Genomic DNA, 72,089 nt, shown 5'->3' on the forward strand with positions numbered 1-72,089 from the left:
GACGGCAGGTTTTTCCCCACCTGAATGACCTTGGTGGGTTCTCCCGGGTTGAGGATCACCTCTTCGACTTCCTCCATCGGCTCTATTGCTTTCTCGATTCCCACTCTTGGGTCGAGTTCGTCAAAGTATGCCTCCTGAGCACCCCCAGTTTCTGGCAATACTTCCGCCAAAGGAATGGCAGCAAACGTCTCTTGGACCGTGTAGACGGATCGGACGGAGACGTTATAACAGCTCCGTGCACTTCTTTGGTCTCCTCGGAGGGTGCCAATACGCCCATCGTCGCATGGAAACTTCAAACATAAGTGGCGTATCGAGGTTATGGCCCCACAATCGATCAGGACCGGTCGGCCTAAGATGGCATTATACGCCATGGGGCAGTCGACCACCACGAATGTGCTATGCTTGAAGGCACAAGCATCGCTTTCTCCTCTGAGGGTGACTGGAAGTTGAATTTTGCCTAATGGCATGAGTGCGTCCCCATTGAAACCTTGAAGCTGGATGGGGCATGGGGCCAGGTCCGTCTCGGTCAATCCGATCGCGTGGAAGGCTGCTTTGAAGAGGATGTTCACGGAGCTTCCGTTATCGATCAAGATCCGTGAGACCTTCTTATTGGCAATCTGGGCTTCCACCACGAGGGGATCGTTGTGGGGGAAGTGCACATGTCGAGCATCGTCCTCCGTGAAGGTGATGGGAAGATCCATCATTCGGGGACGTTGAGCAGGTGATTGGACCAAGGCGCACATCTCCTCGGCGTGCTCTAACTCCCTCAAGTACCTCTTCTGGGAGTTGCGGGTGCTTCCGGCAAGGTGTGGTCCTCCGGAAATGGTGGCGACGTGTCCGTCAACGGGTGGCGGAGCAAGGCCGGGCGGATATGGGTTGCCTGGTCCTGGAGCCAACAAGGCAATGGGCGCCGGAGCGGGTGGAGCAGGAAGTGCGGGGAACTGAGACCCGGGAGTTTGGGGGTGACCGGCTCCAGGAGCGCTAGCGGCCCCCCTCTGTCCCGGGGAATATGCAGCTCCGTGAACTATCCCCTGTCCGGGATAGATAATGGGTATCCTCACCCACTGACCGAGGTGTCCCGCTCTTGCCAGGGACTCGATCTCATCCTTCAGCTGAAGGCACTCGTTCGTGGTGTGCCCCACGTCTCCGTGGAACTCACACCTCTTATTGGAGTCTCGCGGACGCCTTCCTCCGTGAGACACTTTCGGGGGCTTCCTGTAGTTGACCATATTACAGGTCGCCCGATAGACATTCTCTCGCGAGTCTATCAAACTGGTATATTCCGTGAACTTGGGCTCATAGTCCTTCCGGGGTTTCTTTGAATGGTCTCCCCGGTTGGAGTTTCTTCTGCTTCGTTTGCTCCGCGATTGGCTCAAATTTCGTTCTGGGGCTTCCGCTTGCGGCTGCGGCATGCCAGGAGCGATACTACATCCGGTTTGCACTGCTCCGTACCCAGAGAAATGGGTTTGACTCGGCGTCTGAGCAGACGCGGAAGGCCCATACACACTTGGAGTGAATCGGGCTCCTGGAAGCGTGAGGGCTGGTGCGGGAGCTTGCGAAGCAAAGCTCGGCGCAGTCACGGAAGGCGTTGGAGCCGGGGGAACTCCAAAGGCCTGCTGGTAGGCATCCTCAAGGTTGATGATTCCCTGAGCTTTTGACATGAATTCGGACAGCGTTTCTGCCCGTCTCCTTTGCATTTCCCCCCATAGCAGGGAGCCGACAGTAAGGCCCGATTGAAGGGCGATCAACTTCATGTCATCGCTGACCTTGGTTTTTGCAGCAGCTTCCATCATTCTCTGAATGAAAGCTTTGAGGTTCTCAGTGGGTTGCTGCTTGATGTTGGTTAAGGAACAAACCTCCATGTCGTGGTCGCGGGCAGCAATAAACTGCCTCCTAAACGCGGACAGTAGCTCCTTCCAACTGTGGATTGATCCGGGAGCTAATCTTTTCCACCAGTCCTCCGCAGACTTGGTAAGGGTGAGTGAGAAGCACATGCATTTGGCGTCCTCACTGACACGCGCCACTTGCATCATTTTATTGTATTTAGCTAGGTGGGTACGCGGGTCTGTCCTCCCATCATATAATTCTATGTGAGGCATTTTGAAGTTATCCGGGAGGGACGTTTCCGCGATCCTCCTAATACATGGTTCCGGGTCTTCCTCCTCAGAGTCTGATAGGGCCCCACTTTGCTTCCGGACCAGCTTGGTCAAGGCAGCAATCTGTTCCTCGAGCCTCTTCGTATCACTTTCCGGGAGGTCACGTCCCCGGAGCTTGTCATTAATATGATTTCGGAGGTCATCTCCGCGAGGCCGGGCCTTTTCTCTTTTGGCCTTTTCATACTTGGCCTCCAACCTTCTTCTTAGGTCCACCGTGGACCAGCTATCTTCGGAGTGCGAGTTCGCAGCCCGACCGTCCTGATTGACGGAATCACTGGGGCGGTTGTTCCTTCCCCTAGGCCTGGGTGCCTTAGCACCGGGCCCTTTAGGCACAGAGTGCCCCCTTGGGGCTGAAGGACGTCTGGGCTTAGGAGCGCCAGAGACCTTCTGCGCGCGGGGGGGGCAGTCGACCTGGTGATTCACGCCTTTAGGAGGTGCAGGGGCGTCAGCGCGCACAGGCTCTCCAACTTTTTCTTTGCCCTTGTTAAGGGCGGCTTTGGATGGTCCAGCAGCGGCTGGATCCGGCATGGGGGCATCAGCACCACCTAGAACAGAGGCATCCTCGTCCGAGTCGCCTAGATCTCCGAACTTACTTTGGAGGCGTTCCATCATGCGTTGCATTCTTTCGGAGATGCGCTCCTGCTCAGCAAGCTTGGCCTTAGTGGCCACCAGTTCTTCGGCTACTTGGACCAGTTCTGGGTCCTTCTCATAGTAGCAGCCGTCCTTGTAATAACCGTCTTGGACATACTCTTCTTCGTCTTCTAAGTATGTTGTATCTTCGGTACTGACCCGATCCTGGCGGGATGTCGGGTCTTCACCTTGGTAGTCTAAGGGTTCGCTTTGCACCACATCTTCTATCACGGTATCGGGGTTGACCGTAGCATTTTTGTCAACAGCGGATTTTCTCGTAGTCACCATCTCTTTAGCACGAAGTGAATACAAAAAACGTACACAGAAAAAGAGCTGACTAACAACTTCCTACAGCTCTCAATGAAAGCACCAAAATGTTTACCGAGTTTTTCGGAAACGAATAACTAACAGAATAATAAAAAGATAGGAACTGTAGAAATGCTGAAATGTAACTAAACAAACAGTGTTTTTACGTGGTTCAGGCGTTAACAAGCCCTAGTCCACGAGTCGATGTTATTATACTTGGGAAATGTTACAGTAAGATGGCTGGTGCGCAAGAACTTCACACACTCACAGTGTTTCTCTCGGGTTCTCTTGAAGAAGATGAAGCTAGAGAGATTTTAGTAGAGTTTTTGCTATATGATTTGTTCGTCCCTCTTCTTGTAAAATGAAGGGGTCTTTATAGCTAGGGTTTTGGATTAGGGTTTTTCTCTACGTACATGAGTCTTAATTACACTAGCCATAAATAGGGATACAATTACTGTAGTAGCATGGCTACAAGACTCTATGTGGGTATATTTACGTGAAAGTATGGGGTACACACAAAGTCAGCCGTCTTTTCCAAGTTGTCAGCGGAACAGTAGGCGAAAAGGTACCCTTAGGCGTGCTGGGATGTGTGCGGCTTTGACCTGACGGGCGTGTCAGGCGGGATCCTGTGTCAGGCGGATATCATTCCAAATATGCCTCCTCCAGGACTCGACCGTTTGGCTTTGTTCCGTGCAAGGCACGGAACTGCTTCCGCGGAGACCACTCGAAGAGCTTCTCCTGGAAGGAGCTTCCCTGAAGGATACCCCTTCGGGAGTCCGGGAGAGTTGACGAGTTTCCGTATTGTGTTTGCTTGGAAGAGTAATCCGGACACTAAACGGGAGAGGCGAAGCCTTTCTGTTCATCCGCGAGCTCTGGTCACCTACCGTGAAAGACATCGATAATTCTGCTTCCCCGAGGTCATCAATCTAAACGCTATCCGGAAATCTGGATAACAGGAAGAGTTTAGAACTTTGTTCAATGAGAAGTATTATAATGATGTAGTTAGAGCTGCAAAGGCAGAAGAATTCAGTAAGCTACTACAGGGAAACATGTTAGTGTCAGAGTATGCACTGAGATTTGACAGACTGGCCAAGTTTGCTGCAGACTTGGTACCCACTGATTGGACAAGGAAGGAAAGGTTTCTTCAGGGGCTACAACCTATGATAGTCTGATATGTTCGCATTACCACCGTGCGTGGGTTGACGACCTATGCACAGGTGGTGGAGAAAGCCCTTACTGCAGAGGGCGCAGAGAACAAAATTGTAAATACATGAATAACTTAAAGACCTCGGACCTTTAAAAATACTAAGACATAACTACTATCTTTTGGATACATACATAAAATAATAAAGCTTTATTATAAAAATAAAAAAAATACGGGATCCCATTGTTTATACATAAAATCATAAAGAAAACAAAACTTTTATTTAAATGTTCAAATACTAAATGCGGAAATCATAAATACATAATTAAAAGACTCAAATGTCAATGTCATCCTTGATCAATCTCGTCGGTTCATTCCTTAAGTTCCTCGCCCAATACACATGCCAAAGCCACCTCGGATCTGTCCCGCCTTCCATGTTTATTTACTTGCAAAATCTAAATAAAAAAGGAATGACCCTAATGGCCAGTAAGGAAAAACTACTAAAACATAAAACATAAAACATAAGACATAAGACATAAAACATAAAACATAAAAATGGACTACAATATTAATGGCCATTAACTCATTACCGTAGTATGTGATAGAAACCACTATAGTCCTCTTGTTACTATTTAGAGGTAGGTTTAGACACAACTATAGTCTACGATAATGATAAAAATATCGGGATTTGCTATCTAAGCAACCATATTTCCCAAGCAACTAAAAGACATAAAAGAAAGAAAAAAAACATACATACACATAGCACATAGCACATAAATCTAACTTATTTTCCTTACCAAAAACTAGGGTATTGGAGACAAGTACGGGATTGGAAACTCCTAAAACTAAACAGTAAAACCATAAGTTTCCTAAAGAAAAGAAGATGAAAAGAAGATCTAAACCATCAAGATAAGAACTTACTGAAAACCTTAAGTTTCAAAGAAATCAAGAACCTAACCAAAACCCATTATAATGAGTTAGGATTTGAAGTAAAAGAAAAGAATAAGAGGAATAGCAATGGACTAAACCTAAGGATTAAGGGTACCTTAGATAGCTTAAAGCTTTGATTTATACCTCAAACACCAAAATCACACTATAGCTTACTTCCCAAGTGTTTAGAAAAGCTTATATTTGAAAGGTTTTAACCCCAAAACCCTTGTGTTTCTCTCTAGAACGAAAATAGCAACTTGGAGGCTCTAAAAAGTGTTTGAAAGATGATGAAAATGATTGAGTGAAGGGTCCTATTTATAGAGTTTAAGGATTGAAACTAACTCCCATTAAAATGAATAAAAATGGGATTTTCCGCTCAACAAACGCCCAGAACTCAGTCAAAATCGTTCAAGAGCAATTACAAGTTGTTGAGGGTTGTTTCTAGCTTCGGATTCCACGGATTTTTAAAATTTGTTGATGGAGCCGATATATGACCCCTATAGGCGATATATTGGCTGCCCCATTTTCCCGAGGCTCTGTGGTTTCGTTCATGCGAAGTCGACGTTCCCCCAAACTTAACCTTTACTCGCCCTCGAGTAAAGAACTCCAAACAATCCTAAAAACCCTAAACAACCAAACAAAAACAAATCAAGTTGACAACAACAAATTAAGCTTCCAAATTATGTATGTCTTACTCGTATAGTTTTCAGAAAAAGAATACAACCATAATGATAATCTAGAATTTTGATCAAAATATTTCTTCAAATCACAACAAATATATGCTCTCCTAATCATGATAAATAAATAACATGCATTTGAATCCATTTAAACTTACCAAATTTCTCACCACAAACCATCAAATCTTATTATCTCATATGCTTGCTTCACCGACTACTCTCCACTAATATAGACAACACAAGCCCAAGAATCAATAGGACTTTTATAGCTTATAACAATAGGCTTAGGCATAGGTAGATGAAATGTCATTTAAGCTCAAAATTACCATAAGCATACAAACCATACGAACCAAACTTGATATCCACATTACAGCCCAAAGACAATCCCAATATATTTTTTTTTCTTCTTAGATTGAGAAAATTCACACTTACATTTCAATTTTTTTTTTCAAAATTATACTCCCCCAAATTTTTTTCAGTGCATGTTCAAAAAGAGTCTTTCAAGAATTTTTTTTTTTTTTTAAGAATATTTTCTCAATCTATTTTTCTTCAAATTCTTCCTTTTTTTTTTCTATTGATAACACCCAATCCACAATACATACCATTACAAAACCACTCCCCAATCATCATTCACTTATATGCTCATGGTAATTATTCATGGGAAAGAAACATTATAACGTCTTTCAAGTAGGCTCCAAATAGGTGTCACAACAAAGAATTTAACGTAAGGCTCAAAAAGAAGGAAACTAGGGATTAAATTAATAAAGGTTGGCTTGAAAGGCTCAATCGTTCCAAAAATGGCCTAAATCACCTTCCTAAACATGCATTATCTAGGATTTCGTCTCAAGTAGCAAGCAAGCAAGTTCTAAGCATAATCATCCATCTTTCCTTGAACCAAAATTTAGCAAGCATAAATATCATCAAATGCCCAAAATTTATCTAAAAATCATGATCAAGCTCTCACATATTTACATGGACCCAAGCAACTCAAATAAATATTCAACCAATCACACAGATTTAGTTCAATTTTTATGGCTTTCATTTCATCAACTATATGAGCAAATTCATTCATTCATTATCATCAGCTAATCATTATCAACTCGACTGATTAAACATTCTAAACACCCTAGACACAACACATCCTAAAAGAAAAATTACAAAATAAAATAAAAAAGACTATTACAGAAAACATACGCAATATAAACGCAACAAAGCTCTTCCCCCAAACTTATAGAATACATTGTCCCCAATGTACAAATATAAGAAAAGAGAAGAAACTTACCAGGACGACAACACGAGCGTCAAAAGGGAGGAGGTGGTGGAGGAGCTAGAGATGGAGGATATGGTGGAGGATAAGAAAAAAAAATTTGGGCACTTTCTGAGTTGAGCAGCGCTGAGGCGCTACCTTATGGCGCCTAGGCGCTGCCTCCTGAAACAAATCCTCTTCTTCTTCTTTTTTATTTATTTATTTATTATTTTTTTCACGCTTTTCACGATTTAACTTGCAAAAATAATCCAAAAATTGTCCAAAATAAAAACCAAAACAACACTTTAAATTGTTCAAAACTAAAGCAAAACAACTAAAAGAATGGGATGCCTCCCAAAGCGCTGTCGTTAACGTCATTTAGCCGGACGCTGAACTCTCTACACCTTTAACTTGAGTCAAGTCCACCCCTTGCATCCTTGAGAGCCATCGTGTCATACGAGGAGAATTCCCTTCCACTGTTGAGAATATTGAAATTATCCCCAATGTCATCGAAACCTTCAAACTTGCCACACAATAATCTTTTCATACGACGTCGAACTGTTCAAAATCGTTCTTTGATCTTCTTCTTCCTTTTACCAATTGAATCTTGACAATCATTCACCACATCAACTCTACAACAGGTAGGAATTTCAGTTGCTGCAAAAACATTAAAACTTATTTCCTCATTTTGGACTCGCAACCTTAACTCCCCCTTTTGTACGTCGATAAAGCTCGTCCTGTGGCTAAGAATGGTCTTCCAAGAATGATTGGGACGTTGGCATCCTCCTCCATATCAAGTACAACAAAGTCTACTGGGAAGATGAACTTGTCCACTTTTACCAAAACATCTTCAATAATACCCCAAGGATGTGCTATTGATCTGTCTGCCAACTGAAGAGTCACTGTTGTAGGTCTTGCTTCCCCAAGCTTCAATCTTCTGAACACAGAAAGCGGCATTAGATTAATGCTCGCCCCCAAATCACATAGAGCATTCATACTCTCAAAATTCCCAATAGTGCAGGGTATTGTGAAACTCCCAGGATCTCTCAGTTTCTGAGGAAGCTTCCTTTGCAGAATGGCACTGCACTCTTCAGTAAGCGCCACCATCTCATAATCCTCCATCTTCCTCTTCTTGGACAGTATTTCCTTCATAAACTTCATATAACTTGGCATTTGTTCAAGTGCCTCGGCAAAAGGTATGTTAATGTGAAGTTTTCAAAAAATATCTAGAAACTTCGAAAATTGTTTGTCAAGAGTCTTCTTTTGAAGTCGCTGAGGATATGGAATCTTGATGTGGTGCTCATAACTCACTGGTGACTGATTCTCCTCAAGGTCTTCAATAATCTCTTCTTCTACCTTACCCTCATTCTCAACTTCAACTTTTAGTGCAGGTATAGACTTCTTGACTGGCTCTTCCAACTTCTTCCCACTCCTCAAAGAGATTGCATTGCACTGCTCTTTAGGATTCACCTCTGTATTACTTGGCAAATTTCCTTGAGGCCTACTTTGTAACATATTTTCCAATTGACCAACTTGCATCTCAAGATTCCTGATGGATGAGCGAGTTTCTGTCATAAACTGAGTTTGAGTGTTGGTGAGAGTCAATAATGCAGCTTGCAATTCATTAGGCCTTTCAGGTGGAGCTTGATTCATTGATTGTTGAGGCCTAGGCTGTTGTGATGAAGAGGCTTGATGCATTGGTGGCTGAGGCATATTATTCTGAAATTGACCCTGAAATTGAGATTGTTGGCCCTGATTATTCCTCCAAGAAAAATTAGGATGATTTCGCCACCCAGGATTGTAAGTATTGGCGAATGGATTATTGAATGGCCTCTGAAAGTTTCCCACCGCTTGAACCTGAGCTTGATCCATCGGAATGTTATTGTTAATACTGGTGAGGCACTAATCAATAGAGTGAGAACCACCACAAATTTCACACCTAGCTACCATTTGAACCGCATTAGCAGATACAGTGCTCTGTTGTAACTGTTTTGTCAAGGAGGCTACTTGTGCTGTTAGAGCAGTGATTGCATCTAGCTCATGCACCCCAGCTACCTTTCTGACCGCCGATGATCTTTCCTCAGACCACTGATGATTATTTGTGGCCATGTCCTCCAGCAGCTCATAAGCACCAGTTGCACTCTTGCTCATAAAAGTACCACCTGCTGCAGCATCAATAATGGTTCTAGTAGTAGGACATAAACCATTATAAAAATTCTACACTAACATCCACTGTTCGATGCCATGATGAGGACATCTTCTCAAAAGTTCTTTAAACCATTCCCAAGCTTCATACAATGATTCTCCATCATTCTGGAAAAAATTATTGATTTCTCCCCTCAATTTAGCAGCTTTAGAAGGAGGGAAGAATTTTGACAAAAACTTCTGAGCCAAATCTTGCCAGGTAAATATAGAGTTCGGTTGCAAAGAGTTCAGCCAACTTGTAGCTCTATCCCTCAGAGAAAATGGGAAAAGCCTAAGTTTAATAGCGTCATCACTCACCCCATTGTATCTGAAAGTTCCACACAGCTCCAGAAAATTAGACAAATGGGTGTGAGGATCTTCATAAGGCAACCCATTAAATTGAACAGAGGATTGCACCATTTGTAGAATAGCTGGCTTGATCTCAAAATTGTTAGCCTCTACAGCTGGTGGGCGTATACTGTTTTGTACTCCTGTCAGAGTGGGCAGTACATAGTCTCTCAGGCTCCTCTCAGCATTGTTCTGAGCCTGACCCCCTTGTGCAATCCCAGGAATTAAAACATTCCTGTCATCCCCATCATTATGTGCCATCTTCACAGACTTTTGGGCTTCCCTCTTGTTCTTTCTGTTTTGCTTGCAAGACTTTTCAATCTCAGGATTCAAAGGAACAAGACTGTCTGCTCCTCTTCTGCTACGCATATAACACAATTCACCTGATATAGACAAATTAAGCAACTAAACAGGTTAGAAATAAGAGAAATTAAAATCAAATTAGAAGAAAAATTAATCAGACTGATATTGATAATTCTTTTCAGTCCCCGGCAACGGCGCCAAAAACTTGTTGCGATATTCTTAAGCTATGCAAGTGCACACAGTCGCAATTTGTAATAATATGGTAAAAACAAAGTATCGTCCTCAAGGACTGAATTCTCAATTACCAGTCAATTAATTTCTCTTTCTATTTGATCAATTAGAATTCTTGATTCCTTTAGACACCACAAAAGAAACTATAATATTCAGAAGCAATAATTAAAAATTAAACAAATAACAAATAATAGCAAAACCTTGGATTAAATTCACTGTAAAACAATTAGGAATCCTAATCTTCTCTACTATCCACTCTATTAATCTTTAATGCAATTACTACTGAAACTCTTCTCATTGAAATGATAGGTATGCAAAAGTGTTAACTATTCGAGTTAAGAAATAGAAAACTCGACCTAGTGTGAATTCCCTATATTTCTATGGTCAATTCAAACAATAGGAAGCAATGAATACAACCCTCAATCACATAAACCAATTTGATACTCTCGTTCTAAATTAAAATCTATGTCTATTCAATTTTAGCATATTCAAATCTCACTTTTCAAATTTTGATTCAAATTCGTAAATCATATGTAAAAGATGCGCAGTCAATTACATACACAATAAACACAAATTGAATAGATTTCAGATGAAGAAGAAATAGATAATTGCATTAAATCATAATAGAGTTTCAAGAGAGTCAATTAGAAAACCTAAACAGAAATTTAGTTCAAGAACATGACTAAATCAAACATAAACATGGAATCAAAAGATAAAGAAAAAGAAAAAGAACTCTCAGTTTTCTTGTTGTTTCTTCTCTAGCCACCTTGCTTCATCTGATCTCTCCTCTAAAAACGTCAATAAAGAAGTTTTCATAGACCCTAATTCATTTTTGCATGAAAAGACAAGATTACCCCTGAAAATTCCCCTAAATTGTGTTTCCGTACAGACCCTAGCGCTGGGGCTCTACAGGATAGCGCTGAGGCGCTATAAATAAGTCTCAAAACACGTTTCTGGAAAATTGATGGCGCTGGGGCGCTGAAACGTAGTGCCTAGGCGCTATAACCCGCATCAAAATATGCTCTCTGTTTCTCGGCAGCGCTGGGGCGCTGGTTTGTAGCGCTGGGGCACTACTTTGCACAGAATAAAACTGACTCGTTTTGAACAGCTTGCAGCATCAGCTCATTGTATTTTGATCATAACTCCTTCAATATAACTCAGAATTGAATGATTCAAAATTATGTGGAAAGCTAAGAGAAATATCTACAACTTCTATTTCTAGACGTATTTCCAGAAAGTGATTAAATCCTTGTCAAAATGTGGCATAAAGTCTCAGACTTGCGTTATAGAACATAAACGACGTGTGCTGAGCCTCTTTAATGTAGTATCTTCCACACATGATGTCTTGAAACTCCACAATCAACACTAAATCCATCTTATTCATCATTTTTAACATGTTTCTTCTCATCTCATGCCATAGTATGCACTTGACCATTAAAACCTGAAACAAAAAGAAAACAAGCGTAAATATGCACTAACCAATCCTAAATAACTAAAAACACAACCTAAAACGATCCCTAAAACACACCTAAAATGACCCTAACAGACGTATTTTCCATATCAGCATAGGTGATATGTCGGCCCCTATAACTGCGATATATCGGCTTACGCTGATATACTAACCCATGTTTTGGCAAATTTTAAGCACACTTAAATCTGTTTAAACAATAAATACGAGATCCTAGCATCTGAGGGAAGGTTCCAGATTTCCTAGGTTTATCCTTGATTATTTTATTCATCTAAAATCCTTAATAAACATATATGTGACAAATGTCACATTCTTACTTATTCTATCTAAACCTTAGGTTATAGTAAATAATATTTCTAGGACCAGCTTCAATAATTAAACCTTATGATAAAATTAATATTTCTAAACTATAGGCTAAACTTATAAAATTTATTACTATCTCTACGAGTTTCCAACTAATTCCCGGCTTGAACCAATATCCACGAAAACTAAAATACTACAGCATAAGATACTACTATCTAACTAAGTAAAATTCTGAGGCGTTACAAAATCTGGCGCGAGAACGCAAGTAGGAGAGACATTAGGAGGATGGGATCTCCATTCATGGGTTTAGGTAGGGGCGGAGGCCCCAGTAATCAGAAAAGGAAGGCTCCAAATGCCTTTTCAACTCTAGGCCCCGACAGGAGACCGCGTGGTATGCAGATAGGCCACTAGGGTGGCAATGAGGGTTGGAGGACTTACCCAGAGTGCGCCAGATGTAGGAGGCATCATGTGGTAGAGTGTCGGGACAATGCCTGCTTGTTATGCGGGATAGTGGGACACTTTAAGAAGGATTGACCGAGAGCAAGAAAGGAAGAAACAAGGAAGGTGGATAGCTCGACTCTAGCTCGAGTGTTTGCACTAACACAGGCAGAGGTTGATGCTAGTCCCTCCGTAGTGACATGTCATCTTTCTAGTGCTAGAACCTCTTATACTGTTTTGATTGGTTATGGTGCTACACACTCTTTTGTTTATAGTAGGATAATTAATAGACTGTGTAGACCATGTGATTATTATGCTATGGGGTTCAAGACCTTACTGCCCACTAGGGAGTTAGTAGTTTCCATGAGATGGGTCAGATCATTGTGAGTGACAGTGGGTGGAAGAGAGTTCTCAGTTGACCTGATTGAGTTAGTTATGAACGACTTCGACATGATTTTGGGCATGGACTGGTTAGTGAAGTATGGGGCAAGCATAAACTGCTAGAAGAAAATGGTAACCTTTGAGCCTAAGGGTGAGGATCCCTTTGTATTTGTTGGCACTGTGCATGGACCCCGTGTATCTATGATATCAGCATTGAGGGCTAGAGACCTATTGTGAGGTGGTTGCATAAGATTCCTAGCCACTGTGGTAGATACTACTCAGGTCATGCCAGTAGGACCAGAAGAGACTAGATTAGTCAGTGAGTTCCTGGATGTGTTTCCAGAGGATTTACCAGGGTTTTCGTCACATAGAGAGATCAAGTTTGTTATTGAATTGGCGCCAGGGACAGAGCCAGCAGAGTTGAAGGAACTAAAGGTACGATTACAAGAATTGTTAGGCTTGGGTTTCATTAGGCCCAGTTTCTCACCATGGGGTGCACCAATCCTATTTGTAAAGAAGAATGACGGTTCTCTGAGGATGTTTCAATGTGACACTTTATAATTAATAGGAAATTATAGGACTTTGGTTTTAAAAAATTTAATTTGTTTAATTTTTTTTGGGAAAACCATAGTCATTAATTTTCTAAAAATAAATAATAAAAATATTATTTTTTAATTTTATAATGAGCTTATTTTAATAATTTCGATCTCCACCGTTGGTTTAACATAGTCAATAGCTTAATGGGGCCTCGAGGCGCTTTGATTCGTCCCCATACGGAAGATGTTCATTAGTTATTTAGACAAGGTTAGATTTCGAAAGATAGATAATTATAGGTAAAATTCTACTAAACTCACCCCTACGATGACTAATAGGACTAAATCTATGATTATTTAAACCGTGGGTCTAGCTCATAAAATAAGAGATTTTGTTTTCTTATTTTGATCGAATAGTAGGTTGTTAATAGTTTTAATGACCCAACTTATTCTAGACTTTGGACCATTAATAACTACTATACATAGCCACTAATCTTTAAGAAAACATACATATGAAATAATCATAACTTCATTAAACATGTAAAACAAAAATTAAAATACATAAAATTCAGAGTAGGATATGGGATCCCATTGTTTTGAAAATAAAACATAGCATAACTTAAATCTTAAATAAATTGGTTACAAAATCAAGTGCGAAAATACATAGAAATCATAATTTAAAAGACTTAAACAACTTCATCCTCAAATCGTTCACGCAGTCCACCGAATCCATTCTCCTTCAATACACATTCCCAAGCCGCCAAGAATCTTCCCGCCGCCATAACCATTTTCTTGCACATATAAAACATAAAGGAATGAGCCTAATGCCCATCAAGGAAAATCTACTACAAGCATGAAACATAATCATACACATAAACTATGAACATATATCATATACTATAACACATATATCATAATTCTAACCCATGTACATGGTGACTATTGGGGTTTGCTAACTAAGCAACTATAAGCCTCAAACTACAATGAGGTTTGCTAGTTAAGCAACTATAAGCCCCAAAAACATAAAAGTGTTGGGGTTTGCTATATAGCAACTATAAGCCCCAAAACATATAACATATAAAAACATACTATATCATAATCATAACATATAAAAACATACTATAGCATAATCATATAAGCATATAATACTATCTTATTTTCATTACCAAAAACCGGGATGTGAGAACAAGGACGGGATTTTGGAACACTCCTAAAAACCATAATTGAGAAAGGTGAGTATTCTAGAAAGAGATGAAAATGAATGAACTAAACCATCGAGAAGGTACTTACCGACAAGAACCTCAAGTTCAAAGAGCTTAGATGCCTAACCACGAATGAAAACAGCGAGGTAGAAATTGAGTAGAGAAAAACTATAAAAACTAATGAAACAATACAGAAAGGAACTAGAATTAGGAATACCTTGAATGCACTAAAACTGAACTACACCTCGATATTGAAATACACACTATGAACCTTACTTCCCAAGTGTTTAATAAGCTTAAGATGATAAAGCTTATAACCCCAACCCAAGTGTTTAACACTCTAAAGTAAACCTAGTAGCTTGAAGGCTCTGAACTCAGCTTGATGAATGAAGAAATGGTTAGGTACTACGTCCTATTTATAGAGTTCAAGAATGAAAAGATCTTCATTTAGCTTGAATAAAAATAATGACTTTTTAATTGAAAAACATTTGAATATTCGTTCAGCAGAGGCTTAAGACTTGGTCAAAAAGATTCTGGACTTATCAAGAGGTTAAGGATTAAAATGAGCTCGGTTTCAAAATTATTCAAAATTCATGCCCTAGAGCTGATATATCGCCTGGGCTGATATTCCCGAGGCTTGTCGAAATGGTCATGCAAAGTTACGTGTTTTTCGTATCCCCGTATGGCGATATATCGCCCCCTAGAGCTGTGATATATCGGCATACGCTGAAATATTATACATGTAATTACATTTTTTTAGCCTAATTTGAATTGAGTAAGCAACTTTGATTGAGTCTAATAACGATTTCAAAGCTGCTGACAGATTCTGGGATTTTCAAATATTACTCTTAATAAACTATTCCTAAAAAATACTTAATTTCTCATTAAACATGCACATGACAAATGTCATTATCTTATTGGGTCTATCTAAACCTTATAGTATAATAAATATCATCTTCATAATCAGTCATATTAATCAAAGCTTAGGTTATAATTAATATACTTAAACTATAGGGTAAACTTATAAAATCTACAAGTGTTGCTACGAGTGTCCAACTAAGTCCCGGCTTGAACCAAAATCCACAGTAATAAACATACTATAACTACTACTAGCTATTACGATTACTACTACTATTTAACTAGCTAAGTAAAGTTCTTGGACTCTATAATTCTCTCCTACTAAAAAGAATTTCGTCCTTGAAATTTACTTACCAAATAATTCCGGATACCGGCCTTGCATGTCCTCCTCCAGCTCCCACATTGCCTCTCGTTCAGAACTATTACTCCATAGGACTTTGACTATCGGAATATTCTTGGACCGTAACTGCTTCACCCCTTTATCCAGGATGCTAACCGGTCATTCCTCGTAACTCAAGTCTTTCTGGAGTGCTATCGTATCGTACTTGAGGACGTGAGATGAGTCTGACACATACTTGCGTAGCATTGAGATGTGGAACACGTTGTGGCTATCTGCTAGGGCTGGCGGTAGGGCTAATCTATACGCAACTGCTCCCACCTTGTCCAATATCTCAAAAGGACCTATAAATCGGGGACTAAGCTTGCCTTTCTTTCCAAACCGCTTTACGCCTTTCATAGGAGATATCTTTAGGAAGACTTGATCTCCGACCTTGAATTCCACATCGCGTCGCTTGGAATCCGCATAGCTTTTCTGACGGCTTTGAGCAGCAAGCATACGCTGTCTAATCAGCACTACTGCTTCTTGAGCTTTCCTAACAGCTTCGAGACCGAGAAGCTGCCTTTCTCCTACCTCGTCCCAGTGTAGTGGCGATCGAAACCATTCTGGAGAACCCTTCAACAAATAGTCTATAGTATCCTGCCAATCCCAGAAAAATTCTCACCTCCATGGCACTCTTGGGTTTGGGCCAGTCCTTCACTGCTTTGATCTTTGTTGGGTCTACTTCTACACCATTTTTAGACACATTGTGTCCTAGAAATGCCACCTTCTCTAGCAAGAATTCGCATTTCTTAAACTTAGCATATAATTTATGACTTTTGAGTCATCCCAACGTCAGCCGCAGGTGCTCTTCATGCTCGGCTTTCGTCCTTGAGTAAATCAATATGTCATCTATAAACACCACAACAAACTTATCCAGGTAGTCCTTAAATACTCTGTTCATAAGATCCATGAATGCGATAAGTGCGTTCGTTAATCCAAAAGACATTACTCAAAATTCATAGTGTCCATATCTAGTCCGAAAAGCCATCTTTGGGATATCTTATTCTCGTACTCTTAGTTGATGATACCCCGACCGCAAATCCATCTTCGAGAATACCGTAGATCCTTGTAGTTGATCAAAAAGATTGTCTATTCGAGGCAAAGGGTATTTGTTCTTGATCGTCACTTTATTTAGTTCTCGATAGTCGATACACATCCTCATACTCACGTCCTTCTTTTTGACAAATAGCACTGGTGCTCCCTAAGGTGAATAGCTTGGTCGGATGAAACCCTTATCTAATAGCTCCTGCAGTTGGATCTTTAACTCATTTAACTCAGTAGGCGCCATTCTATAGGGAGCTTTTGAGATTGGTGCCATCTCAGGTGCCAATTCTATTTCAAACTCGATTTCCCTACTCAGAGGTAATCCCGGTAGATCTTCAGGAAACACCTCGGGAAATTCACATACAATATGTACATCCTTTGGTTCGAGCTGCATTTCTCGTGTTTTTTCCACCACACTAGCTAGAAACGCTTGAAAATCGCTATTGATTATTATTGTCTATTAGGTCCATCTATCTATAAAAACTAAGACAAACAAAACAAGTAGAGGTTACAGCTTAGCCTATTGTACTATTGTTTATTAGGTCCATCTATCTATAAAAACTACCCTACTACAATTAAGTCCAACTCAGGTAAATGGTCCTTAACAATTTAATCTTCCATGGAGGAGGGTTGGGTTCAGTATATAGTACCCACTACTAAGGCCCCCTAACTTCCACTTGGACCCAAAAGACAGGAATTTGAACCCTTGCTTTATTAATGTTTATTTGTTTAAATTAAATCCAATCTAATAATGCAAAGCAAATGGGCCTTCACAAATGGGCTAACCCATAATTGAGGAATTTAAACTTTACACTTTCAATTGAATCCAAAAATTTCTTAACACTTACTACACAATGAAACAATAACAAAAGAAAATAACATGTTTTATAAGAAAAATAATTACAACTAGAGAAAAATATTCTAAAATAACATAAAATAAAATTTAACAATGTGTTCTTATATACGTCTAATCCTCCACATCGGATCCATTGTCCTACTCAGGGTTTGGTATTCTTCTTATAGCTTTAACCTTTCTAACCACACTTGAGTCCATTGGGCTAATTTCTGAAAATACACAAGAAAGACATTACAAACATACTTTGAAAACAATGTGTATACTTACTTGGTAGAGAGTTGGTCCTTTGTAGTTGTCGTGTGTATTTCGTGGGAACGTTCAGGACCAATATAGCCGTGGGCTTTGATCCCACCTGTAACGCCCTAATTTCTCATAGATTACCGAGAACACAGCGTTGGATCATAATTCATAAATAATGCTCTTTTATTGAATAAAAACTTGAAAATAAATACATGGATCCATGGTTTTACAAAAATAAAATAATTGTCTTTAACATAAAAATGAGCAACATTTAAATAAAAATTTAAAATAAACATGTTTTAATAAAAATAGGTCCGCTTGATCTTCCTCGGCTATATGGTCCCCACGAGTACATCACGAAGCTCTTAGGTCCCACTCGCCACTGGCCAATCTATCCTTAATTGCCTGAAATAATAACATCATAAGGAGTGAGCTTCTAACCCCAATAAGGAAAATACAAACAAAAGTTAGTCATATAATCATATAATCAAACATATCATAAATTTCACCAAAGTCATACCAAAACTTATTTATACTAATCATACAACAATAAACCCTAGGTCATTTCATAACTTATATCATATCATACATCATAATCTAAGTCATAACCATTAATCATAAGTCATAGATCATAAATCATAGGTCATAAGTCATACTCATAATCATAACTATGGGTCATAATAACAAGTCAGATATAGTAAAAAGATAAGTGTTTATACAGGGGTGGCAATTAAGCCCCGAACATAAGTCTGTCATACACCGAACATCACTTAGGTACGTCATTAAGTTTTGGCAACCAAGCCTACCGGACATAAGTTCGTCATACATCATTGGACACCTTAGGTCCAGACACACTTACCCCTTTATTGTACCTGAAATGTTAGGTCATACAAACATAAACTAAATCATAAACTAAACTACCTAATTTTCCTTACCGAAAACCAGAATATTGGAGACAAGAGCGGGATTGGAAACTCCTAAAACCAAACATAAGAAACCATAAGTCCTCTAAAGAAAAAAAGATGAAAAGAAAACCTAAACCATCAAGATAGTAACTTACCGAAGACCTTAAGATTCAAGAAACTCAAACACCTAACCAAAAGTCATTATAACGAATGGAAATGGACTAAACCTAAAGATGAACGGTACCTTAGATAGCTTAGAACTTCGATCTATACCTCAAACACCGAAATCACACAAAACAACCAGTACGTGTTCTAGAACGAGGAACTAAGGAGTTAAGGTCCAAAAGTGTGCCTATGGTTAAGATCTTGTGGACCAATAGCACTGAAAGAGAGGCACATGCTGATATTTCGCAGCAATAAGGGTCGATATATCGTCTATATTGATATGGAAAACACGTCGACTTCGCACGAACGAAACCACGAACCCTCAGAAATATGGTGTAGGCGATATATCGCCTATATGAGGCGATATATCTGCTCCAGTGGCCAATTTTTAATTTTCGTAGAATTCTAAACTAGAAACAACCCTCAACAACTTTTGTAGCGTCCCAAATTTGCTAATAAGGCTTAAGGCCTTAATTAGTATGCCTAGAGGGAAATATGTGATTTATTATTTTTATATGTGAATTTTGATGAGTATGTGATTAGAGATGCATGTTTAGGTGAATTAAATATGCATATGGGTCCCGTTTGGTTATTAGGGGCATGTTTGTAATTTTAACCTGTTGAGGGCATACATGTAATTATTGTGATATATCTGTGCTGCACGATCTGAGACAGTCCTAGGGAGCAGTTAGCTAGAAAGTCACAACGGGGTCGAATACGCGACTCGGGGCGAGTCGAGGGGTATTTCGAGCATTAGACGTTTTATGGGGTTATCGGGTTATGAAAATAAATATTTGGAGATATATTTGAAGTTACAACATTTAGGATGGAATATTGGGGAAATTTACCATTTTGCCCTCGAGGACGTTTTTGGTACCCCGAGCCTTTGAGGAAGCCTTAGAAACTTAAGTTAAAAAAAACAAAACCAAGGAACCTTCAGAAATTTAGGAACCAACCCTCTCTCTCTCTCTCTTGGAGTTCTTTCTCTTTGGAAGCTTGGAGACTTTGATCTATAGGAGGATTTTGGCTTGGAATTGAAGCTGGCTGTGATTGAGGATTATCTCAGGGCCAAGTTATCAAATTGAGGTAAGGATTCTAGCATTTAATTATATGAGTTATGTTGAGTTTCCTGCTGTTATTTCAAGGTTGTGCATGTGAGCTAGGTGGAGAATCATTCTTGAGTTTAGATGAGGTTTGGGGTTAAATCTTGTTAGGTTTTGTTGCTGAGACTCTAGTAGAACTTATGTGATGAATGGTTTGGATTGTTGGGTTGATTTTGGGGTAAATTGACTTAGTTTTGGAGGTAAAAATGGAGGATTTTTCTGGGTTCGAAGGGTCAGGCTGCGGCATTGTTCTTGCTGAGTCGCGGCCCTCTAGAGCATTTTGGTGGCCATGAAGAAGGGCGGGCCGTGGCACACCCTAGCTTGGGTCGCGGCGCGCCTGCCCTGTTTTTGGGTTTGGGGTCTCTGGTTGAGGCGGGCCGTGGCATGGGTGCATGGGGCCGCGACACTTAGTGTGTTTTTGGGCTTCAAGGAGGTTTTAGGCTCGGGAATCCTAAAGTTAAGGCTCGGGATGGATTTTATCACCCGAATTGATAGAATTCAAGGTCCCGGAGACTAGAATTATGACCCAAAGCTATTTAATGGATTAGAACTTGATGGATGGATGTTGTTGATACGTTGTGACTAGGTTTTCAGTGAGGCTCGGACTAGGGGACTATGCTCGGGACATCGATGCTTGGAAAGCTCAGGACACAGGTAAGAAAACTGTTGTACCCATAGAGCAGGGCGAGGCCCTATAGCTTGTGTTGTAGGGCACGACCCTATATGATTGTGTTGCAGGGCGTAGCCCCCATTGAATATGTATATATGTGTTTAATTATTTGCTTAAATTATGTTATGCGTGCATATATGTGAATGAACAACAAGAGCCGGGAATGGTGAAGACCGAGAACGGCGAGGGCCGGGAACAGCGAAGGCCGAGAATGGCAAGGCCGAGTACAGCAAGGGGCCCGGAGCAACGTTTAGCATGCGGAGTGCGAGTTGCCAGGGAAAGACCCTATAGGATACCTGGGATATCCTCATGGTGTAGACTGCGAACCCAAGGCTTGGTAAAGCACCTGGGACAGCATGGTCGTATGTGTTTAGCATGTTGGCGGTTTGTTTATGTGTTGAATGAAAGATATGTATGCTATTTGCTTGTGTGAGTTTTCTTGCTGGGCTTCGGCTCACGGGTCCTCTATGGTGCAGGTAAGGGCAAGGGGAAAGTCGACCAACCATGAGTACGGAGAGGTGAGGCGATGCATACATGCTTGGCCTGCCTGGCTGCCACGGCCAGGGGTATTTTTGGCAGATGTTTGTATTAAACCTAAATTTTGTCGTTTAGCCGACTTTAGTTATATTTTTTAGTTGTAAATATTTGTAAACAGTATTTTGGGATCCCAAATGTTTAACGCTTTATAATATTCAATGAATGGAATTATTTTCAAAGTATGTGACTTCTGTTACGGTTTAGCTACACTTTTAACCCAAAACCTCGATTAGCGAGTTAATTGCACGTTTTAAACTCACTTAGTAACGGCTCTAAGGAAGTAAGGCATTACAACTTGGTATCAGAGCGAGCCAAGGTTTATGGTTCCTGGAGATTGACTGAACATGTACGCTTGTTGTCAGTGACAAGCTCGACTTAGGGTTGGTTGGTAATGATTGACTTATATGCTTGAATATGTGCTTAACTGGCTTGTTTGCCTGCTTATTTTATATAGAGCATGATGAATGAGTTAACATATGCATGATGTCAGGGAATGGCCCATTGAGTGTTATATGTTATTTGTATGTTATGTGGATTGTTGTTATGGTTGGTTGATGTGATTGGGAGGTGGTTTTGGATGTTGTTATCATGCCTGATGAGCGGCGTCGTTGATTGTAGGCATATTGTTGAGATGCCTCGACAATCATTAAGACTCTGCCGCAGTAAGGCCGAGGATGACAACCAGGGTCAGGACCCTCCACCTGCCCCACAGAATTGGCAACATATGTTTGCTGAAATGGAAGCAAGACTACAACGAAATGAGGAAGAACTTCGACAGTTGAGGCAGCAGTCCCCTCCTCAAGCCACTGGGTTGTTACTTCAGCAGGCTGTGGCAATAATCATTGAGACTCTGCCGCAGTAGGGCCGAGGATGTAGTGACTCAGAGGAGGAATGTGGCAGTTATGACTTGGGAAGAGTTCAGAAACATCTTTAACGAGAAATACTACAATGTTGCAGTCCGAGCTGCGAAGGTTGACAAGTTCATCAACCTGACTCAGAACCGGTTGACAATTATTGAGTACGCATTGAGATTTGACCGGTTGGCGAAGTTTGCGCCGGATTTAGTGCCGACGGATGCTGCAAGAAGGGATAGATTTGTGCGGGGGTTGAATGTTATGATCGCCCGTGATATGAAGATTACTTTGGATCTAGAGACTACTACTTATGCCCAGGTCATGGACAAGGCCCTTACAACTGAGGGGGCCGAATATCAGATATGGAGAGAGAGCACTGTTAGGCGCGATGCTAGGAGGACAGTGCCTCCTTTTATTGGATCCAGCCAGGGTAGTGGCTCCAGTGAGTAGAAGAGAAAGGCCCCATATTATTTTGTTCCTCCTAGCTTGGATAGGAGGGCACAGGGTGCTTTTAGTGGCCGTCAGGGCGGAGGTGACAACTGGAGGAGTTTTCCCGTGTGTCCTCGGTGTAGACGACGACATCAGAGGGAGTGCAAGATCAGGGCCTGCTTTATCTATGGGAGTGCCAATCATCTAAAGAAATACTGGACACAAGCTAGGAAAGAGGAGCTGAAGCAGGGCGACAGTCTCGCTCTTGCTAGAGTGTTCACCTTGACTCAGACTGAGGCGGAGGCTAGCCCCTCGGTTGTGACAGGTCAGATTTCTAGTGCTGGGTCTTCTTATACTGCATTGATTGATTCGAGAGCTACTCATTCATTGTGTCTGCTAGAGTGATAGATCAGTTGTGTAGACCTAGTGTTTTGTATGCTAGGGGTTTTCAGACTTTGTTGCCAACTGGGGAACTGGTAGTCTCTAGGAGACGGATTAGAGCATTGCCAGTAGAGATATATGGTAGGGAGTTGTCTATTGATCTAATTGAGCTAGTGATGGATGACTTCGATATGATCCTAGGGATGGGTTGGTTATCGAAGTATGGGCCAACGATTGACTGCAAGTGCAGGATGGTGACTTTTGAACCAGAAGGGGAGGTACCCTTTGTATTTGTGGGGACAGTTAGTGGGTCGCGAGTACATATGATTTCAGCACTGAAGGATAGAGACCTGATGTAGGAAGGTTGCATAGGATTCCTAGCAAACATTGTGGATACCTCTAGAGTTGTGTTGGTTGGACCGGGTGAGACCAGATTGGTATGCGAGTTTCCAGATTTATTTCCAGCAGACTTGCCAGGGTTGCCACCGCAGCGGGAGATTGAGTTTGTCATAGAGTTGGTGCCAGGGGTGGAGCCAGTATCGAGGACACCTTACAAAATGGCTCCGGCAGAGTTGAAGGAGTTGAAGATTCAGTTGCAAGAGTTATTGGATTTGGGGTTCATCAGACCGAGTTTCTCGCCATGCGGTGCTCCAGTGTTGTTCGTCAACAAGAAGGATGGATCTCTTAGGATGTGTATTGACTATAGGGAGCTTAACAAGTTGACCACTAAGAATAAATACCCACTACCTAGGATCGATGATTTATTTGACCAACTACAGGGAAAGACAGTGTTTTCCAAGATTAATCTCCGGTCAGGTTACCATCAGTTAAGGATTAAAGAAGAGGACATACCAAAGACTGCTTTCCGCACGAGGTATGGAAACTATGAATTCCTGGTTATGTCATTTGGATTAACCAATGCCCCAACAACTTTTATGGATATGATGAATAGGGTTTTCAAGGACTACTTGGACAAGTTTGTGATTGTGTATATCGATGACATTCTGGTGTACTCTCAGTCAGAGAGAGAGCATGAGCAGCATCTACGTTTGGTATTGCAGCAATTGAGGGAGCATAGGTTATATGCTAAGTTCAGCAAGTGTGAGTTTTGGCTACCGCAAGCCACATTTCTAGGCCATATTGTCAGTAAGGGGATTTGGTTGACCCAAGTAAGATTGAGGCAGTGAGGGATTGGCCTAGACCGAGCAGTGTTTCTGAAGTTAGGAGTTTTCTAGGATTGGCAGGGTATTATCGGCAGTTTGTTGAGGGGTTCTCCAGGATAGCTATGTCATTGACAAAATTGACAAGGAAGAAGACTAAGTATGCATGGACACACAGGTGTGAGAATAGTTTCAAGGGACTGAAGCGGCGACTGATCACCGCACCAATGTTGAGTCTGTCGACAGAGAATGAGAAGTTTGTGGTTTACTGTGATGCTTCCAGACAGGGTTTATGGTGTGTGTTGATGCAAGCTGGAAAGGTGATAGCCTATGCATTGAGACAATTAAAGGAGTATGAGCAGAGATATCCCACGCATGATTTGGAGTTGGCAGCGGTGGTATTTGCACTTAAGGTTTGGAGACATTAACTGTATGGTAAGAAGTGCGAGATATACACCGACCATAAGAGTTTGAAGTACTTCTTTACTCAGAAGGATCTGAATATGCGCCAGAGACGATGGTTGGAGTTGGTAAAGGATTATGATTGTGATATCTTATACCATCTTGGGAAGGCTAATGTAGTGGCTGATGCATTGAGTCAGAAGGGCCCAGGACAGTTGTTCAATTCGAGACAGATATCTGATAAGCTAGCTAAGGAGAAAACTAGAGCGGGTATAGAGTTGGTGGTTGGTCAGTTAGCCAACATCACTCTTCAGTCTACACTCCTTGAGAGGATCAAGGAGGCGCAGGGGAAGGATTCCCAGTTGAGAGGGCACAGAGAGAATGTCTTAGTCAGAGCGGCTAAGGACTTTTCTATCTCAGAGATGGGGTTACTGAAGTACAAGGGTTGGATCTGTGTTCCGATGGATTTTGATATTCGACAAGAGATCTTGGATGAATCGCATACCACTCCCTATTCCTTACATCGAAGATGTACCAAGATTTCAGAGATTTGTATTGGTGGACGGGCATGAAGAGGGATATGGTGGATTATGTGGCCAAGTGCTTAACGTGTCAGCAGGTTAAGGCTGAACATCAGAGGCCAGTAGGGTTACTGCAACCTCTAGGGATTCCAGAGTGGAAATTGGAAGATATCACCATGGACTTCGTGGTTGGTTTGCCGAAGACCATGGGACAGCATGACTCGGTGTGGGTGATTGTGGATAGGTATACCAAGTCCGCCCACTTCTTACCTGTCAGGACGACTTATACTGTGGAGAAGTATGTCGAGTTATATGTGAAGGAAATTGCTCGACTTCATGGGGCTCCGAGGTCGATAGTATCCGACAGGGACCCCACCTTCACCTCCAAGTTTTGGGAGAGTCTGCAGAAGGCTATGGGCACGCAGTTGCAGTTTAGTACCGCTTATCATCCTCAGACAAATGGACAGTCTGAGAGGACGATTCAAATATTGGAAGACATGTTACGAGCATGTGTGCTAGATTTTGGGGGATCTTGGAGTAAGTATCTCCTTTTGATTGAGTTCTCGTACAATAATAGTTATCAGGCGACTATTGGAGTGGCTCCGTATGAGATGCTATATGGGAGGAAGTGCAGATCACCTATCCATTGGGATGAGAAGGGTGGGAGGAGATATTTGGGTCTTGAGATGGTTCAGAGAACCAATGAGGTGATCGAAAAGATTAGAGCTCGAATGCTTGCCTCCCAGAGTCGCCAGAAGAGTTACTCGGACTTGAAACGTAGAAGCGTAGAGTTTCAGGTCGGTGATCATGTGTTTCTTAGGGTTTCACCTTTGAGGGGAGTGAAACGGTTTGGTATCCAGGGCAAGCTGAGCCCTAGGTTTGTTGGCCCCTTTGAGATTCTGGAACGGGTTGGAGAGGTAGCTTATAGATTGGCAATGCCTCCAGCTTTATCAAGGGTTCATGATGTTTTTCATGTGTCCATACTCCGGAAGTATGTATCAGATTCGATGATAAACGAGTTTTAGGCTCGTTTATGGTCTAGTTTTTAGGGTGTTTTCGTTAGTTTAGGATTATTTTATAGCGGAATTATGCTCGTTTGTTCATGTTTCAGGTTTTCCATGCTAAATTGGTGAAAAGAGTGAAAAGGAGTGAAAGTGGAAGAAAATTGGGTTTTTCGAGATTGATATGTGCGAGCTTTGATGCTGTTAATAGCGCTACAGCGCTATCAAAGGAGCGTCGTAGCGCTAGGAAGGACCTTGAAAGCATGATTGATTCTGGAAGTAGCGCCCCAGCGCTACGAATACAACACCACAGCGCTATCACGAACAACCAAGCAGCGCCCCAACGCTACAACAAGGGCGCTACAGCGCTAGTAAACAAATTTTTATGTATTTTGGTTCTGACTATAGTGCTATAGCGCTCAAGAAGCAGCGCTACAATGCTGGTTACGCGTTTTTCAGATTTTAAACCACTTTTTGAAGGGCAATCTGGTCTTTTCACTTGGGAACCTTGGAAGACTATTTAAAGAACATTATTCTGCGATTCTGGAGAGGAGTCTCAGTTTTTAAAAACCCTAGATTAGAAGAGGCTACTGTAATTAGTTTTCTGTTTTCATCTGAATTCTTTAGGTTGATTTTATGAACAATTATTTGCAGTTTATTTCCATCATGTTATTTATGAACTAATTTCTTTTACCTATGAATTAATATAGTCACTGGAATTTCTATTTAATTTTATTATGATTTTCTATTGATACTTCTTTTCTATTCTAATCTATATGATGTTTGTTTAATGCTAGTAAATACTTGATCACTATTTACTTGATTTAATGGTTTTGATTCAAAATTCGAAAGATGAGAATTGAATATGCTATCATTGTATAGACATAGGTTACATATTGGATGAAAGTACCTGTATGACTTGTGTAGTAATTAGGTTTCCATGTTTAATGCCTTTTATATGTTCAAGTTTATCACAGAAATGTAGAAAACCTGCATATAGATTGAGATCTTATATCTTGAAAAAGAATAAGAATCGATTATATTAACCTGCTATTAGAATAGAAAGAAGAGATTTAGAATTGATTATTAAAATTAATAGAATGAACAGTTGATGAAATTAATTCCTAGGCTTTTTATTATTGATTTTTAATTAGTTGATTCATTGTTTTGTTTCCAGTTCTTTAATTTTTGTTCATAGTTTATAGTATTCCTTTTACTTTTAATTATTCAATTAAATTTTAATTCACCAAATAGAATTTGAAAATCAATTAGTGGTATTTGGAAATCAGTCCTCATGGGATCGACACTCTATTTATCATATATTACTTGATTCGACCACGTATACTTGCGTGTATAGATTTTCATGATCAAGTTTTTGGCACCATTGCTGGGGACTTATATTCCAATATCACAGTTATTGTTATTTGTTCTAATTTGGTTATTTTATTTTATTTAATTTCTGTTAACATTTATTTGGATCAAGGTTCTGTTGTGTTTCATGACTTATTGGTATATGCGAAGCAATAGACAAAAGGAGATTATACCGATCAATCTGGAAATTGAAAGAACATGTAGACAGAACAAGAAAACAAAGAGGAGATTGGAGTTTACCATGGCTGACAATTTGGGAAATGGTGCTAATAATGGTCAAGGGGCTGCAGAGGTTCTAAGGGAACAAGGACCAAGAACATTGAGAGATTATGTACTTCCTACTGTACAGGAGTGCATTCATGCATTAGACCTCCAACCATTGCTGCAAACAATTTTGAGATTAAGCCAGCAGTTCTCCAAATGGTCCAAATAACTGTTAAGTTTGAAGGTATGCCAACGGAGGACCCCAATTTACACATAGCTAATTTTCTGGAGTTATGTGCAACGTTCAAGATGAATGGGGTGAGTGATGATGCTATAAGACTGAGGTTATTCCCATTTTCACTAAGGGATAGGGCGAAGAGTTGGTTGATATCTTTACAGGCAAATTCTATTACTACATGGGAGGAGTTAGCTCAGAAGTTCCTTGCCAAGTTCTTTCCTCCAGCAAAGGCTGCAAAACTAAGGGGAGAGATTAATAACTTTTATCAGATGGAAGGAGAGTCACTGTATGATTCTTGGGAGCGCTTTAAGGAGTTGTTAAGGAAGTGTCCACACCATGGAATAGAATAGTGGATGTTGGTGCATAATTTTTACAATGGGTTGAATGGAATGACTAGAACAATTATAGATGTTGCAGCGGGAGGTGCCTTTATGAGTAAGAGTGCTAATGAGGCATATGAGCTATTAGAGGAGATGGCAATGAATAATTATCAATGGCCAACTGAAAGGGGACAACCAAAGAAGGTGGCTGGAATGATGGAATTGGATGTTATATCCATGCTTACAGCTCAAGTAGCAGCCTTGACAAAGCAATTACAAAAGACTACACTCTCATCTCAAGCTATGCAAGTTCGAAACCTTTGTGAAGTGTGTGGTACAACCCATCAACCCAACCAATGCCCTGCTATAGATATGAATAACATGCCCATGGAAGAAGTACAAGCTATAGGAAATTACCAAAGACAACCCAATAATCCCAATTCCATGTCCTACAACCCAGGTTGGAAGAACCATCCTAATTTTTCCTGGTCCAATAACCAAAACACTCTACAACCCTATCCTCCACCTCAGCCACAATATCAACCTGCCCAAAATAGACCACCATATCCACAGCAACATGCCCACCAAAACCCTCCACCCGGATATTATCAACCACAAAATAGACCACTTCACCCAATGCCAATGAAACCAGTTGAACCTCAACCTGATGTACTTAACCAATTCATGACTGAAACTAGGGCGTCCATAAGGAGTTTGGAGACTCAAATAGGGCAGTTGGCTACTTTAATGTCTAATAAAGCTCAAGGAAATTTGCCTAGCACTATAGAAGTTAATCCTAAAGAATAGTGCCAAGCTATTACTTTGAGGAGTGGAACAGGTATGAAGGGCCAAAGAAGAATCAGTCAGAAGAAGAAGGTCAGAAGGGAAATATACAAGACAAAGAAGAAAAGAAGTTTAATGATGAAAAGGCTACTGAAGACTATAAGAAAGAAGAGGAGACACCACCTGTGAGCATTGAGCATCATGTTAAAATTCCATATCCACAAAGACTTCGTAAGCATAATTTAGATAAATAGTTTGCAAAGTTTTTAGAGGTGTTCAAGAAGCTACATATAAATATACCGTTCGCAGAAGCATTAGAATAGATGCCCAGCTATGTCAAGTTTATGAAGGATATTCTGTCTAATAAGAGAAAGATGGGTGATTATGAAACAGTGGCGTTAACGAAAGAATGTAGTGCGATTTTTCAAAGGAAACTTCCTCAAAAGTTACGAGATCCTGGGAGTTACTATTCCATGCACGATTGGGGGGTTTGAATGTAAACATGCACTTTGCGATTTAGGGGCAAGTATTAATTTAATGCCTTTGTCAGTATTCTGTAGACTTGGTTTGGGTGAAGCTAGGCTAACCACAGAAACATTGCAGCTGACTGATAGATCTGTGAAGCATCCACGTGGTATTATAGAAGATGTATTGGTAAAGGTGGATAAGTTATATTTCCAGCTGATTTTATAGTTCTTGATATGGAGGAGGATGAGAATGTTCCTATCATTTTGGGGAGACCATTTTTAGCAACTGGGCAAGCATTGATAGATGTGCAAAAAGGAGAGTTAAAGCTGAGAGTTCAAGGGGAAGAAGTAGTATTTAATGACTTTAAGGCTATGACTTATCCTAAAGCATGTGATAGATGTTTCTCAGTTGATGTGGTAGAAGAAGTAGTAGGAAGAAAAAAATTAATTGAGGATCCTCTTGAATTAAGTCTTATAGTTGATGATGTAGATGGTGAGGAAAATGAAGAAGCGGTGAGTTATTTGAAGTGGATAAAATCATCTGAGCCGTGGAAGCATAAAAAGTTTGAATAATTGGGTGAAGGACTGGAAAGACCATTACCATCGATTCTGAAGTCACCTGCTTTAGAACTGAAAGTTTTACCAGAACATCTCTGCTATGCTTATCTTGGGGAAAAAGAGACTCTTCCGGTTATAGTGTCATCATTTCTTTCAGAATTAGAGGAGGAAAAGTTGTTGAGGGTGTTAAGGGCTCATAAAACTGTTATAGGGTGGACTCTGGCTGATATAAGAGGAATTAGCCCATCGACAATTATGCATAGAATTCTCATAGAAGACGATACGAGACCAATTATTGATGCTCAACGAAGACTTAATCAGGCAATGAAAGAAGTGGTGAGGAAAGAGATTTTGAAATGGTTAGATGCTAGAGTGAGTTACCCTATTTCTGATAGTGCTTGGGTGAGTCCCGTACAAGTAGTACTTAAAAAGGGTGGTATGACCGTGGTGAAGAATGAAAGTAATGAACTGATTCCAACAAGGACTGTGACGGGTTGGAGGATATGTATAGATTACCGGAAGTTGAATAAGGCAACTAGGAAAGATCATTTTCCTTTGCCTTTTATTGATCAGATGTTGGATAGGTTGGCGAGGCATAACTACTATTGTTTTCTAGATAGGTACTCAGGCTATCATCAGATTGTAATTGCACTGGAGGATCAAGAGAAGACAACATTTACATGTCCTTATGGGACTTTTGCTTTTAGAAGGATGCCAATTCGGGTTATGTAATGCACCAGCCACATTTCGACGGTGTATGATGGAAATATTTTTTGACATGGTTGAGAAGGGGATTGAAATTTTTATGGATGATTTTTCGGTTTATGGACCCTCTTTTGACACGTGTTTGACTAATTTGGAGCTAGTTTTGAGGAGGTGTGAAGAGTCGCATTTGGTGCTTAATTGGGAAAAGTGCCACTTTATGGTAAATGAAGGAATTGTATTGGGGCACAAGATTTCTAAGAAAGGCATTGAAGTGGATAGGGCTAAGATTTCTACGATAGAGAATTTGCCACCGCCGGTTTCAGTAAAAGGAGTACAGAGCTTCTTAGGTCATGAGGGATTTTATAGGAGGTTTATCAAAGATTTCTCCAAGGTTTCAAAGCCACTCTCCACTTTGTTAATGAATGGGGTTACGTTCGATTTTGATGAGAAATGTCAACAAGCTTTTAGGATACTTAAGGCGAAATTGATTTCGGCACCTATAGTTGTTGCACCTCAATGGGATTTTCCATTTGAATTGATGTGTGACGCTAGTGATTTTGCGGTTGGGGCAGTGTTGGGATAAAGAGTTGACAAGGTATTCATAACGATTTATTATGCAAGTCATACCTTGAATGATGCTCAAATAAATTACGCAACTACAGAAAAGGAGTTGTTGGCCATAGTGTTTGCTTTCGATAAATTTAGGCCATACTTGATTGGGAATAAGGTGGTTGTTTACACAGATTATTCTGCGATAATGTATCTTATGACCAAGAAGGATTCCAAGCCTCGTCTTATTCGGTGGATTTTGTTGTTACAAGAATTTGATGTGGAAATTAAAGATAAGAAAGGTAGTGAGAATTTGGTGGCTGATCACTTGTCTAGATTGGAGGTTGATGAAGATTCTCTTGACAAAGGAATTCAGATTAATGATGCTTTTCCTGATGAACAGTTGTTTGAAGTGAGTGTTTGTAAAGATGTTCCATGGTTTGCAAACTATGTTAATTATTTGGCTGCAAAGGTTATACCTCCTGAGATGACAAGGACACAACTAAAGAAATTTTATTCAGAGGTAAAGCATTATTATTGGGAGGAGCCTATTCTGTATAAACATTGCCCTGATCAAGTTATTAGGAGATGTGTGCCCGAAGAGGAGATGTTGTCAATCTTGACTCACTGTCATAGTTTGCATTGCGACGGTCATTTTGGAGGAGCAAGAACAGCAGCAAAAGTTTTGCAAAGTGGGTTTTACTGGCCTGCATTATTTAAAGATGCTAATGATTTTGTCAAAAGTTGTGATCATTGTCAACAGACTGGGAATATATCAAGAAGAGATCAAATGCCAATGACTGGTATTTTGGAAGTTGAGTTATTTGACGTATGGGGAATAGACTTTATGGGACCTTTTCCATCATCGTATAATAATAAATATATTTTGCTTGCGGTGGATTATGTTTCTAAATGGGAAGAAGCCGCAGCAACTCATACTTGTGATGGGAAATAGGTACTTAGATTCCTTCATAAAAATATCTTTACTCGAGGCACCCCCAGAGCAATTATTAGTGATCGGGAAAGTCATTTTTACAATAAGTGGTTCACTACTCTTTGTGCTCGCTATGGTGTTCATCATCGAAAGGCGTTTTTTTATCATCCAATTGCAAATGGCCAAGCTGAAGTGTCGAATAGGGAAATAAAAGGTATTTTAGAAAAGACAGTAAATACGTCAAGGAAGGATTGGTCGAAGAAGCTTGATGATTCACTCTGGGCTTATTGCACTACATTCAAAACTCGGATTGGTATGTCACCATATCGATTGGTGTTCGGTAAGGCATGCCATTTACCGGTGGAACTGGAGCATAGAGCTTATTGGGCTATGAAAAAGTTAAATCTTGATCTCTTTATAGCGGGGCAAAATAGACTTATGGAGTTAAATGAGCTTGAAGAATTTTGAAATGAAGCTTATGAGAATGCGAGGATCTATAAAGAGAAGTCTAAGGCTTTTCATGATAAGAAAATACTGAGGAAGGATTTTCAACCAGGAGATAAAGTGTTGCTATTTAATTCCAGACTTAAGCTTTTTCCTGGTAAATTGAAGTCGAGATGGTCAGGACCGTACACAATAATTACGTCACTTCCTTATGGAGCAGTGCAAGTTCATAGTGAGAAGATAGGGCATTTTAAGGTGAACGGCCAGAGGTTGAAGCATTATTTGGAGGGTCTGGTGGAAAAATGCAAGTCCGTGGTGATGTTGGAACCAATTTGATCTGAATATAAACAAGAGTCTGGCTAAAAGACGTTAAAGACAGCGCTCTTAGGAGGCATTCCTAAGTTTTCTTTTGTATTGTAAATTTATGATTTTATTTGTTTTGATGTATAGAATGAACCGTGAAAACGTGAAAAAAAAACGTAAGGGGTTGCAAGAAGAAGGTTGGAAAGCGATAATTTTTCATAAACCAGCGCTGTAGCGCTGGTTTGGTAGTGTTATAGCGCTATATACATATTGAAAAGCAGTATTTTTAGAATGCCCAGCGCTACAGCACTGGTTTGGTAGCGCTATGGCGCTAATCTCAGAGCCAAAAGGGTTTTTTGAACGTTTATTAGTGCTATGGCATTGTATTGCTAGCGCTACGACGCTCTTTCCAGAGACAAATAGCCCAACAACCTTATGTAGCGCTACATCGCTAGACATGTAGTGCTATAGCGCTCTATAACAGAATTTTTTTAAAAACCAAGGTGTTTCGAATTTCATCTCCTTCAAACCCTCATTTTTCATTCTCTTCCTATGTTCTCTCTATCCCATCACCCAAAATATCCCAGTAATCCTCCATTTTAGCCTATTACCCATAAAATTTCACCATACATTCTTCCATTTTCCTTCATTTTCTCTTCTATCTTAGCCTTTTTATCCTTTACTTAATTTCTTTCTTCTCAACCCCATTCCAATTTCCCAATTCACTTTTGAAACCCTAAAAATTCAGAGTTTTAATTTCTTGAAGAAGATCAAAATTTTCAAGGGGCTATACTCACTCAAGCACAAGGGAGTCCATTTCAAGAGTTAGTAAGTGTTTTCATTCCCTCTTATTCTAAGATTTTTGCTGCATTTGGGATAGGGTTTCATTGTTGATTGTTTTTGGTGGATTGATTTTTGTGCTGTGCTTTGGAGAATTTGGATATTGTGTTTGTAAGATTGAATATATAGGGTGGTTGTGAAAAGGAAAAGTGTTTAATTTAAGGGGAGGTGCTGTCAATTTTTTTTCTTGGGTTGGGTAGAGTGTGGATAATGGCTCCTAAGAGTAGAGCGGGTAGGAATAAGGATAAGGGGAAAGGTCAAGCGTCTGCTTCCCAACCAAGGGATGATAGTTCGGAGCAAGAGTATGATGAAACTAGGTTTACAAATTTCCAGGCTCAAGAACGATATGAGAAATTTGTTAGAAAACCCTTGATTCCTGAGCATGAGGTGGAATATCAGTCTGACCCTTTTAATCATTAGACTTTTGAGTTAGTTAGAGCAAATCTTACTGCTAGGAAGTGGGAAAATTTTGTGACAAAATTGGCACAGGCAAACGTATCATTGGTGTATGAGTTTTATGTCAATTTAAGAAATAAACACAATGATACAGTTTTTGTTCGAGGTAAGCGAGTGCCTTTTACTGCAGAGTCCATTAATAAGGTTTTCAAGGTCCCGCACATAAAAGAGCAGGAGGAGGAATACACTAAATTTTTGAAGGGATATATAGACTATACTGATGTGGCTAACAAATTATGTTTTGAAGGTGCTCCTTAGACTTTATCTGGCTCTTTACCTAAAAGTATAGTGGCTTGTCAACTGAATATTAAAGCCAGTTTTTGGGCTTTCTTTGTTTGTGCTCGATTCATGCCAGTAAGTCATGTGTGTGACATGACTAAGGATCGAGTACTTCTAATGTATGCATTGATAACAGGGATGACTATTAATATGGGTTCATGGCTTAAGGAAAACATTGAGTTCATTGAAAAGGGCCATACCATTGGAGGTTTGAGTCATGGATCTGTCATCACCATGTTATGTTATAAGGCTGTAGTTCCAGAGTTTGTGACTGATATTTATCAGTCGTTGCAGCAACCTTTATCGATTATTCTGATGAAAGATTATCCCGAGCCTGCTTTATATGTGCCGCAAACTAGGAAAAAGGGTAAGCGCCATGTCGAAACTGAGGTGGAAGAAGAGGCTGATCCAATGCTGCAGGGAGGTAGTAGTGATTAGCGCATGTAGCATGTCAGTGATAAGTTGGATTATCTTATCCAACAAAATCAATATATGGTTCAACAACAGCACATGATGAATCAGTATATGGGCCAACGGTACGAATATGAGGTGAACCATGTGGCTCGTTTAAACAATCTGGTGAGTTGGTGGTCTTTAAATGAATCGGATCAAACTTATTTTGCTCCACCACCACCATATCCGCCGTATTCTCCATTCTACTATCTGCCTCCGCCTCCATCCTTTGCTGGTTTTCCAAGGCCTCAGCCTCCGCAATCCCAACAGTAATATATGATAAATAGAGTGTCGATCCCACGATGACTAATTTCCAAATACTAATTCACCAAATAGAATTTGAAAATCAATTAGTGGTATTTGGAAATCAATCCTCGTGGGATCGACACTCTATTTATCATATATTACTTGATTCGACCACGTATACTTGCGTGTATAGATTTTCATGATCAAGTTTTTGGCGCCATTGCCAGGGACTTATATTCCAATATCACAGTTATTGTTATTTGTTCTAATTTGGTTATTTTATTTTATTTAATTTCTGTTAACATTTATTTGGATCAAGGTTCTATTGTGTTTCAGGACTTGTTGGTATATGTGAATCAATAGACAAAAGGAGATTATACCAATTGATCTGGAAATTGAAAGAACGTGTAGACAGAACAGGAAAACAAAGAGGAGATTGGAGTTTACCATGGTCAGGTAAGTCTCTGTTCTCATTCTTTGAGTACTTAACATTGGGGACAATATTTGGTGTTAAGTTTGGGGGAGAGATTTATTTCTTGTGCGTTTTTGTTTGTTTTACGATATGTTTGTTTTTAATTTTCATTAGTTGTTCGTTTTGAGTCATGTTTTAGATTATAAATTAAGTTGATAATTATTGCCATTTGAATATGATTGATTGTTGTGTAATATAATCCAAAGGAAAAATTGATGTGCTTCTAAAAACAATCTGTGTGCTTGGTTAGATTACTTTGTTTTTCACTATGATTTGTTGACATTAGAGATCTATTGCTCATACATTGCAAATGTTATACTTGAGTTATTTTATGCATGTCAAATTTGGATTGTGGATTGAAAAGTTTGAAAAAATTCTAGAACTTGCTTGCTTACTATTTGAGATGAAATTCGAAACAGTGCACATTTAGGAAAATGATATAGGAAATTTTTGGACTGGTTGTGCCTTTCAAGCTAACCCTATTAAATTTTATCTCTAGTTAACCCTTTTGAGCCTTATAACCATTTTCTTGATTAACACATTCTTTTGAGCCTAATTGTGAAATAAACTACCATTTACTCTTTTTGACCCATACCATGAGCATGAAAATTACTATATGAGGGGAGTGAATGTGTAATGGGATGTTTGTATTATGTGTTATTCAGAAATTTACTTATGATTGAGAAAAAAAAAAGTGAAAAATGATTATGCTCCCAAATAGTTATCTATTGAAAAATCAAAGTTTGGGGGAGTGTATTGAAAAAAGAAAAAATATATATATATATTCTCAATCATTGCAGAGAAAAAGGGGTAACAAGGGATTAGATGTGTGAAATTTATGGGAAAGTTTGTTTAATTGGAATGCTTGTGGTATGATTAAGCCTAAAAAAATTGTCTCTTTATCTACCTATACCTAAGCCTTCTATTACAACCCTTATAAAGTCCTATTGATTCTTATTTGTGCATTTGTTTATATTAATGGAGAATAGTAAGTAATGCAGGCATATGGAAATATTTGGTTATGTGGTTAGTTGATGAGAATTTGATGTGCATAAAGTGGTTCAATTATTTTATTTGCGAGTTATGAGTAAATGAACTTTGGTGTTGATATATTACAGTGAAAGGGTGAGGTGATTGAGACTGAAAATCTAGATTAATGTTTTACATAGTATGATTGTTTTTTTCCTGCGGATTATATATGCATAGCAGTATTGAGTGTTTGAATTGGTTAGATATGTCAACTTGATTTATTTAGGTTTGAGTTTAGTTAGATTCTTTACTCGAGGGCGAGTAAAGGTTTAGTTTGGGGGAGTTTGATAAACGAATTTTGGGCTCGTTTATGGTCTAGCTTTTAGGGTGTTTTTCGTTAGTTTAGGATTATTTTATTGCGGAATTATGCTCGTTTGTTCATGTTTTAGGTTTTCCATGCTAAATTGGTGAAAAGAGTGAAAAGGAGTGAAAGTGGAAGAAAATCTAGTTAAGTTGAAGAAAATCAGGTTTTTCGGGATTGATATGTGCGAGTTTTGATGCTGTTAATAGCGCTACAGCGCTATCAAAATAGCGTCGTAGCGCTAGGAAGGACCTTGAAAGCATGATTGATTCTGGAAGTAGCGCCCCAGCGCTATCACGAACAGCAAAGCAGTGCCCCAACGCTACAACAAGGGCGCTACAGCGCTAGTAAACAAATTTTTATGTATTTTGGTTCTGACTATAGCGCTGTAGCGCTCAAGAAGCAGCGTTTTTCATATTTTAAACCACTTTTTGAAGGGCAATCTGGTCTTTTCACTTGGGAACCTTGGAAGACTATTTAAAGAACATTATTCTGCGATTCTGGAGAGGAGTCTCAGTTTTTAAAAACCCTAGATTAGAAGAGGCTGCTATAATTAGTTTTATGTTTTCATCTGAATTCTTTAGGTTGATTTTATGAACAATTATTTGCAGTTTATTTCTATCATGTTATTTATGAACTAATTTCTTTTACCTAGGAATTAATATAGTCACTGGAATTTCTATTTAATTTTATTATGATTTTCTATTGATACTTCTTTTCTATTCTAATCTATATGATGTTTGTTTAATGCTAGTAAATATTTGATCACTATTTACTTGATTTTATGGTTTTGATTCAAAATTCAAAAGATGAGAATTGAATATGCTATCATTGTATAGACATAGGTTGCATATTGGACAAAAGCACCTATATGACTTGTGTAGTAATTAGGTTTTCATGTTTAATGACTTTTATATATTCAAGTTTATCACAGAAATGTAGAAAACCTGCATATAGATTGAGATCTTATATCTTGAAAAAGAATAGGAATCGAGTATATTAACTTGCTATTAGAATAGAAAGAAGAGATTTAGAATTGATTATTAAAATTAATAGAATGAACAGTTGATGAAATTAATTCCTAGGCTTTTAATTATTGATTTTTAATTTGTTGATTCATTGTTTTGTTTCCAGTTCTTTAATTTTTGTTCATAGTTTATAATATTCCTTTTACTTTTAATTATTCAATTAAATTTTAATTCACCAAATAGAATTTGAAAATCAATTAGTGGTATTTGGAAATCAGTCCTCGTGGGATCGACACTCTATTTATCATATATTACTTTATTCGACCATGTATACTTGCGTGTATAGATTTTCATGATCATTCGACACATATTCTGAGTTATGAGAATTTGGAGCTGGACCAGGATTTATCTTATGAGGAGAAGCCGGTTCAGATTCTGGACCGGAAGGATAAAGTTTTGCAGAGCAAGACCATCGCTTTGGTTAAAGTGTTGTGGAGGAACAGCAAGATTGAGGAGGCGACGTGGGAACTTGAATCAGAGATGTGGGAGCGGTATCCCGAGTTGTTCAGGTAATTTCGAGGACGAAATTTATGTAAGGAGGGGATAGTTGTAGCGTCCCAAATTTGCTAATAAGGCTTAAGGTCTTGATTAGCATGCCTGGAGGGCAATAAGTGATTTATTATTATTATATGTGAATTTTGATGAGTATGTGATTAGATATGCATGTTTAGGTAAATTAAATATGCATGTGGGCCCCGTTTGGTTATTAGGGGCATGTTTGTAATTTTAGCCCGTTGAGGGCATACATGTAATTATTGTGATATATTTGTTATATATCTGTGCTACACGATCCGAGACAGTCCTAGGGAGCGGTTAGCTAGAAAATCACAACGAGGTCGAATACTCGACTCGGGGCGAGTCGAGGGGTATTTCGGGCATTAGACGTTTTATGGGGTTATCGGGTTATGAAAATAAATATTTGGAGATATATTTGAAGTGACAACATTTAGGAGGGAATATTGGGGAAATTTACTATTTTGCCCTCGATGACATTTTTGATACCCCGAGCCTTTGAGGAAGCCTTAGAAACTTAAGTTAAATAAAACAAAACCAAGGAAGCCTTCAGAAATTTAGGAACCGACCCTTTCTCTCTCTCTCTCTCTCTCTCTCTCTCTCTCTCTCTCTCTCTCTCTCTCTCTCTCTCTCTCTCTCTCTCTCTCCTGGAGTTCTTTCTCTTTGGAAGCTTGGAGACTTTGATCTATAGGAGAATTTTGGCTTGGAATTGAAGCTGGCTGTGATTGAGGATTAGCTCAGGGCCAAGTTATCATATTGAGGTAAGGATTCTAGCACTTAATTATCTGAGTTATGTTGAGTTTCATGCTGGTATTTCAAGGTTGTGCATGTGAGCTAGGTGAAGAATCATTCTTGAGTTTTAGATGAGGTTTGGGGTTAAATCTTGTTAGGTTTTGTTGCTGAGACTGTAGTAAAACTTCTGTTATGAATGGTTTGGATTGTTGGGTTGATTTTGGGGTAAATTGGCTTGGTTTTGGAGGTAAAAATGGAGGATTTTTCTGGGTTTGAAGGGTCGGGCCGCGTCATTGTTCTTGCTGAGCCACGGCCCTCTAGAGAATTTTGGTGGCCAGGAAGAAGGGCGGGCCGTGACACACCCTAGCTTGGGTCGCGACGCGCCTGCCCTGTTTTTGGGTTTGGGGTCTCTGGTTGAGGCGGGCCGCGGCATGGGTGCATGGGACTGCGACACTTAGTGTGTTTTTGGGCTTCAAGGAGGTTTTAGGCTCGGGATGGATTTTATCACCCGGATTGATAGAATTCAAGGTCCTGGAGACTAGAATTATGACCCAAAGCTATTTAATGGATTAAAACTTGATGGATGGATGTCGTTGATACATTGTGACTAGGTTTTCAGTGAGGCTCGGACTAGGGGACTGTGCTCAGGACATCGGTGCTTGGAAAGCTCGAGACACAGGTAAGAAAACGGTTGTACCCATAGAGCAGGGCGAGGCCCTATAGCTTGTGTTGCAGGGCATGACCCTATATGATTGTGTTGCATGGTGTAGCCCCATTGAATATGTTTATACGTGTTAGTATTTGCTTAAATTATGCTATGTGTGCATATATGTGAATGAACGACAAGAGTCGGGAACGGCGAAGGCTGAGAATGGCAAGGCCAAGTACGGCAAGGGGCTGGGAGCAGCGTTTAGCACGCGGAGTGCGAGTTGCCAGGGCGAGACCCTATAGGATACCTGGGATATCCTCACGATGAAGACCGTGAAACCAGGGTCTGGTAAAGCACCTAGGACGACATGGTCGTATGTGTTTAGCCTGTTGGCGGTTTGTTTATGTGTTGAATGAAAGATATGCATATGTTATTTGCTTGTGTGAGTTTTCTTGCTGGGCTTCGGCTCACGGGTGCTCTATGGTGCAGGTAAGGGCAAGGGGAAAGTCGACCAACCATGAGTACGGAGAGCGTGAGGCGATGCATACATGTTTGGCCTGCCTGGCTGCCACGGCCAGGGGTATCTTTGGGAGATGTTTGTCTTAAACCTAAATTTTGTCGTTTAGCCGACTTTAGTTATATTTTTGAGTTATAAATGTTTATAAACAGTATTTTGGGATCCCAAATATTTAACTCTTTATAATATTTAATGAATGAATTATTTTCAAAGTATGTGACTTCTATTACGGTTTAGCTACACTTTTAACCCAAAACCTCAATTAGCGAGTTAATTGCACATTTTAAACTCACTTAGTAATGGCTCTAAAGAAGTAGGGCGTTACAAATTTGACTCGTTCCTGAACGTTTTGGACCGAATTCTGGGCATATGTTGAACAGATAATTCAAATTTATTCAATTTTTAATCATTTATTTATTCATTTTAAAAGGGGTTAGTTTCACAGGGTATTTCGATAAAACACAAGGTACCAAATGAGTATTTACCATAATTATTATCATCATAATGCTAATAATTTTTCTACATCACATCGCTTATAATATTAAAAACAAAATATCTCAATAACAATATGTATGTGAATGTATATATTCAAATAATCTTTTTATAAAAAAAATCATATTTTTAACATAAAATTATAATGATCAATATAATGATAATAATATAAATATAGATATTTATATTACTATTAATTAGTCATAAAATCAATCACATTGATATAATAAATATAATTTCTACAAATTTCAATAATTTTACAAATATCAATAATTATGAGAAAAATAATATTTTATATTATCTCAGCATTCACATATCAACCAAAATATTAATACACAATAATGACTGTTAAATAATAGTTTTACTATAAATCACATTTTACATATGTAAAATTATATTATTGATTTACCAAAAAAATAAGAAAAATAAATTATTAAAATTTACTATTCATAATAATTTCCATACTAATAGAAAATCAATAAAATATCTTTTTTTATTAATATTGGGCAGCACATCGGCTATAAAATGGACAATCCGAAAATCAAAACCTATATCAAATATACATATAATCTCAGACAGCCAGTATAATTATAGAAAATATTTAGTTTATCAAGCATATATAAATATATACTATAAATACACATAATAACAATTACTGTAATTAGTCACAATTAAATCACAATTTTTGGTTAAAGAAATTATACCACAATGATCAAGTTTCAAAACAAGCTAAACGATGATTTCTGAAGCCCAAAACGAATTTCGGAACCTCGAAAACTAAGTTTTGACCATCAATCAACGGTGGATCGCGGTGGCTCGTGGTGGGCCCGCCACCCAACTATGGTAGATGTGAGAACAATTTATTGGTTTTTGAAGCCTACAACACGAGGAACATGATGGTGGTGACATATCAACTAATTGATGCTCGAGGTGGCCGGATCGCAACTTTGAGGTCATGTAGTGGTCAAACTTAAATCGACCGATTGAGGTTCTTAATCGGCAAGTGAGCTCTAGATTCTCGCGTGGTCGATAGTTCGGAGGCCTTTGAATCCAACAGTCTGGCACATGGATATATGTGGCGGGCAAAAAGTGGTCGTTTGTCGTCGACAACATTAGTACACCAGAGCGGAAAGAGAGAGGAAGAAAAAGGAAGAGAATGAGAAAGAAAGAAAAAGATGTTTGACAATTTGTGTAGCACGAACTAAGTAGCAAAGCAATAGTGGTTTAGGGTTTTTCCTAATTTCTATATTTAAATTTAAAGTAATCATACGTGTAATAGTTATATTAATAAGTTTATATAAAAGTTTTAATTTTTTTTGTATTTCATAGTATCATTATATTTAATTCGTTTGGTCAAGTGCCACTACACTAAAATACTCCTTTTGTGTCAACATTTGTGGAAGTTTGAGCACTACCACAAATGCAGGGGCATTTGCGTCAGTGATAACACTAACGATGTTAATTGGCGAAGTTTGTGTCAGTGGCCAACTGACGTCGTTAACGCACTATTTGCATCAGTTGCCCACTGATGCAAATGGTCTGCCCAGTAATAAATCCCAGCCATCGTCCCCTAGCCCCTCATTCTCCCAAATTCGAAAACTTAGGTTTTCTCCCAACAACCAATGGCGCCTCCAACTTTCTTGACCCATTTTGGTGAGTTTTTTTTTTCTTTTTTCTTTTAATTTTAAGGTTAAACTGATGAATATAATATGTTTATGAACCTTATACATAGTTTTTTTTGTATGGATTTTTTTTTTGAAGATTATTGTTTGAAAAATCAAAACCCCAAAACCCTCCTCTTGATTTTTTTCCTCTGACTGGGTTCGCAAGGGTCATGTGGGTGGCTGGGGTCGTGGGGGGTGGCTGGGGTCGCGGGGGTTGAGAGGTGTCTGGCTGGGGACTGGGTACAGGGGAGCTGGGGTCGCATAGAGTGGCTGGGTACACGGGGTCAGGGTTCATAGCGTTTTTATTTTTATTTTTTTAATGTAGCATTTACGTCAATTGGGCACTGTCACAAATGCAATGTTTGTGACAGTTGGGCACTGATGCAAATGTCAGGCTGGTTTGCGTCATGGGATTCCACGTCAGATTCAAAACAAACGCAAAAAATCAATTGTGGCAGTTAGGAACTGTCACAAATGACTTTTTTTGTAGTAGTGTGCTTAACATGCACTACACCAAAATACTCATTTTATGTCAGTCAAACACATCAGCATTTGTGGCAGTTGAGCACTGCCACAAATGCAGGGGCATTTGCGTTAGTGATAACACTGACGCTGTTAATTGGCGATGTTTGCATCAGTGGCCAACTGACACCGTTAACGAACTATTTGCGTCACCATTTGCGTCAGTGTCCTACTGACGCAAAGACACCATTAGCGTCAGTTGCCCACTGACGCAAATGGTGGTCTAGTATTAAATCCCAGCCATCGTCCCCGAGCCCCTCATTCTCCCAAATTCGAAAACTTAGGTTTTTTTCTAACAACCAGCGGCGCCTCCGACTTTCTTCACCCATTTTGGTGAGTTTTTTTTTAATTTTAAGGTTAAATTAATTAATATAATATGTTTATGAACCTTATACATAATTTTTTTTTAATTTTTTGTATAGATTTTTTTTTGAAGATTATTGTTTGAAAAACCAAAACCCAAAATCCCTCATCTTTATTTTTTTCTCTGACTGGGTTCGCAAGGGTCCTGTAGGTGGTTGGAGTCGTGGGGGTCGTGGGGGTGGCTGGGGTCGCGGGGGTTGAGAGGTGGCTGGCTGGGGACTGGGTACAGGTGGGTTGGGGTCACATAGGGTTGCTAGGGACTGGGTACACGGGGTCAGTGTTCATAGTGTTTTTTATTTTTTATTTTTTTAATATAGCATTCGCGTTAGTGTCCACTTGTCACGTTTGCATAAGTTGGGCACTGTCACAAATGTCATGTTTGTGACAGTTGGGCACTGACACAAATGCCAGGCTAGTTTGCGTCATGGGATTTTGCGTCAATTTCAAAAGTGACGCAAAAACTCAATTGTGGCAGTTAGGAACTGTCACAAATGACATTTTCTGTAGTAGTGATACTCGTAAATCATTGTATTATGAGTATGTGGCAGACGTACTCTACTTTAGGAACGTCACAAAAAGTATCAATAAAACTCTTGATTTTTCAACATCTCTTCCTTATGATAAACATTGCAACATTTTCCATCTAGCTAAACAAAGGAATTACCATATGTGTCTCACAATAATTTTTCTCAAAATGCATCTGACCTCATTTATTTAGACATTTTGGGTCATTTCCATGTTGTAAGTATTGAAGGTTATGAATACTTATCGACCATTGTTGATGATTGTGCCCAATTCACCTTGATTTTTTTTTTTTATTAAAATCTAAATATGATGTTAGTTTTGTCATAACAATTTTTTTAATTTTGTTACCACTTAATATTCAATTAACATCAAAGTTGTATATTCCGACAATGCTAAAGAACTCAATCTTACTTCATTCTTTGCTAATAAGGGCATCATGCATTACCACTCATGTGTTGACACTCCTCAACAGAATTCTGTTGTGGAACAAAAACACCAACATATTTTAAATGTTGCTAGATCTCTTTCATTTCAATCTAACATTTCTTTAGTTTTATGGAGTTTTTTTGTTAGGACAATTGTTTATTTAATCAACCGCGCACCTTCTATGTTGATGAAAAATATGACTTATTTTGAATTACTTCATAAAAAATTGCCTAATTATGGCCATTTAAAAGTTTTTGGTTATTTAGCTTATGTTTCAACTTTAGTTGGTCAAAGGCACAAATTCACACCTTGATCACATGCTTGTGTGTTCATTAGATATCCAGAAGGCATGAATGCATATACCTTACTTGACCTTCAAACAAATGAAACATTTCAATCTCGTGATGTCATATTCCACGAAAATATATTTTCATTTAAGAATAATCAATCTAATTTGACTGATAATATTTTTCCTACTGATGTATTACCTTGTTTCAAATCTATTGCAGATTCTCAAGCTTCTATAACTGATAATAATCCAACAACTGCTACTCAGCCTAATGACAACCACCAAACCACAAAAGCATGTCATTCCATCACTCGACCATAAAAAATGAGAGATCGACTAGTCTTCATTAGCTGTGATGGTGGTCGGGTGGTTGGGACAATCTCTGCACATGCAAAGAGATTCATTTAAAAAATATGAGATTATATTGTGCTTAAAAAAATTATTTTTGCCATATTTATGTAAAGTTTATAATTTATTTTCTCATATTTATGAAAAAAAATCTCATTTTTTTAATATTTCTTAAAATTTTTACCCATTTTTATTTTATTTTTCCTATGAAGGAGTAACATAATGATTTCTCATTTTTTAACTCGTGTTAACAAGATATACTATATTATATGGGTCTATATTATTTTGAGTCCTTGTGTTTTCGTTTAATTTCACGATAGACTCTCTCTTTTAAAAAATATATTTTTAGATCTGTGTTTTGTAAAATGGTTAAAGATAGTTTCCTGATTTCGAATTCAATCGAGATGTTTTCAAATTTTAACCAAATTCAGATTCAGGAGACTATTTTTAACTATTTGACAAATATATAGGGTCTAGAATTGTATTTTTTTTAAATGAAGCCTATCGTAAAATTAACGTAAAACACAGGGACCTAATATGATATATTTATAATAGTTTGTTGTGTATATATATATATTTTAAGTAAATAGAAAATTTTCCCCCTGAACTATGGCATCTATAGAGTTTTGCTCCTTCAACTTTTTTTCGTGGCAAAAATTCCTCCTGAATTATAAAAACTATTGTAAATGTGTCACTTATATTGCATTTCATTTATTTTTTTAAATAATTTGCTCATGTAACACTAATGTTGCACTAATGTGGCGGGATTCAATAATCCTAACAGGCAAATGCATACATAGATAGTGGCATAATGACAAATTTTGAGAACATGTATCTGCATTCTTAAAACTAATTTTTGTATATTTAATGTCAATAAACTCAATTTCGACTAACTTCACTTAGTTAATTAGACTCTCGTACTATAATTATGCGTGTGATATGTGAATACATAACAAACTGCTTAAAAAAATAAACAGATTGTAATATAAGAGACATGTTTGCAATGATTTCCATAATTAAGAGGGTACTTTTACCATAAAAAATAATTTAGGGGTAAAACTCTACAATGGCTACTGTTCTTTTGGAGAAATTGCTATTTGTAAATTTTTTTCACTAATAAATATAAAAATAAAGAAAAAATAGAAGGAAAAAAATGCAAAAAAAAAAGAAAATTGAAAAAATATAAACAAAAAAAATAATACAAATTAAAAAAAAATAGATAAACAAATAAAAATGAGAAGAAGTAGAATAGAAAAATGAAAAAGGAAAAAAAAATGAAGGACAAAATTGGTAGAAAAAAAATGAAGAAATGGAAGAAAAAAGATGTAAGAAAAAAAATAAAGAAAAAAATATAACTATAATAAAAAATGTGGCATTTTTCATATTTTAATTAACTACTAATTATATTCTCACATTAATTTTTTCTTTAATAAATTTTTCCATTCAAATTAAGAAAAAAAATTCACATATTTTATGATATAAAATCCATATTTTTTGAAAATTCCACAAAAGAAATTCTTAGAGGGTGTTTGACACCTTAACTAAAAAACTGTTTTTTGTTTTTAAAAACTAAAAACTGTTTTTTGAAAACAAGGAGGGGTGTTTGACATTGTTTTCAGAAAACAATTTTTAAAAACAAAGTTACAAAAAACAGAAAATTTTGAGAACATCAAAAAGTTGTTTTCTGTTGTTCTCAAATTTTTTTTCCTAACTTTACTTCTTATTTTTCATCATTTTTTCTTTCAAATTATTTTATCTCATTATTTATTACAAATTTTTAAAATATTTTTCTCTTTGTAAATATATTTGTTAATTTTTTATTTAAGATTTAAAAAAAAATAAAACTAAAAAAATTGTTTTTAAAAAACATTAACCAAACAACTCTTATTTTTTTAAAACTACAAAAACAGTTCTCTGTTCTCATTTCTGATAACAAAATTTTGAAAACAAAAAACAGAAAATAATGACAAACAGGCCCTTAGTTTTGGGCTTTCGCCCGAACCCAAGTAGAACAGCAAAGCCCAATTTTGCGGGTTGGCGCTCCGTAACTCCGGTTTTCCAAATCCCAAACTTCCAAACGTCCGTACCATCTTTTTTCAAAAACCCTTTTCTTCCCCCTTCACTCCTCTCTGACCTATCTCTTTGAAGTGTCTATGTGAGCATCAATGGCGCCTTTTGTGGAGTCCTAACTCTTTCCTTCACACTCCACGTCTCATTTTTTATTCTCTAGGGTTTTGGAGCTAATTTTAAGCATTGGAGCAACTACTCGGGCGCATTCTCAGTGAATCATGGAGAAGCGAACCAATGGTCCCGCTGAGCCTTCGAGCTACGTCGATGGCAGCACTTCCACAGCTTCTAGCTCTCATCTACGGCAACCCAATTATACTCGCCGAGCTGTTCAGGTGCTTCTTTGTAATGCATTTTGAATTTCGCTTAGCTACTTCGTCAAAACCCTAACTGTATTTAAACGTAGTTTCTACTTTAGCGGTTTTCCATTTGGTAGATTTTGATGCTTTTCGGGCTACAGGCGATTTTTTTTTTTTATGCTTTTTGATAGCCATGGAGGTGTTGGGGAAGTGCATCTTATGGTTTTTAGCTTCAGCTCTGTTGTTATTAACTAGGTTGCTTAATTGTGCCGAGATAAGTTGGGTTTGCTTTAGTTTAGCTTCACTAAATTAACAATTATATATGTTTCGTAGTGTAGTTGTGAAGTTGTTCAGTACCTTTTGTGGTTGTTCTTGTATTAAATTTAATATTATTAGCTTGCGTTACCTAATCATGATGTAGAGTTTTATGTAGAGTGGTGTTATGGAAAGTCATAGAGCCACTATTTAGAATTCCAATCCACAATGATTGATCGGTTGCTTTTCCTGATAGAATTATGTACTCATTTACAATTGTTAGGAAGCCTTGGAGCACTTGGCATCAATTGATCTTATTGAATTATGCAATGAAGCTAAAGTTGAACGCTGTCGAGCAACGAGAGACTTGAGAAGCTGCGGACGCTGTGTAGAGTCTGCCTTGAACTCTTGTGGACATGCTTCATTATGTACAGAATGTAGTCAACGTTGTGACCTTTGCCCCGTTTGTAGAATCCCAATTGGGAAAGAACAGAATGGTGTTAGTCTACGTCCTCGCCTTTATTATGAATGCATAGATGCTGGCCTTATATCAAAAAGATATGATGATAGATTTCAAGAAAAGGAAGAAGGAGAAGAGCAGATAACTGCTGATGTCTTACACCTGTATTTGCTGTTTGATGTGGCTCTGGAGAATAACTTAGTTTCTTTGATATGCCATTGTATCCTTTCATGGTGTCTTAATTTATTTATTTTATTATTCTTGAATTGGAGGCATACTTAGATCAATATACCAAAATCTCATGATCTTTAAATCATCTATTAGGGAGAATTTGCATAAGATAGTTTAATGATTTATTCTCTCTTCCCTCATATTTAGTTCAATATACCAAAATCACATGATATTTGAATCACCTATTACGGAGAATTTCTATAAGATAGTTTAGTGCTTTATTCTCTCTACCTTCTGCAATTAGTATTTCAGAATGAGTAATCTAAGCTGTGAAACAGAACTTTTAAAGATTACCACAATAATCTTATCGATGCGTTATAGATATTTGTATTGTATCTACATGAAGTTATATATTGTTCATGTTTTCTTTAACGGTAATTCAACAGATGTTACAGATGTTTGTATGGATGAAAGTGCTGTATCTAGCAATCCTGTCATTGCATTTTTGTTGGATGAAGTTGTTGTCAAAGACTGGTGCAAGCGGACATTTGGGAATATCATAATGGAACTTCAAGAAATTTGTATCCTTAAAATTTTGAGATATCTTGCTGACTGAAACTAGTTGGTATCGCGTGCCCTGTAAATTTTATATCTAGATGGTGCGTATACCTTAACATGTGTCATTAGATAATCTTGAAGCAGCAGAAATGAAAATTAGGTTAAGTACATTTAAGTATTCTGCTCAGCTGGCTGGTATATCCAATGTGCTTGAAGTTTTAGAGTCATCCTTCAGGAATTCTCTAGCAGCCCAGCTTCATGATCTGCACCTCCTTCAAGAAAGCATATTGAAGACAAAGCAGGTATAAATATTGACAACTGTTATTTATATTCAATTGGTTTTGCTATGATGTGTGACCTCACTTTAGTTTTGTTTAAACTTTTATAATAGAGTAATGATATGTGCACCCAAAATATATACTCAAACATTACAGATGTGGCAGTTTAGTCTAGCCAATCATATTTATTAAAATTAGGACTCACTATTTTAAAAAGTAGTGACACATCACTGTGTGTAATATTTGGGTGCATATTTTAGGTGTACATATCTTTACTCTTTATAATATTAGTGTGTATGCATTGTCCATAGATAGTACCTAAGAGTGCTAGGCCTTGTAAAGGAGCTCAAAAGCACACACCAACAGGTGGAACATTGGTTAATGACAAAATCTCTGACTTCTAAAATCAGTGGAGCCTCTATAAAGAAACCAAATGCACACAGCCCTAAAAATATCATACTATATCTATAATATACTTCATCTTAATGACCAAAGATTCTTATTTTGGTTCAAAATGTTTGAACTTGGAATAGTTCATGTATGATAAAGTGTAAGGCTTGAACATGAAAGTTTCTTAAGATGTAAATTGTGGCAGCATACATGATTTTAGAGTTTGGAAAATTAATGTTTTGACTTTTTTTTATGTAGTTTTCTAGATGTCATAGTTTTTTTTTCTGACTACTAAGATTATTTTATTTTTTGGAAAATGGCTATAATGGACCATCTTTGTGAAAAACATTCTTCTATTCTGCAAACAAGTAGTTTTTTTTTTCCTTTCTCAGTATTGGTTTTTTATTTTCAGCATTTGGAGATTATGCTTTGGTGTGTAAGACATCAGTTCCTTGAGAATGTCCAGTCTCGTTATGCTAATACCAATGCATGGCGGAATCTTGTTCGTGAAAGGAAATTAGCTGCAATAAAGCGTTCATGGCCTGATGCCATAAATAATTCTGAAGAGTTTGTTAGACAGGAAGGTTCGTTGTTCATTGAAGATGCACTGACTAATCTTGATAAAGAACAGGGAGATGCACAAGATATGGGGGAGGAATTAAAAGTTGCATATTTGCAGAAGGATGGAATTTCATCAGTTTTCAGGTCTAAGATAGAGGGGCTTGTAGGATGTTATCCATTTGAAAGTCTTCGAGCAGCCATTGATATGCTATTTCTATGTGGTAGTTCTGATATGGTGGTGGCAAAGCAAGCAATTGTATCCTTTTTTTATTTTTACTTTGCATTTCATATGTTTCTTTTAGTAGTATGAAATCTTAGTTTTGGTGCCTCCGGTTTAGTTTCCTTAATTCATGATAGTTTCTCTATTACCTATATGATCGGCATTGGACTACGCCTAATAGCGAATGGAGACACATTGTAGAAGACTTCGCTGCTTCTTTTGGCATCACTAGGATTTTATTATTGGAATCTTTAATTTTCTTTCTTTTGGATGACTTCACGGATGAGGCTATGCAGGTAAACTACAATTACATTTGCCAAGTTCTTGTTTTTTTTTTCCTTTTTGGGCTTTGCTTTTGAAAGCATTCCATATAATCAAGTTTATCAAGATAACTGATTTTCTCGAGGCCAATTTTTTTTTGGGGATATTAGCAATGAAGACCAGGTTATTGAAAACTGGATAAAAGCATTAATTCATTTCCTTGCTTTCTTTGAAAATCAATTCTTGTCACTTACAAAGGAAATTGGTATTGTACGTGGTCCACACATTATGTGTTATGCTGTATATTTTAGGTCAGAATAGTTATCTATTTATATTTAACTTGTAGTTATAAGATGGTTTTCAGTTAATCTGATTTGACCCGTGAGCTGAAAGAGTAATAAATTTAGGTGTAATAATCGGTCTCTGTAAAACTTATAGATTATTTCGTAATACACATCAAGGAGAGGCAAAAAAGCACAAAAATATGCTGGAAGTTTAGATTATTGAGCTGCTTAAAACCTTAAGGTTTGATTTTATATGGATTATATTCATGAATACAGTTTTTTTCTCCCTAAACAGTACAAATGCTTCATTTTCCTGCTCAATTTGTTTGGTGAATGATTCACAAAATTTCATTAATATGCTAATTGCTTTTGTATGGAATTATTTAGGAAGCGTGTCATCTGCTTCCTGAGATCTCAGGTCCAGCCACACATCCTAAGATTGCACAAGTTCTATTAGAAAGAGGAAATCCTGATGCAGCTCTTATGGTTTTAAGGTGGTCTGGGCAAGATGGTATTTCACGGTCTGTTCCACTTAGTGAGGCTGTTACTGCTGTTCGGGTTAGGGTAGAGTGTGGACTTTTCACTGAAGCATTTTTGCATCAAAGAATGCTGTGCTCGAAAGTTAGGGAGAAAAAGTACGGGGTATCTGCAGATGCACATGATGATTCCAAAGGTGAACATAAGAGTTGGAAGGAATGGGTGGAGGTATTGGTGGCTGAAATTTGCTATCTTTGTATACGAAGGAACATGGTAGACAGAATGATAGAGTTACCGTGGAATTCTGATGAAGAGAAACATCTCCATAAATGCCTGTTAGATTATGCTATTGGTGATCCTTCTTCAACTGTGGGAAGTCTTCTTGTAGTATTCTATATTCAGGTATCCGTCATTTTCTTATATTTTATAATTGCAGTTTGCCATCTGACAATATTGTTGGTGTTTCTGTAGTTTTTGAGATTTTTTCTTAAATACATTTTTTTTCCTAATTTTTTTATACAAAAATACATTCTCAAGTTTTTAAAAGTACGATTTTCAAAGTATCATAATTACAAAAATTTGGTTTTAGGAAAAACAACTAAAAATCTACTTGAAAATAACTCACTGCATCAACTCAAAATAAACTAAAAAACAAAAAAAAAAACAATACATATATAACTAAATATCAAAAAAAAAAAAATCTAAAAACAATTAAAAAACAAAACAAAAAAAAGACAACCATAAAAATTGAAAGAAAAAAAAATTTGACCGTAAAAATGAAATTTTTTGGCGAAATTAAGTATTTTCTGTAAAAATCTCATAGTTCTTTTGCTTTGGGTCAATTAAAATCCATTTTCTCCTTATAGTGGCTGTTTTGAAAGATCAGGTTGCTAAATGTACATGAATTTCATCCGCTCATATTTAGGCCATGTCTCTGACACGATAGTATTTCTTCTTAATTAAAGTCATTTGTAGTTCGGAACTTGATCTACATCATCATTTCTCCAATGAATTTACAAGCATTTAGGAATTTTATAAGGAATCTTGCTTCTTCTGTGATTTTTATTTTTCATTCCATGAAGAAAACAAAAAAAAAATTTACATCTGTACATCGTACTTGTTCTATGTGTACAAACATAAGATTTCAGTTACTCTATAGTTTAAAAGTGACACTAAAGTTTCCGTTTATACCATTGTCTTGATTTTCCGTTAGTGAAGTTAAAAGTATCAGATTATACTATTTTCTTCAAGCGTGGTTTCTTTATGTTCATGATAAAGAAAACAAGAGAAGAGAAAAATCACATGTTTAGTTGTAGGACTGAGTAACATATGAGTTTTAGTACCTCATAATTTTGAAGTGAGGTTAAAGCTTCAGATCATAGATGAATACATCTTTTAGTGCCTCTATTTTCCACCCGTAGAGAAAACAAGGGAAAAATGACATCTATAATTTGTTGAATTCTACAACGTAATATTTTTAGTTGCTATATAATTTCAAATTGAGGTTAAAGTATGAGATTATACTATCCTTTTGCTTTTCAGTTAGTGAGGTTGAAGTATCAGATTATACTATCTAATTGATTTTCAGTTGGTGAGATCAAATTTCTTCACTGTGATTTGAAATTGCTCATTTCATTTCAAATATGATGGTTCACACACGTATATATATTTTAATTAGTAATTTATTTATTTATTCAGGTTTAAATTTCTTGCAAACTGAAGCATTCCATACAGTTTGTTATACTGTAGGAAATGATCTGAAAAGATTGGAATAGAATCGTGATCCTTTTGGATTTGATCATTTTAGGAAAGGCTGATGCAATTGAAAAACTATTGCATAAATTGTTCTAGTTTGCTGTGACTTGTTCACGTGTTTATTGAATCCTGATCCTTTTGTTTTTGACCATTTTAAGAAAACCAAATGCAATTTGAAAAGTAATGCATGCATTGCTCCAGTTTGCTGGGTTTTGTTCACGTGTTTGTGGAATCCTGGTCCTTTTGCATTTGACCATGTAAGAAACCAAATAGAAATTATAAGTATTGCATTACATTGTTCCAGAATGTTGAGTCTTGTTGATATGTTTATTGAATGTATATATTTGGTACAAGTTATTCATGCTTCTGAAAGGTATGTTTATGAAGAGTTGACCTGACACACACTTGTTTTTTGTTTACCAGCGTTACAGGTACTCTGAAGCCTATCAAGTTGATTTAAGACTTAAAATTCTAGAGCAGGAGATCATTTCAAAGAATTCTGTCAGTGAAGAAGTTGTATCTAGAATGAGATCAGTGAGTGGCTGGAGGGAAGGCTTAGTTGTAAGTGGTTTAATTGTCAGGCATTACAAGTATATTATTTTACAAAAATACTTTGCAATTACAAGTTAAATTTTTGTGTTTTCTCGTGCCTAATTAGATTTCTTTCAGGAAAAATGCATGGCATTACTACCAGAAGTCCAACAGCAACAAGCAATGGCTGGAAAATTGCCTGAAACTGCTGTTAGTACTGGTGATGAAGTTGAAATGCCTGCAAAATCTGATTTTCCCTCTACCAAATCTGGTAGTTTATTAATCCCTGCATTAAATGATTCCTCTTTTGCTCTGTGGACTGATCATACAAGTGCACGGAAGCCCTCATTTTTTGAAACTCCCTTGAAAGGAGATGGATCTTTTGACAACTGTCACTCTAAACTTGATGGTACTAGTTTATTTCAAAATTCTGAAATGGGACTACAGCCTCAAGTTAGCAATAGCAAGAATTTCAAATTTCAAATTGGGGACAAGTCAAGTCTTCGGGTTAAGCCTTTAAGTACCTCACCATCAAAGGACGCGAACAAAACTCCATCCAGGGTACTTCTAAATGGCAATTTCCGGGACAATCAATCATATGAGCTATCACCAGAAATGGAGAAAAACAGATTTACTACTCAATTCCTGAATGGCAGTCCATATTCTGGTAGTTTAACAGCTAATCCAGTGATTACACCCAGCAGTAACCGTGGCTTGTTTAGAGACTCTTCACATGACCTACAGCCAAGCGTGTCCAGTAAAAGGGTTCATCCTGAAAGAGATGACACACCTTGGAAAGCGACTTCATCAGATAACATCATGGACGTTTCTTGGAGGTTAAAGTTCTTTTCCATTTCTTCAATTTCTTGCCCACCCACCCACCCCATTTATCAAATGCCGATGATTCCAATTATTTCAAATTTGTTCTGAATTGCTTGTGACATGTTTTCTGAGTTTCAGCTATGGGCACAAGGAATTAGCTGCTGAAGACATAGCTGTCAATGGTGGACCAAGGTGGAGGTCTGACGAAATGAGTGATGAAGAAGACAATCCTAGTCCAGAGAGAGGCTTGGGAAACAGTCATCGTACCACCCCAATGACAGGAGTTAGAAGAAGCAGGAGGATTGCCAAGAGATGATCATTTCAATCTGCCTTTGTCTAATTGACAAAAGCATTCTTATCCTGCTATGATTCTTCTGGTATTGTTGGAAAAAAAAACCCTGAAAGTGAAACAGAGCACTAGTTTTTGGAAAAGAAAACTGTGCTGCTGTGTTTGCAGTTTCCTTTCGGAGGGAAATTAATCTAGATCTTATAGTGTTAACATCCACTTATGTCCCGCTGATAGTTGGTAAAAGAGGTTCCAATTTTGATGGCGATCTCCTTGTATCGGTCAGGTGGCTGTTGACAGAAATTTGAGTTTACTAGCAACAAAAGTGTGCAGGATCGGCTAAAGTTTTGGATATGATTTTATCTAATTGCAATGTTGAGGCAAGCCCATGCTATGTTTAAATTTTCGATCTTTTGATAATTTGTAATTTAACAAACTTCTGTCGATCATAGAGATTAAAGAAGAAAATACCAATATATGCTTCACTGAACCATTGATGCTCACATAATTTTGGTACACATCTCGTGTTGGTCATATTGATTCAAGTACATGACCTCAATAGTGCTTTTTCTTTTGCATCTTACATCTAAATTTTTATAGCCATACAAAGATGGTTTTTTATTTATTTATTTTTATAAAATGAATTCAATAAATCATCGATACAACTAGAGATGAGTAGTGTTTATTCATTTTATATTTGAAAGAAAACTAAAAGAGAAACGATTTAGCACTGATTTTTCTAAGAAAATTGGCCATAATGATCGTTAATGGCTAATGGCACTCATCAAATTAAGTAAAATACATATTTGTTTAAAACATATGGAAAAATAAACCTATTCTTTTTATATATATAGAAAAATTCTGGTGTGGGGTTGTTGAACCGTTCTTTTGTAATCATTATTATAACTAATAAAATATTTATTAATATTTAATTTAAAGTATATATTTTGAGAAAGAATAAGAAAGAGAAAATAATTTAAAATTTAAAAAATAATTTAAATGCTATATTTTTCCTTCATTTTTTTATTATTTATCAAAATAATAAAAAATAGTTATAAAAGTTTAACATTTTAAAAATATTGAGTATATTTACCGAAAAAAATGTTTGAGTATAAAAGTACAATATTTTGAAGACATTGAGTATATTTACCGCAAAAAAAAAAAAATTAAGTATAAAAATACAACTTCTTGAAAAAATTTGATATTTTAGCCGCTATTTCCTCTATAAAAAAATTAAGTAAAAATAAAAATAAGTATGAAAAAAGAATCCGTCAGACAAAAAAAAAAAAATATCTCTCTACTTTTCTCTCAACTAATCAATAACTACTCACCCCTCTCATCTACTCTGCCACTCTCATCTACTCTGTTTCCTTCATTTTTTTATCTACTCATCGTAAAATAGAAATATTAAGAAAAAAAATACAAAGTTGAGATTTTCATATTCAAAAATTCTACAAAATGAATACTAGGGTTTACCCTTATTTTATTCTCATTATTCCAAGCATTTTTTCTTCTTTATTGAATTTCTACTTTTGTCTTTGCTCCACTTAGACCTAGACTTTATAGACTTACAAAATATCTGCAAAAGTGAGATATAGCCAAAAAAAAAAAAAGAGAAAATCTTAATTTCTATGTTCTTATGCTGTCAAAATCTCTCATAAAGTTAAAACTAATTTTCATGTTGTTCATGGTCTACTTTGACTTAGGCTTTGTAAGCCAACAAAATATCTCCAAAAGTGATAAATAGGCATGGAGAACATGATAAATCATAAAATTCATATGTCATTATGATGTCTAATTTTTTCCAAAATCAAATATGATTTTCTATTTTTCACGATCCACTTTGACTTAGGTTTTGTAAGCAATAAAAAATCTCAAAAAATGAGATATAGTGATAGATAATATAATAAATCATAAAATTCACATTTGCTTACGTCAGCAAAATTTTCTTAAAATAGAAATTTGTTTAAAGAGTAAAATCATAAGAGAAAAATTAAAACTTGCCAAAATTCATTACCTCACCGAAATTATCAAAGCTAAGAATGTAGAATTCTAATTAGCTAAAATATCAGTTGATCTAATTTCGCTAATTATTAGGCAAGAACCAAAAGAAATATGTTTTGTCAAATTACTCTTGCTGAAAAAATAAAAAAAGAGACATTCAATATGCAGAAACTTCACTTATTTATGTTTACAAAAGCTTATTCTTATGAGGAAGAATTAAAGTCATGATAAGTCAACATAATGATTTTAATGATTTCCCTAAAAAAAACATAATGATTTTAATGGTTTAAAGCCTGCATAAAGTCATTTTCCCTTGTACACATATACGTATTCAACAGAAGATGACGTGGACTTGCCAAAAAAAAATGATCTGGAAATTCTCTTGATTGTCAACTCACTACTATATGTATCTACGTATATTTTCAAATAAAAATAGTGATGATGCATATATGAATATAGGACAATTATCTTGTAGGGCTTCATTTTAAGCCCTATCGATAGGGCTTTTACTGTTTCTCGACCTCTAAACAGTTTTTGGCGCGGTTTTTTTTTATGATCATGTATATTGTAGTTATTTAGAGCATCCTGTAAATTTTCAGAAAATTCCGAATAGTTTACAGTACCGAAAACTAGATTCAAACATGTTGCTTTCCAAGCGCATAAAAAAAATTAGTCACGCGTGCAACAACATGTTTGAACCTAGTTTTCGGTACTGTAAACTATTCGGAATTTTCTGAAAATTTGCAGGATGTCCTAAATAGCTACAATATACACAGTCATAAAAAAAATCGCACCGAAAACTGTTTACGGGTTAAGAACACTGAGAGCCCCACCGGTAGGGCTTAAAGTGAAGCCCTGTAGGAGAATTCCCCTATGAATATGGCCAAAAAAAAGTGGCGAATACAAAATACATGTTGACAAGATATATCTACTGGGGGTGTGGTATGGGTAAAGTAAATGTGAGAATGAGAATCTAAAATTCTTCTTATGTTTGATTCAAATTTTAAGGGGTAAATTTAATAATTTGTGTGAGTCTCGTATGTATTTTAAAAGTAAAGTGAACATTTTTGTATACAAGAGTTTAATATCACCTCCATCATAAGCCTCTCTACACTTTCCAAGACAACTCAATGACTCAAAACAAACACTCCCTTAAATATTTCAGAAACATGAATAATGAGTGATTCATTTAATTATGAATTCTTTCACTTATTTTGTAAAATATCATAATTTACAAGTGACTTGATCATTCAACTGGGGTATGTTGACAACTCATTCAACTAAATTTATTGAGTTCAGTCACAATTCCAAATTTACCTAAAGTTTACCCAAAATTACAAAAGTAATTAATCTCATGGTAATTAGAATTGTTCCTTTTAATAAAAATATTGTAAATAAAATATTATTCTTATAATTTTGGATGTGTCGAACTCAAATTAATAAACTATAAACTATTATGCTATTAAATTGTTACTGCTGAAATTGTGTTTGAAATTAATTTTAATATATTAAAATTGAAATTTTGCCTTACCGAAGATACTAATTTTTGAGCCAATCCTTTTCTTACAAGGGGACTTGTTATTGCTATAAAATGAGCTGCATAGCACTGCATAGTTTTTCTTTATGTTTGTTAATTCTTTTTGCACGTATCCTTTTCCCGATTTAACGGGGAATTAGGGTGTCTATTTGGATTCAGAATCTTAGTTTGATGAATTATCCCGATGTTCCAAGTATCAATTTTCTTGTTGCATTTTTTTTTTTTTCATTTTCGTTTTGTGGTGGCCTTGGAGTTTTTTTCTTTTATATTTAGTTTTGCGTCGAAGGCTATTTTCAGTGAGGAATTGCAGTCCTTGAGAGGATCCCCGGTTTGTCGTCTCATTTTTGCTGAAGTGTGATAGGGAATGTTAATTCATGAATAACTCCCTTATGTAATATAGATAGGAGTCATTTAGAGGGAGAAAATAATTTTGCACTGCCGAAAAAAAATAAAGAAAAAACTAATTTTCTATTTTGGGTTATTTTAATTTCTTTGAAGTTTGGTTATTTTTGTTTGATTTTTTTAGATTGCATTGATGCACTTTTATTGTAATTCTGGTTAATTGTCTGCTGCCTTTTTATTGTTTGGTGAAATGTAGCACTGGGTTTTGCATATTTAGTGTTTGATGAGAAGAAGTTTTCTATTTTTCCTTCTTCCATATTTTAGGGTATGAATTTTAGAAGAGAATGAAATAAAGAAGTGGAAATGTATATATGAAATTTGAATGGCTGTGAGAGGGACCAACTGTACTAATGCTATATACCTGGAGCAATAGGCGAGTTTAGTTTTAGACAATGAGTTTGTTACATCACTTGTTACAATTTTATAATTTCAATGATATTTTAGGCTGGACACTCATTCAGCTTACTTGTTGAAGTGTGTTGTCTCTGCTTGTTATTATAATTCCACACCTTCTATTGATTATTTACTCTTAGCCCTATTAAGTTTAAAATTGTAATTTTTTGCCGTTAAGTTTTATTTTTTATTTTTTATGGTTTGATAATGAAATTGAAGTTTACCACCATTTTCATATTCATACTGTGATATTGGCAATTGAACTGGTTGAGTTTTTACTGGCTTAATATCTTTCCCAGTGTGTTGGGTACGGGTGGAGTTTGGGAAATTGTGTAACTTGTCTGTCCAAAATTTTTGTAGCACTAGAAGACCAACAACACTGATCATTTCCTTTCTAAGCTAAAGTTATATTCTACTTTGTTCATTAACTGAAAACTTTCAAATATACGAGAGGTTCGACAATGGGTGAGATCCCCATGGCCGACGACGGCTAAGATTCCCGTGAGCTGAACATGCAAATAGGTTTCCAAGGGATGTTCCCTAAAATTGTTTTTGTAATTGTAATTAATGCATTGATTTTAGAAATTAAATGGAATTGATCTTTGTCGTTGTAATACTCACATTATGTATCTAAAAAAAATGCAAGAACACGATGATGATAAAAATTTTGTTTTTAGTTTTATTATAAATTTGTTTTAATTTATTTCAACACAAGTGCATCAAAAGATGAGATATGGATCTATTGATATTGATATTGATCAATTTTTTCAAGTGACTGTCTTGCCGTGATGCACTCTTTCGGCCTAAGGAGTTTCAATTTTTTTATTATTTAATTAATATAGATTAGTTAATTTAATTTAAATATTTATAAATATTTTAATATTCGATGGTACACCACGTGTGATATACAAATAGTTAATAATGCAATTCAATATCAGTTCATGTATATTTTAATTTAAATAAATAATATTAAAAATCACTAATCATGTATAACGTAACGCTTTAAAATACTAAACAAGATTGATTTCTTTGTTAAGATAAAATTAAGATAGTAAAATTTGGAAAAAAAGCTATTCATCCCGGTAGAATTTAAACGCGATCATTTATGTATATAATTTATTTATTATTAAAAAAACATAAAAACAATCTTTTTGGTGAAGAAACACAGGTCTCATCTTTTTGCCTCTTTCATAAAAAAATATTTAACCCATTTAATTATGATTTTGATACACTAATCTCTCAATTTGGCTACTGTGGTGGATTCTATCAGATACCCCATACTTCCAAAACTGTCTTTTTTATACATATAGATCGTGCAGTAGGAGTGCTCACTCGGTGGAAAAAAACAGGTCTGAGATTGTGAAAAAAACCACATCTGGTTTGGTTTATGTATGCCTTGTACTAGTAATTAAGGTGTGTGAGGAGGAGTTGCTTCATGTATTGTAGCTTTGGTTTGCTTGTAGAATGAAGTATTTTTTCCTAAAAGAGAAAAAAAAAATCTCTCCATATCCTTACACTATATAATTGTTTTTCTCTCATTCTCTATTATTATAACACAAATCCACTATATATAATTTTACACTTTCATTTTCCTAGTATCATCAAACACAAACACTTCTAATGTTTTATTGTAAAGAAATAAAAAATATATATATTGCCTTATAAATAACGGTAAAATATGCAAATCTCAAAATGAAGTTTAAAACGATATTCAATTACTTTTTCTTTCTTTCTTTCTATATTTTTTTCTTAAAAGTTACATTTGCTTTGGTCTAAAAGAACACAACAGTAGGCTTTCAAAATTGCTTAGTTTTTTTTTTTTTTAATTTTTTCCAATTTAAATAATAAATATTTTTAGTAATAAGACAAAAGTTGAAACTTCTGTTGAATTTTTATTCAAAGTTTTGTTGCCCAAATTCAAAATGAGATAAAAGATAAAGAAAAATAATAAACGGGTGGGAGATAAATTGAAAGAAGAAGATGTACCTTGAAGATAAGGAAGAAGAAAAGATGAGAATAGTTAAATAAGTGGGTCCCATGGCAACAAATATTTCAAATGTCAGTAATACTTTTTTTTTTAAAGAATGTCAGTAATACTTTAATAAAATAACAAAAAAGCATTTTAAGTATAAAAATTTGGTTATGTGGGACTCTATACATTGGACATGTGGATCGGGAGATAAATTCTATGAATAGCATCACTCAAAAAATTGCGGAACTACTACGACTTAGGGTTGTGCAAAAAATTTTATAACCCGTCCAATCCGAATAAACCGCTCAAACTAATCCGAAAAAATCGCTAAAAAATGCAAACTGAATAAACCGACCAAAATTTAAACCGCCCAATTGTTACATTGGGCGGGTTGAAAATAATTATCAACTCCCAATATAACCCAACCCGCCCAATTAAGAATTTATTATTTTTAATATATTCAAATAAATATATAAATTAATTAAGTTTTGTTTTAACAAGCAAAAAAAAGTTGTCTTGACTATTGTCATGGTTTAACGTTGAAAGTTCTCTCTGTTGTTTTTGTCCGATAGTGTTCGTTCTTTGGCTTTTGTCCTTTGGTTCCATATACACTTTTCATCATGGCGTCAGTCAATGACATCAATTCTGCCATGAATGAAATAAGTTTAGCCGATGAGGATTCTGGTGGAATAGCATTACAAGACTTTCCAGGCGAGCAGGAGGAGGAGACAGATTTCGATTGGCATCTCTGTGTGGTCGGTAGATTCATTGCTCCTGGGGCAATTGATTTTTATGCGATGCAGCAAACTCTGGCTTCCTTATGGAGGCCCGGTAAAGGAGTTTTTGTTAAGGAATTGGAGACCAATAAATACCTATTCCAGTTCTATCATGAAATCGATATCAAAAGAGTGGTAGATGGTAGTCCTTGGTATTTTAACAGGAAAGTGCTGGTGATATCTCGGATGGAATGCAAACTCAATCCCCGTCTCATTCCTTTGAACACTCTTGATCTGTGGGTTCAAGTTCATGACCTTCCTATAGGTTCCATGTCCCACCGTGTGTTGGAAGCAATAGGAGGCTATGTTGGCGTTTTTCGTGAATCATGTTCTAAGAACTTTCAGGGCACATGGCACAGCTTTATGCGCATAAGAGTCTCGGTAGATCTGAATGCTCCTTTGAAAAGAAGGATGAAATTTCGTAAAGGTACAGAGGATTGGGTTTGGGTGAATTTCAAGTACGAAAACATCCCGACGTTTTGCTTTGTATGCGGTCTTATTGGCCACGCTGAGAAGTTCTGTCCACGCCGATTCGAAGTGCCTGAATATGATATTCTACAGCCGTACGGGGAGTGGATGAGAGCCCCGTTTCGTCGTCAGCCTAAACCCATTGGAGCTCAGTGGCTCCGTAGTAGTCCGAAACAGGACGAACCCCCTCCATCTTCATCACATATGCCGCAGTCAGCCCCAGGTACGTCGATCGGCGTCCTCCCAACCGCCGTGATTCGTGCTCCATTTACGCCTACTAATATGGACACCACGATTATGGCCCCAAATCGTGGTCATAACTCCCAGGAAGATACAACTAAGGATACGGGTCGTAGTCAACAGCCCCATTATTCTATGACTTCTTTAGATGAGTTGGCAGGTTCCAATTTGCCTATCCAAAGTAATGCTACTATTATGGTTGAAAATAAAAAAAGAAGGACATCACATAGCGAAGGCCTCATTGATCCAAAAGACACTTGTGCTGAATTGGGCCCAGATCTAATTGAGGAAGAACAAGCCCAAGTTCACTTTGAAGAAGACTTTATACAAAAAAACTTGTCACAGGCGGGCCCCGAGTCGTGGTCCCGCCGCGAATTATGAGTGTCCTCAGCTGGAATTGCCGCAGGCTTGGGACCCCGTGTACCGTTCAATTCCTTAAGGAGTTAACACTCCACAAGAAACCCAATTTTATTTTTTTATGTGAGATTTTCTGCAAAAAAGACAAAGTTGATAGAATTAAGTTCAGTTTGGGCTTTGAGGGATTATTTGTGGTTGAAGCCCAAGGCCATAAGGGTGGTTTAGCTTTCCTTTGGAGAAACATAGAAGAGGCCCAGCTCATCAATTATAGCCCTTCCCATATTGACCTAATAATTTCTTCACGTGGGTCTCCTCAATATCGGCTAACTGGCATTTACGGTGAAGCCAATCGGTCACGACGACATCTCACCTGGAGCCTTATTGAATCTTTGGTCGATCTTTCTCCACTTCCTTGGTGTTTGGTTGGAGATATGAACAACACTTTGAGTCATCAAGATAAAAGCGGTGGCCAGCCCTATCCGCAGTGGTTGATCGATGGGTTCCGAAACTCTCTACAGGTTTGTGGCTTGTTTGATTTAGAGTTACATGGGTATCCTTTCACTTGGGAAAGGGGTCGATCCAATGGTAATCTGATTGAAATCCGTTTGGATAGGGCTTTAGCATCATCGGCCTGGATTAATCTGTTCCCCGAAGCCAAGCTCAGCAATCACGAAGTCACAACTTCAGATCATTGTCCGTTATTCTTGACTCCAATCCCAGCTTCTTATGTTCCTCGGATCAGGAAGTTTAAGTTTGAAAATGCATGGTTGCGTGAACCCATGTGCAATAAGATTATTGAAGATATTTGGGATGCTCATCCCAATTCCTCTATTCAGAATAAGCTCACCATCTGTGCCGATGCCCTGGGTCAGTGGGGAAGTGAAATTACGGGTAATTTTCGGAGCCGTTTAGCTGGGTGTAAAAGTATTATTCGAAGCCTTAAGCCCTATCACGATCATGCCTCCACTGTGAAAATACAAGAAACCTCCTCTAAAATGTTCGAAATTCTAACGCAGCAAGAGATATTTTGGAAACAACGGAGTAAACAGCTATGGCTAAGAGAAGGGGATAATAATTCAAAATTCTTCCATGCTAGTGCTCGAACCCGAAGACGTAACAACCATATAGAGAGTCTTTGTAATGAGGCAGGTGTTTCGGTGGACTGGAATTCGGGGCTGGAGAACCTCATGGTTGAATATTTTCAAACTTTATTTAAGTCCTCTGTCGACAATTGGGAAGAGGTGATAAATTGCATCTCCCTATCTATCACCCAAGCACAAAACGATTTGATGCTTCGGCCTATTGAAGCTGATGAAGTGAAGTCCGCTCTTTTTCAAATGCATCCCGACAAATCACCGGGGCCTGACGGAATGACACCGGGTTTTTATCAGAAGTATTGGCCAATTGTGGGTAGCGATGTAGTCACTCTGATACAGGAATTCTGGCTTACAGAGTCTTTTGACGATAAACTGGCCTTCACTACTATTGTGTTAGTACCAAAAAAGAAGAGGCCCTTGTCTATGCTTGATCTCCGCCCTATTTCTCTGTGTAATGTGCTGTACAAAATCTTGTCCAAGGTCTTGGCGAATAGATTGAAATTGGTTATTGACTATATAATTTCTGAAGCCCAATCGGCGTTTATCCCGGGTCGTCTGATCACTGACAATATAATGATCTCCTACGAGATTATGCATTATATGAAAAGAAAGTCTAAAGGGAAGCACGGATTTATGGCGTTGAAGATGGATATGAGTAAAGCATATGACCGGGTAGAATGGGGTTATTTAAGAGCCGTATTGTGTCGAATGGGGTTTAGTTCTAAACTCATCGCTCTTCTCATGAAGTGTGTCACCTCGACCCATTACCAAATAGCCCACGCAGGAAGGGAGTTTGGTCATATTGTACCAGAAAGAGGCCTCCGTCAGGGAGATCCTCTCTCTTCATATTTGTTTATCATTTGTACTGAAGGCTTCTCAGCCTTACTTCGCGAATACGAGCGTAGAAAACTGATTTGTGGTATTAAAGTGGCTAGAGGAGCTCCTGTCATATCTCATATGTTCTTCGCGGACGACAGCTACATTTTCTGTAAAGCAACTAGAGATGAGGCTGAACACGTACTGCGTTTACTTACTGTATTTGAGGGCGCTTCTGGGCAAAAAGTAAATTATGAGAAATCTTCGGTTTTCTTTAGTCGCAATACATTAACAGAAATTCGAGACACCATTTGTGGAGATCTGGGCATTCATGAGGCCGATGAGAATAGTACATATCTCGGACTTCCTAACATTTTGGGTCGGCGCAAGTCAGTGATTCTGAGTTATTTAAGAGATCGCATTCTCCATCGCATACATGGATGGGAAGGTCGATTCCTCTCCCGAGCGGGTAAGGAAACTTTGTTAAAAACTGTTGCACAAGCTCTTCCCAATTACGCTATGAGTGTTTTTCTATTACCTCTTCAATTGAGCAGGGATATTGAACGTCTCATGTGCAAATATTGGTGGCGATCTTCGTCGAATAAAGCTAAAATTCATTGGATGAGCTGGGATCGAATGAGCAAACCCAAGGCGGATGGTGGCCTTGGTTTTAGATCCCTTCATGACTTCAACGTGGCTCTTTTAGGCAAGCAAGGTTGGCGGTTGTTGAAGTACCCAAATACTTTGGTCAGTAAGGTGTATAAGTCGAGATATTATCCTACATGTAATTTCCTTTCCGCAAACTTAGGTAGCTCTCCAAGCTTCATTTGGCGGAGTATAATGGAAGCTCATCATTTGATTAAACAAGGTGCGGCAGTCAGAATTGGTTCTGGTGCCTCAGTTTCTATCATCTCTGACCCATGGCTTCCAGATAAAGAAAACTCTTTTATTCAGACCATTCATCCAGCGTTGATTGATAAAAAGGTTTCTCAACTAATGGTAAGGGGTTCTAATATGTGGGATATGGAAATATTATTAGACATTTTTACTGAACGAGACATCAATTTGATCTCTGCTATCCCCATAAATGAGCACGATAGAGATGATTGGTATTGGAAGTTCGATCATAAGGGATTCTACACTGTCAAGAGTGCATATGCGCTTTTGCAATCTGAGAAACACGATTCTGCTTCAAGCGATAACTCTGGCTTTTGGCGCCTTCTGTGGCAACTCAAAGTCCCTCCTAAAGTAAAGAATTTTTTGTGGCTTGCTTCTAGAGATTGCCTCCCTACTAGAGTCCTGTTGCGTACTAAAGGTGTATCAGTCGACCCACGGTGTCCCTTCTGCAATATGGCCAGTGAATCGGCCACTCATCTATTTGTTACTTGTTCTTTTTCACAAGTATGTTGGCGCCAACTACAGATTGGGTTTATTCCAGTAGCAAGAGGTACGTTCGCAGATTGGCTAGCTTCAGTTTTTGACATGTATTCAGGAGATAAAAGACATCGGACTGTTATGCTATGCTGGGCATTATGGAAGTGCCGCAATGACTTAGTTTGGAATCATAAAGGTATTGAAGCTGCTGAAGTTGTCGTTTTATCACAAACAGTCCTTAATCAATGGAGTTGTGCTCAAGACAAGACCTTCGATTTATCCCTTGGTTTTGTCTCCCTTCAAGATGGCTGTGAGCAATGGTCTCCACCTACAGAGAATAAAATTAAGGTAAATTGTGATGCGGCATTGTTTGCTTCTCCTCAAAGTTTCAGTTTTTCCTGTATTGCTCGTGATTTTAGAGGGCAGATGCTTGAGGCCATTGTAAAAAATGTGAGAGGTTCGGTATCCCCGGAGGTGGCGGAAGCTTTGGGCATCAAAGAAGCATTGAGTTGGATCAAGACCAATCGTTGGAACAACGTCGAAGTTGAGTCGGATTGCTTAATCGCGGTACAGGCAATCAGGAGTTCTTCAATCCTGTATTCTTATTTTGGTCGGCTCATAACAGATTGTAGGAATTTGTTGTTAGAATTAAAATCGCAATTTGTCTCTATTAAGTTTGTCAAACGGTCTGCTAACACCGTCGCTCACTATTTAGCGAGGACTACGTGTATAGCTTCTGATCGTCATTTATTCGCTTCTCATATTCCTTCTGAACTTCAGACTGTACTGTTGAATGATTTGAAGTGTTAATGAAGTTTTTCTTTCTGGGCAAAAAAAAAAAAAATTAAGTTTTGTTTTAATATTTTTACTATAAATTTAAAATATTGTTTTAAGCTTAAAAATATAAACTTCACACTATTAGTACTAGTATTTAAAAGAAAAAAATTGCAAAAATGTTAAAAAAAAAAATACCACTTTTGTTTGGGCGGGTTGACCCGACCAACCCACCCAACTCGACCAACCCGCAAAAAAAAAATACAATTTCGGTTTGGGCGGGTTGGTAACCCGCCCAAATTATTGGACGGGTTAAATTTTTTTTTTTCTTAATTGGGCAAGTTACGGGTCACTTTTGCTAACCCGATTATGATATTGGACGGGTAAAAATACTTTGTAATCCGACCAACCCACCCAATACTCAGCCCTACTACGACGTGGTGTGCTGGTGGACTTGGAACACGAATGCTTCTGCTACGTGAGTCATAGTAACGGTGATTTATTTATTTTCCTTAAAAAAATGATTTATTTATTTATAGACAACATTATTTCTACCGTTACTAACGTTTGTTAACTTTTTTTTTTTCACTTCACGTTTTCAGACTCTATTCTGCCCGGCACTCTTCCTCGGAGCCACCATAACCATTTGCTTTCACTCAACTAATAAATGGTTGACAGACCCATTTATCAACAAAAATGGATCTTAGAACAAAAAGAAATTAATTAATTATGATATTGTTTGATAACACTAGAAAAAAAAAATATTTAATTTATTAAAAATTTTATAATTAAATATAAAATAGTATTTGAGAACTCTATTTTTATTTATTATTTTTTAAAATTTTAAATAAAATTTTGAAAATAAAAACTTTTCATTTTCAAATTTTTTTTTAAACCATTTTCAATTTTTAGTTTATTTTTTTCTTCTATTCTTCAAATCAACATCTCATTTTATATAGTTAAACAAAAAATAAAAATAAAAATTATCAAACACATTTATTATTTTTTGTTTTTAAAAACAAAAAATAAAAATAGTTACCAAACATATTTTTATTTTTTTAAAATAATAAAACAAAAATAAAAATAATATTTATATTTTTGTGTTTAAAAAATTCAAAAATAATTTTACCAAATACAACTTATAATTTTACTTACACTTCGTTTCGACTACAAATTAACCACAATCAGAATGGGTTATATCGAATTCTCATCGGAGAAGACGATGAACATTGCCGGAAAATGACCAATACGCCGGAGAAGTTGGAGGAGGATAGAAAGATGGAAATAGAAACAAGCGTCATGGTTGTGAAGAGAGAGAAAGAATCTAAAACGTAACAATAAAATATTAGATACAAGAATGCCTTTTACATGATGATAAAAGGTGTCCTACCTAACTTATGGAATAACAGTAACAAAATGATAACAACCTGTAACAGAAAAACTAACGGCAAGACCACTGAAAACAAAAAAATTGCAATTGTTAAAAAAGTAGTTTATTATTGAGTTCTCAATTTCATTAAGAAGATATCTGTTAGAATATTTTATATGAACTAGTTTAATTAATTGTTACTCATACAGTGTTATTATTAGCACATAACGATAAGAGAAATTATAAGAAATGACCCAAAATCAAGGCATCAAGAAGCTAATGTCCTCATTTTTAAAATTGTAGAGAAATGACCATTTTTATATTGTTAATTACCTAAATTACCATTTTTTATAATTTATTTATTTATTTAGGACTGTATGACTTTAATATAGTGATATATGTATATTAGTTTTTATTTTAAAGTTATGTTTTTTGTGGTATGGTATATAATTTTTTTTTTGTGATATTTAGTTTCTATTTTATTATAGATAGTGATAGTATATAATTTTGTATCATGGTATATACATTTTAATGGTAGTATATAACTTTGTTAGCATAATATATACATTTTGAGTAATAATTTTGTAAGTTTTGATTATATATTAATTTTCAACTCAGTATATATATCTTGTGGTATGGTATATCATTCAACAGCCCATTAAAAATGAAAAAAAATCAAAATAACTTTAAAATAAAAACTAATTAAACAAAACTAATATACATATACCATAATATTAAAATATTTAGAATAAAATAGTAATTTGTTAAATGACATATTTGGTAATATGTAATATTAAAGAGATGATTAAACTATTTTACTACAAAATTAAAAACATAGACATTTACTTACTTTCACACACTATTAATGGTCATTTTGCACCATGCCCCTAAGGATAAGTACAAAATTGGTATTGTATATTATTATTATCGGGTCATAACAGATGGACATAAAACACTAATATGCTTGGGCCCCATGAACATCCTCTAAAACATCTTGGGAATTTTTAAAAAATATAACTTTTATACCATCAATGTGCAAAAATATGGAAATTATACTTTTCTTAATTTATATGGGAAAATTTATTAAAGAAGAAGTTAAAGTATGGAAAACACAATTAGTAGCTAACTAAAATATGAAAATGCCACATTTTTCTATTATAATTATGTTTTTTTATTATGAAGGTAATTTTATTTTATTTTTTTATTTTTTCTTTCATTTTTTTATTATTTTTTCAGTTATTTTTTCTTTTTTTTTCCTTACTTTTTTTTTCTTTCATTTTTTCCTTTTTCTTTTTTTTTTCTACCAATTTTTTCCTTCATTCTTTTTTTTCTTTCAATTTTTCCATTCTTCTTCTTCTTATTTTCATTTTTATGCATTTATTAATTTTTTTCCTTTCATTTATATTATTTTCTTTTTTTTTTTCATATTTTTTCAGTTTTTTTTCATTCTATTTTTTCTTCATTTTTGTATTTATTATTTTCTCCTTCTATTTTTTTTTCTTTTTTCACACACATGAGATTTTTTTCTTTCTTTTTTTCTTCTTCCATTTTTTCTTTTTTTTTTCAAATTTTTCTACCAATTTTTTCATTCATTTTTTTTCTTTACATTTTTCTATTATTTTTCTTCTTCTTTTCATTCTTATTTATTCATCTATTTTTTTTTTTCATTCATCATTTCTTTTATTATTTTTTTTATTTTTGTACTTATTATTTTCTCATTCCATTTATTTATTTTTTCATTTTTTTCACACATATATTTTAACATTACATAATTATTTTACTATTTTTTTGTTATTATATTTTATTATTGTAATTTTTTTATAGTTTTTTCCACTATATGTAAAAAAAATTCAAATCAATTTTTTTAGCATTTTCTTTTTACTGTAACACTTATAGGAATACCAAAATTTGGAAAGAAAACTAATAAAAATATGAAAACGTGAATGGGTAACTTGTTACCTTCATGTTCTTTGTGTGTATATTTATGGAGGTAACTGGTTACCTTCACATTTTGATGTGTGTATATTTATGGTTTCTTTATGGTAACTGGTTACATATGTTACTAAAATCATAGTTATTTCTTCTTCTTTTTTTTAATGAAGTGTTCTTCCACTTTTTCTTTCAAATTTGATGTTTCATTTCATATTTAATATGAGTAACTCGTCACCCCTCTTAGGTAACTGGTTACCCATCTTATGGTAGAAAGTTACTCATCTCAGGATAACTGGTTACCACTGGTTACCCTTCCTGGTGCATGTTATTTAACCTAGCTCTAAGATTTTTTTTTACATAACTGTCAAAGATCAATAAAATAACTAGTTACCTTACCCAGAATTTGAAAAAAAAACGTACAATCTAAAAAAAACGTGTTTATAATAAATAAAAAATAATTTTAAAAACAATTCATATTACAAAAAAAAATTTGCAAAACAACCAAAGAAAAATTTAATATAAAATTAGTAATATAAAAAAACAAATAAGCTAAAAAAATAATAATCAAATTTCAAACATACCCTTCCAAATTAATAAAACTTGATTAAGAGTAAAACTATGGCATAAACCAACTTTTATACAAAAATATGGGAAAATAAACCCATAAAAGTGAAAATTATTAAAAAAAAGCCATAGATTAACTTTTTTTTTTTTAAAAAGTCATATTTTTGCACACTCTAATAAAAATCTCATATAAAATGTAATTTCCTCGAACATCTTTGGTGAGTCTATTAGACCAAGATACTAATTCTCTTCCTATTTGGGTACTAGGTCCAATAAGCTCATTGTCACTCGTAAAAGGAGATATGCCCTTTCATTGTACCATGATAGTGGTATGGGTGATTCTAGGGAGAAATGGAGAAGTAGTGTTCATAACCCCTTTGTTCTTCCTCGGTTTGATTTTGTTTTTGTGCAGGAAAAGGATTGAAGAACATAAAATACTCAATGGATATTCACAGCCAACAATACAAGGTAATAGAGCTAGTCCTAAACCTTTCTTGATATGCTTCAAATTCTATAAGTTATTTTGGTTGATTGTTTGTACTTATTTTCAACAATTAGTATCAAGAGCCTTCTCATTATAGATTTGGGCTATCAAATTTATGTTTGTGAAAAACCTTTTGGGTATTTTCGGATTTTTTATGTTATTATGGTTTTGATAAATACAAATTTTGAAATAAAGAGTTTTACCTCAAATAAATATTGCATTGAGTTTATGTATTATGTGTATGATCTATAGAAAATGTTTTGTGAGATTATTGTACACTTATGTGGCCATTTCAATTGAGTTTTTTTAAACCTTTTTGAGTTCAAAATAGTTTTGAGATGATATGGTTTTTTAAGCTTGTTTTAGCAAAATAATTGTTATGGTTCAATAGAAAATGAAATTTGGAGCAAAACCCCCAAAACGGCGTCGAAAACAGAGTTATAGGGGCTCAAAACTCGACTGGTTCGACTTCTGGGTTCGAAACGGGTCGGGTTGAATCGTCTGAATGTTAGGGACGATCTGAGAAAACGACGTGTCGTTTATTGTGTAAAATATCATTTTTCTAGCGATAAAACGACATGTCGTTTATACCAAACTACGTGTCGTTTATACCAAACTACGTGTCGTTTATACCAAACTACGTGTCGTTTATACCAAACTATGTGTCGTTTCTACCAAACTACGTGTCGTTTCTACCAAACTACGTGTCGTTTTGTTCCAAACTACGTGTCGTTTTCCACCAAACTACGTGTCGTTTATACCAAACTACGTGTCGTTTTCTACCAAACTACGTGTCGTTTCTACCAAACTACGTGTCGTTTCTACCAAACTACGTGTCGTTTCTACCAAA

The 72,089-nt window shown here is 36.7% G+C and overlaps 4 protein-coding genes and 2 non-coding genes across 6 annotated transcripts in view; 5 read left to right on the forward strand and 1 right to left on the reverse strand.

Moving 5' to 3' along the window:
* The first annotated feature begins 9,328 nt into the window (after positions 1-9,328).
* On the forward strand, positions 9,329-9,435 carry LOC133780946 (small nucleolar RNA R71). Its single transcript, XR_009869750.1, has one exon. It is a non-coding gene; the product is annotated as a small nucleolar RNA R71 (small nucleolar RNA).
* An 18,599-nt stretch (positions 9,436-28,034) lies between these two features.
* Positions 28,035-28,141, reverse strand: LOC133781172 (small nucleolar RNA R71). The gene has a single exon (XR_009869965.1). It is a non-coding gene; the product is annotated as a small nucleolar RNA R71 (small nucleolar RNA).
* Positions 28,142-30,704: 2,563 nt separating this feature from the next.
* LOC133779928 (uncharacterized) lies at positions 30,705-32,582 on the forward strand. The gene is made up of 3 exons (XM_062219825.1): positions 30,705-31,182; positions 31,474-32,009; positions 32,223-32,582. Exons 1-3 carry the CDS (start codon positions 30,705-30,707, stop codon positions 32,580-32,582), a joined length of 1,374 nt encoding a protein of 457 aa, XP_062075809.1.
* Positions 32,583-47,079: 14,497 nt separating this feature from the next.
* On the forward strand, positions 47,080-55,200 carry LOC133778123 (E3 ubiquitin-protein ligase HOS1). Its single transcript, XM_062217946.1, has 10 exons — positions 47,080-47,407; positions 47,910-48,306; positions 48,704-48,838; positions 48,945-49,117; positions 49,896-50,300; positions 50,402-50,560; positions 51,197-51,688; positions 53,465-53,602; positions 53,711-54,408; positions 54,533-55,200. The coding sequence occupies exons 1-10, from the start codon at positions 47,294-47,296 to the stop codon at positions 54,708-54,710; spliced, it is 2,889 nt and encodes a 962-aa protein (XP_062073930.1). The 5' UTR covers positions 47,080-47,293; the 3' UTR covers positions 54,711-55,200.
* A 6,408-nt stretch (positions 55,201-61,608) lies between these two features.
* LOC133779929 (uncharacterized) lies at positions 61,609-66,926 on the forward strand. Its single transcript, XM_062219826.1, has 2 exons — positions 61,609-62,653; positions 62,974-66,926. The coding sequence occupies exons 1-2, from the start codon at positions 61,609-61,611 to the stop codon at positions 66,924-66,926; spliced, it is 4,998 nt and encodes a 1,665-aa protein (XP_062075810.1).
* Positions 66,927-70,999: 4,073 nt separating this feature from the next.
* LOC133778124 (2-oxoglutarate-Fe(II) type oxidoreductase hxnY-like) overlaps positions 71,000-72,089 on the forward strand; it is a 17,852-nt gene continuing 16,762 nt past the window's right edge. Inside the window, exon 1 of the mRNA XM_062217947.1 lies at positions 71,000-71,223. Within this exon, the coding sequence (XP_062073931.1) occupies positions 71,058-71,223 (166 nt within the window). The 5' untranslated portion in view covers positions 71,000-71,057. The remainder of the gene's footprint in view (positions 71,224-72,089) is intronic.

Source organism: Humulus lupulus, chromosome 5, assembly GCF_963169125.1.
Source record: "Humulus lupulus chromosome 5, drHumLupu1.1, whole genome shotgun sequence".
NCBI classification, from domain to species: Eukaryota; Viridiplantae; Streptophyta; class Magnoliopsida; order Rosales; family Cannabaceae; genus Humulus; species Humulus lupulus.

Coding starts and splice junctions, on each gene's coding strand:
- LOC133779928 (XM_062219825.1), top strand. CDS start 30,705: ATGGTTGAGAAGGGGATTGAAATTTTTATGGATGATTTTTCGGTTTAT. Junction 31,183..31,473: donor TGAATTGATGTGTGACGCTA/GTGATTTTGCGG, acceptor TGGAAATTAAAG/ATAAGAAAGGTAGTGAGAAT. Junction 32,010..32,222: donor TGGAAGTTGAGTTATTTGAC/GTATGGGGAATA, acceptor TTTTACAATAAG/TGGTTCACTACTCTTTGTGC.
- LOC133778123 (XM_062217946.1), top strand. CDS start 47,294: ATGGAGAAGCGAACCAATGGTCCCGCTGAGCCTTCGAGCTACGTCGAT. Junction 48,839..48,944: donor AATGGAACTTCAAGAAATTT/GTATCCTTAAAA, acceptor ATGTGTCATTAG/ATAATCTTGAAGCAGCAGAA. Junction 49,118..49,895: donor GCATATTGAAGACAAAGCAG/GTATAAATATTG, acceptor TTTTATTTTCAG/CATTTGGAGATTATGCTTTG.
- LOC133779929 (XM_062219826.1), top strand. CDS start 61,609: ATGGCGTCAGTCAATGACATCAATTCTGCCATGAATGAAATAAGTTTA. Junction 62,654..62,973: donor TTCCAATTTGCCTATCCAAA/GTAATGCTACTA, acceptor TCTGCAAAAAAG/ACAAAGTTGATAGAATTAAG.